This window comes from Bubalus kerabau, chromosome 18 (assembly GCF_029407905.1).
Source record: "Bubalus kerabau isolate K-KA32 ecotype Philippines breed swamp buffalo chromosome 18, PCC_UOA_SB_1v2, whole genome shotgun sequence".
NCBI lineage: Eukaryota > Metazoa > Chordata > Mammalia > Artiodactyla > Bovidae > Bubalus > Bubalus kerabau.
Genome location: NC_073641.1, coordinates 4,005,689 through 4,072,790, shown reverse-complemented (window position 1 = coordinate 4,072,790; position 67,102 = coordinate 4,005,689). Strand labels below are relative to the sequence as shown.

The 67,102-nt window shown below is 45.8% G+C and overlaps 2 protein-coding genes across 5 annotated transcripts in view; one reads left to right on the top strand and one right to left on the bottom strand.

The window, feature by feature from the left end:
• Positions 1-10,854: 10,854 nt before the first annotated feature.
• Positions 10,855-59,746, top strand: LCP2 (lymphocyte cytosolic protein 2). The gene is made up of 21 exons (XM_055554814.1): positions 10,855-11,115; positions 16,260-16,322; positions 21,321-21,367; positions 30,236-30,301; positions 30,661-30,692; positions 31,275-31,312; positions 34,712-34,910; positions 36,889-36,986; positions 39,308-39,374; positions 39,468-39,551; positions 43,419-43,444; positions 43,551-43,570; positions 43,663-43,770; positions 45,132-45,162; positions 47,503-47,515; positions 48,183-48,312; positions 49,783-49,832; positions 53,286-53,377; positions 53,977-54,054; positions 56,309-56,464; positions 58,488-59,746. The coding sequence occupies exons 1-21, from the start codon at positions 11,038-11,040 to the stop codon at positions 58,608-58,610; spliced, it is 1,599 nt and encodes a 532-aa protein (XP_055410789.1). The 5' UTR covers positions 10,855-11,037; the 3' UTR covers positions 58,611-59,746.
• Positions 59,747-61,215: 1,469 nt separating this feature from the next.
• Positions 61,216-67,102, bottom strand: part of C18H5orf58 (chromosome 18 C5orf58 homolog) — a 12,273-nt gene continuing 6,386 nt past the window's right edge. For all 4 annotated transcript variants that reach the window (XM_055554817.1, XM_055554818.1, XM_055554816.1 and 1 more), the window contains one exon: positions 61,216-61,486. In XM_055554817.1, coding sequence (XP_055410792.1) covers positions 61,341-61,486 — 146 coding nt within the window. In that variant the 3' untranslated portion in view covers positions 61,216-61,340. The remainder of the gene's footprint in view (positions 61,487-67,102) is intronic.

Here is a 67,102-nt window from a genome sequence, read left to right as displayed (position 1 = left end):
ACTCCATAGCTAGTGGGAGGCTGCTGTGTAGCCCCGGGAGTGCAGCCCAGTGCTCCCTGATGGCCTAGGGATGGTATAGGGCTTGGGGTGCAAAGGAGGTTCCAAAGGAGGGGATATGGGTATACATATAGCCAATTCACGTTGCCGTACAGCAGAAACAACACATCGTAAAGCAATTATCCTCCAGTTAAAAATAAATTTAAAATAATCTCTGTGAATAAATAAGTTTCAGAATCAATAGTTGATATCATGTTATAGGCATATCTCATTTTATTGTGCTTTGTAGATATTGCATTTTTTAAATTGAAGGTTTGTGGCAACCCTGTGTTGAGCAAATCTAACGGTACCATCTTCCCAACAGCATTTGTTCACTTCGTGTCTCTGTATCATATTTTGGGAGTTATCATAATATTTCAATTGGTTCTACTTGTTGCGGTGATCTGGGCTCTTGCAATGCCACACTGAAGTCTCAGGTTAGCATTTTTAGCAATAAAACATTTTAAAATTGAGGTATGTACATTCTTTCTTTTTAAACATAAGGTTATTGCACACTCAATAGACTACAGTTTAAATGTAAACATAACTTTTATATGTACCAGGAAACCAAAAACTTCACATGACTTGCTTTATTGTGAAATGTATTGTGGTGGTCTGAAACCAAACCTGCAATGCCTCTGAGGTCTGCCTGCATCTGTCTTTTTTATTTTGATTCCCAAGAGAAACAGACAAAATTAATCCGTGACTGAGAGCATCATAGAAAGTTAGAGCTGAAAAGAAGCTCTAGAAATTTTCTAGAGAAAGGGAACAAACCTGTGACAAACCTGTACTATATGCCAGACACGGTTCAGGCACAAGGCACGAGCATTTGCCACATGACTGCCCAGAGAGACACTGAGCATGAACGGCTTCTGTCAAAGATGAGGAAACTTCACAAAGGGCTCAAGGCCAGACACCCAGTTGATGGTATGCCTCTGACTGGAATCTAAGTTGGGAATTCTCTATCTCTGGACCCCACAATCTCTTCCTTACCCCAGGCCTCCTCTTTTTCTTCCCCTTGACATTTTGGGGACAAATGAAAGAGGAATGGCATATGCACCCCGGAAGAGTTATGGATTTTTTATTGTTGTGCTATGATCTGAATGGTCTTGTCCCCCAGAGCTGACATGTTGAAATCCTAACCCGCAGTGTGCTGGTATTAGGAGGTGGGGCTGTTAGGAGAGGCTTAGATCAAAGCCTCTTGCAAATAGGATCAGTGTCCTGATAAAAGAGACCCTAGAGAGTTTCCTCTCCCCTTCTACCACACGAGGACATAGTGAGCATGTGTTATGAGCAGGGAAGGGGGCTCGCATCAGAACACAACAGTGCTGGCGCCTTGATCTTGAACTTCCAGGCCCCAGAACTGTGAGAGAAAATTTCTGTTGTTTTAAGCCCCCCAGTCTGCAGTTTTTTGTTTCAGCAGCCTGAACTAAGACAGGCTGCAAGCAACAGAACCCAACTTTGTGCTATCTGAGCAATAGGGTAGTTTATTAGGAGGATACAGGGTAACTCATATTATTCAAAAGGATGGTTTAAGAACAAGACTTGAGTACAAAGATGCTGGACAACTCCAGGGGTCTCCACAGCAGAGGGACATAGATTTCTTCAGAGTCTCAGGATAAAATGAGTGAGGGCTGGTCATTCTCTCCCCTACTTTACTCCTCTCCTGGGCCCCCATCCCATCCCCACTCAGCCTGAGCCACCAGCCTGTCATCCAGGTGAGTGTCTCCTTACCTGTGGACACTGTCATGGGAGTCAGTGAGCGGCAGCTACTAACCCCGCATTAGCATTGCTAACCTGTTTTTTTTTTTTTTTTTAATTAGAGAAAAATGTAGGTACACCAAGAATCATTATTTATTTATTTTTAAAGATCTAATGAAATGAGAGCTTATCATAAAAATAATAACACTGAGAAGGAAATTTGGTGGTTTCCGTGGCCTGTAACATTTTAAAATAACAAGTGGAATTATGGCTGATAAAATTATATTATTGCTTATTTTCAGGAAAAGCAACATCAGGACATTTCATGGACAGTGGGGGCATTAACATATTTCAAGGAGCTATATACCTTAAATTATATAGATATGTCAAACATATCTCAATAAAACTGGAAGATATAATGAAAAACAAAAAACACTCCCTAAAACATCTTACCTATATCAATACAACCTATGCAAGGTTAAACATCTCCTCCCATTTAACAATGTTTCTCTGAAATCAGATTGATTATATTCTTTGCAGCCAAAGATGGAGAAGCTCTATAGCGTCAGCAAAAACAAAACCGGGAGCTGACTGTGGCTCAGATCATGAACTCCTTATTGCCAAATTCAGACTGAAATTGAAGAAAGTGGAGAAAACCACTAGACCATTCAGGTATGACCTAAATCAAATCCCTTATGACTATACAGTAGAAGTGAGAAATAGATTTAAGGGCCTAGATCTGATAGATAGAGTGCCTGATGAACTATGGAATGAGGTTCGTGACATTGTACAGGAGGCAGGGATCAAGACCATCCCCATGGAAAAGAAATGCAAAAAAGCAAAATGGCTGTCTGGGGAGGCCTTACAAATAGCTGTGAAAAGAAGAGAAGCGAAAAGCAAAGGAGCAAAGGAAAGATATACCCATTTGAATGCAGAGTTCCAAAGAATAGCAAGGAGAGATAAGAAAGCCTTCCTCAGCAATCAGTGCAAAGAAATTGAGGAAAACAATAGAATGGGAAAGACTAGAGATCTCTTCAAGAAAATTAGAGATACCAAGGGAACATTTCATGCAAAGATGGGCTCAATAAAGGACAGAAATGGTATGGACCTAACAGAAACAGAAGACATTAAGAAGAGGTGGCAAGAATACACACAAGAACTGTACAAAAAAGATCTTCACGACCCTGATAATCATGATGGTGTGATCACTCACCTAGAGCCAGACATCCTGGAATGTGAAGTCAAGTGGGCCTTAGAAAGCATCACTATGAACAAAGCTAGTGGAGGTGATAGAATTCCAGTTGAGCTATTTCAAATCCTGAAAAGTGATTCTGTGAAAGTGTTGCATTCAATATGCCAGCAAATTTGGAAACCTCAGCAGTGGCCACAGGACTGGGAAAGGTCAGTTTTCATTCCAATCCCTAAGAAAGGCAATGCCAAAGAATGCTCAAACTACCTCACAATTGCACTCATCTCACACACTAGTAAAGTAATGCTTAAAATTCTCCAAGCCAGGCTTCAGCAATACGTGAACTGTGAACTTCCAGATGTTCAAGTTGGCTTTAGAAAAGGCAGAGGAACAAGACATCAAATTGCCAACATCTGCTGGATCATGGAAAAAGCAAGAGAGTTCCAGAAAAACATCTATTTCTACTTTATTGACTATGCCAAAGCCTTTGATTGTGTGGATCACAACAAACTGTGGAAAATTCTGAAAGAGATGGGAATACCAGACCACCTGACCTGCCTCTTGAGAAACCTGTATGCAGGTCAGGAAGCAACAGTTAGAACTGGACATGGAACAACAGACTGGTTCCAAATAGGAAAAGGAGTACGTCAAGGCTGTATATTGTCACCCTGCTTATTTAACTTATATGCAGAGTACATCATGCGAAATGCTGGGCTGGAAGAAGAACAAGTTGGAATCAAGACTGCCGGGAGAAATATCAATAACCTCAGATATACAGGTGACACCACCCTTATGGAAGAAAGTGAAGAAGAACTAAAGAGCCTCTTGATGAAAGTGAAAGAGGAGAGTGAAAAAGTTGGCTTAAAGCTCAACATTCAGAAAACTAAGATCATGGCATCTGGTCCCATCACTTCATGGGAAATAGATGGGGAAACAGTGGAAACAGTGGTTGACTTTATTTTTTTGGGCTCCAAAGTCACTGCAGATGGTGATTGCAGCCATGAAATTAAAAGACACTTACTCCTTGGAAGGAAAGTTATGACCAATCTAGATAGCATATTAAAAAGCAGAGCCATTACTTTGCTGACAAAGGTCAGTCTAGTCAAGGCTATGGTTTTTCCAGTGGTCATGTATGGATGTGAGAGTTGGACTATAAAGAAAGCTGAACACAGGAGAATTGATGCTTTTGAACTGTGGTGCTGGAGAAGACTCTTGAGAGTCCCTTGGACTGCAAGGAGATCCAACCAGTCCATCCTAAAGGAGATCAGTCCTGGGTGTTCATTGGAAGGACTGATGTTGAAGCTGAAACTCCAGTGCTTTGGCCACTTGATGCGAAGAGCTGACTCATTTGAAAAGACCCTGATGCTGGGAAAGATTGAGTGTAGGAGAAGAAGGGCACGACAGAGGATGAGATGGTTGGATGGCATCACGAACTCAATGGACATGGGTTTGGGTGGACTCTGGGAGTTGGTGATGGACAGGGAGGCCTGGTGTGCTGTGGTTCATGGGGTCACAAAGAGTCAGACATGACTGAGCGACTGAACCGAACAACGTTTCTCATGCAATTCAACATCAAATAATTTTTGATTCAACCCTAACAATGTTTGGCATCTCTCTCTTTATAATATGAAAGAACAAATCCTTTGAGATTTTCAAGTTAATTTGAGATCAAAATTATATTTTGTATAGGGTTTGTATTGGAGGGTTTGTATTGGAGAAGGCAAAACACCAAGAATTGTCAAAATGACAAAATATTTGAGAACTCAAAGACAAAAGTTCCTTTCTTTCATAGCCTAAAGAATATGGTTGGTACAAATTGTTCTAGGGCTTCCCAGGTGGCTCAGGGGTTAAGAATCCTCCTTCCAATGAAGAAAATGCAGAAGATTCAGGTTCCAACCCTGGGTCGAGAAGATCCCCTGGAGTAGGAAATGGCAACCCACTCCAGTATTCTTGCCTGGGAAATCTCATCGACAGAGAAGCCTGGTGGGCTACAGTTCATAGGGTTGCAAAGAGTCAGACACAACTGAGTGACTGAACACACATGCACACACAAACTCTTCTAGATAAATAGTGGTTATTCACCAAGTAAGATTTCCATATTTGGAAATAACATCTCTCAGTGGAAAGAGTCGTAGCATTAGACAGGTTTGGTTTCAAATCCTTCTAGTTATCTGTGAGGCCTTGGACAAGCATTCACTCTTTCTTACAATCTGTAAAATGGGCATATATGCCCCTATCTTCCTTTTACAAAGAGCAGTCAAGTAGATCACATAGTATTGTAGAAGAAGATTCTAGAATTTCTTTTCTCCAAACCCTTGAGGTTTCACAGAAGGGTTGGATAGACAAATTACCTGTTTTCTAGATGCAACGTCTTTGCTCCAAAACCCTAATCCACTCCTTCTAAGGGATCCGTTGTCTCTAGGAACACAGTCATGAGAAACTCTGATATTCACCCATAGGAAGGTGTAAAGGACTGAAGAGACCAAACAAGGTGCCTCTCCTATTTGGAAGGTGCACTCTGTCTGGGTCAAAAATCTGGAAGGTCAGATCTGGTGGTCAGGGCACTGATATGGTCAAGGAAGCTAACATCAGAGGCTCAAGAAATGGCATGGTGGCCACAAGCACCAGGACTACACTGAGACAGGAACATTCAGAGTGAAAACCAACAGCTAAGTGACTTGTCAAGACTGGAGAGACAAGTTGTGAGAGAAGAACAGACAGAAATCTGCCTGGCCCTGAGTTGGCACTCGCCCTCCATACTGACTCGCCATGGAAACTTGGGCACAGGAACTCTGGTCTCTCAGGGTCTATACAATTGCTCATCTACTTACTCACAGGTCTTTCGTGAGGATGAAATGTGCTAAGAGCTATAACAGATTTGATCCACGCTGGGCTGCTGGGCTTGTTGCTGCAAATCTTCTCTTCATCTTAGGGGCAGGAGGAGCTTCCCAGGTAGCACTAGTAGTCAAGAACTCACCTGCCAATGCAAGAGACGGAAGCGTAGGTTCGATTTCTGGGTTGGGAAGATCCCTTGGAGGAGGACATGGCAACCCACTCCAGTATTTTTGCCTGGAGAATCGCCATGGAGGGAGGAGCCTGGCGGGCTACAGTGCATCGGGTCATAAAGGGTTGGACACGGCTGAAGCGACTGAGCACGTAGGGGTGGGTGTGCTCTTCCAGGGTCCACAGCTCTCCCTGAGAGGGTGGGCTAGAGTAGGCCACAGTCGTGTTTGCGGGGCTTCGGGGAACATTGCTTTTGCTTTTCTTGCACACACTCTACCCCTCCTCCATTGCCTTTCTCCAGCTTGCCTGGGGAGGGGGAGGAGGAGGGGGGCAAGGTTTTTTTCTCCTCTATCAAGCTGAGACGCCTGCCTTCCTCTCTCTGGCTCTCTGCCCACCGCCCACCCACCCTTGAGGGCACTTGGGGAGTTTCCCTTCGCGGCAGAGCTATCTGGGGATAGGCTGCCCAAAGCGAAATATAGGGCAAATGAGGAAGACCGGCTTGACAGGAAGTCCAAATAAGCACTTCCTCCCACCCACCTTCCACATTCTGACGCACCTCAGCCAAAACAACCGAGAAAGAGAGACACAGAGAGATGAAAAATACACATTTTTTGAAAAGAATGAAATTGTCAGCTCTGAGGAAGTGGAAACTATTGCTGCTCATTACCTCACAAGCAGCAACTGGTTCATGCTTTCCTGCTGCGTATCCCGGGATGGGTGGGGGTGGTGACTGTGTCCAGACGGGGGTGGTCGCCAGGACACAAAGCGCAGGGCGGCCTGGAGAAGCGCTGCCCTGGGGCTCGCCTGAGCTGCTCCCCGCACTCCCGCTCCAGCCTCCGGGAACGTGGGGAGGAGCGTCCCTGCACATGGGGCAGCCGCTGCAGGCCTGCCCCTCCCGGCACACACGCCCCAGGCAGGGCCCGCTCTGTCTAGTGTACGGCTGCATGGTGCAGGGGGCGGCCAGCTCACCGAATGGCCAGTACCCCGTCCTGTGCCCCGGGTTGGAACCTCCTGGGTGGGTGGAGCCCTCAGTATCCAGAGGGTTTGCACACAGAGGGTGCTTCCAGTGTGGCCTCGGAGAGCAGAGCGGAGAATGGGGTTCTCCCTGGGAGCTGACGGCTACAGCCCTTCTTCCCACTGTAGACAAACATGGACAGACCCCAAGGAAAACTTCCAGGAGAGATTCACCTTGGCCTCAGGGGATGCATGGGGCTGTAAAAAGTTGGTGGAGGTGAAAATGGAGTAAACCCCTGTGAGGGCGGTCTCTCCATGGCCCGCAGTGCCCCGAGGTGCCACTGTCTCTGGGCCACAGGCACCCACTTGGTCTCTTTTCCCCAGCCAATGCCCTCTGTCCAAATCACATCCGAATAAGCATGTCCTCCCTTTCACTTTCCAGCTCCGTGGGTCCCTCTCCTAAAGACGTCAACGGGCTCCTAAACACAGGCTCTCCTTCATGGTCTCTATGTTTGCATTCCCCGCTGGTCCCCAAGCGACAGCTCCTATCCCTGCCCACCCCCCAACTCCCCCACCCCCCGCCGCCCCAGGCTGCAACCCACAAGCCTCTTCTAGCAAATTGCGTTTTTCTCACTTCTAAAATTAGCTGTGAAGAAAGGCATTTATCTCCTCATCTCATTCTTCTGTGGGTTAGTAGGAAAAAGAGCTTCAAGTCTGGACTGGGCAGGGTGGGGTAGGGGGCACATTAGGAGATCCTCCCCCCACTCTGGGTTGCAGTGTGCACTGCTCCCATAGCCACTTTTTGTCTCTAAGACCTAAAAATCTGACATGTTGCTCCCTGCAAGATTTGCTTTCTTGTCCACAGGCTCTGTTGGATGTACATTTAAAATCCGTACCCCAAGAGCCCCCATCCCCATGTACTGATACGACCTGCTGTTATTGTGCACAGAGCATTCACCATCGCCCTAACCTGGAGAAAGAGATTACACGGCCTTAGAAGGCCTCCATAACCTTTCAGTTTGAGCAAAACCCCTCATGAGTTCTGCTTTTCCCTCTGGCTGGAGGAGAGAGAGATGGGAGAGGGTGTCCACCCCTCAAGCCACGGCTCTACATCACCTAGCCTTACCTGCTCCCTGTTCTCCGCTCTGCGTCATGCTTGAAGTCAAGCCCGCTGTGAGCTGGCCCCAGCCTTCCTCGCCCCGGCATCTCCTCTGCTCTCATGACTGCCCATTTTATAGGTGTGGAACTTGAGGCCAGGCCAAGTGAGCTGAGCTGCCCCAGGTTACTCTGGTCTTTGGTATCCTGAGCCTCTCTTGGGGGCCAACTAGCCCCGCCCCTGGAACTTCTGGAATTCTCCAGCCAGGGACAGGAGCTGTGAAACTCATGAGTGTTGGGAAAGCACCAAGGACTGGGGAAGTGGAAAGGCTCCAGCCTGAAGCAACCCACTTCCCCTTGCGCCACCTGTGCTCCTGGCCCAGCTGCCCTTTTTGGGGAATGGGTCTATGACCCTGTAGGGAAGGGGGCACTGAAGACCTGCCTCAGAGAAAGTGCTGTGTCCTCTTCTTAACCAGCCCTGGTTGCCAGCCTCGCCTGCTTTTCGTGGAAGGCAGACTGATAGAGAGGACGCTGCTTAGGCTCTGGAGACCCAGCCGGGTTTGAACCTCCGCTCCACCCTGTGCAATTTATGGAGCATCTCAGAGTCCGAGGTGGTACAGAGGTCAAGATCAGGGGCTCTGGACTCAGAGACAGTTCCAGACAAGACCTGCTGCACCACCTACCTGCTGGGTGCAAGGGTGGCAAGAAGTTTTACCTCCCTGAGCCTGAGTCCCTTCTGTGAGCAGGAGTGATAACAGTGCCCACAATTGGTGCAGAGTCCGCAGGCTACTCCTTGGCACAGTGATTCTTGGTGATTCCCATTGTCGTCACTGTCATCCAGGTTTCTTAACTGCTATGTCTCTCATTTACATAGGTCTAGAGATTGTCCATCTTGGCCACATTCATTGGATAATTCTTCCAAAAGAACCTCATGTTTAGCTGTAAGTTAATTCCAACTTCTGCTTTTCTGTAGATTTGGATTCTTGTGAGTATGGGTAAATGTCATTTTAAAAATTGCTTCTCTTTCTGAGGATGATCTTGAATGTTCCTTTCCACAGGGGTGCACAGGTATGCAATGTTTTATTTGCTCATGAACCATAGCCCAAGACACACACACTCCATACTATGCCACATCACATATCACACACAGGTTCAGAATGCCTTCCTTCAGCTGCCTCTTCCAAGGCCCTGCTTCCATCCCAGCTAATTCTATGATATCTTCTTTGACTTCTGTATGTGGAAGCCACTTATCTATCTTCCTCTCTTTTCAAATGGGCTTTTTATCATTTGCTGCTCTTCTGGGGATTTAAAAAGTGAAGGGACCTCTCCCATCCGTGGTAGAACTTTTGAGCAGCAGGCCATGCTTTCTAGGGCACGGTCAGTTGCAGAGAGCACTGAGGTTCCAGGCCTGTGAGAAGTGCTCGGCCTGGGCTGCCTCAGTTGATGCCTCTGGCGCCCTTGGAGGTGAGGATGACATTAGCTCAGATTCATGGACCACCTCCGTAAAGGTGCTTAGTCCGGGGTAAAGGGCAGATCCCATTTACATGAAGACCTGGCGAGGTTGGTGCGTAACAATGAGGGTGGGGCTCCTGAGGTTGTGTATAAGATGGAAACTGCGTGGCTAAAGCGATCTTTGAAAAAGCTTCAGGAAGGCATCACTTCAGGGCCAACTCAGTAAATGCAACAGACTCAACATCAGGACAGCAGTCGTTTGTGTGTGCCTGTGGAGCACCGGACGGGTGAACTTGGAGCCTGTGACGTTAAACGGATATGTTTGCTTTTGACACTGGGTTCACCCTCAGTCAAGGAGATGCTCAGGGTCTGAGAAACCAACAGAGAGAACCCAGACTCCCATCTGCTGTCTCCAGGGATGTGCTCTTTAGATAGAAATGTGGACGAATAAATAGTAGATAGAATGTCTAGGGGGAACAAGAGTGACTAGACTATATGGCAACATCAGTAGCAATTGTTATTTTTTATTTTTTTCCTTCCTTAAGTTTTCTAGTTAAACGCATCGTTTTATGTGCATATGAAGCAATTTTTCTGTTCCTGTTTTGCACATATGGAAACTGAGCTTCCTAGAGTTTAAGTCTTTGCCTGAGGTTGCCCAGCATGGAAACTGAGCTTCCTAGAGTTTAAGTCTTTGCCTGAGGTTGCCCAGCATGGAAACAGGTATATCTGAAATGAAGCCAGGGGATTGTCCTGCTGGTCCAGTGGTTAAGACTTCACGCTCGCACAGTAGGGGCCCGGGTTCAGTCCCTGGTCAGGGAACTAGAGCCCACGTGCTGCACCTAAAGATCCTGTGTGTTGCAGCCAAGACCTGCTGCTACCAAATAAACAGATGAAGAAGAAGATGAAAGAAAGAAAGAAACGAAGCCCAGGTCTTCCCAGTGGTGCTCCTTTCTCAGTTCTGGATCCCAACTCACTGACTCAGAGGATCCACTTGTAATAACTATAAGGGGCAGCTAAAGAAGCTCAACTTTATGCTCTTAAGAGAAACTGAGCCGTGGTTGGAAAGCGTTGAAAGGTCATGTTCCTTCCCCTTCACTGATGTGGGAGATTGTCTATATTTTAGGTGAACCGTCAAATTAGATTTTTAATCTGCAAAGACCTACCCAAGCAGGAATGTGGTTTAAACATATGGATGCCAGGGATTTCAATGGAAACATACTTGGGTGTCTAAGTTCCCTTCATCACTCCTCCTACTGGGCTGGGGTAGATGGGGCCCAGTGGGGAATTACCAGCCTGTAGCTCTTTCTGCCTCTTGAGTCCCCAGAGCTGGGCTTCCTTGTTTACTTATTTAGAGCTCAGCAGAGGAAGTGGTAAAGGAAACTTGCTGAGTCGTTTTCTGAGAAGAGACCATATTTGTTCGCAGAGGAAGCTGTTGCTTTCTGGGATCTGGCTACAACAGAAAGGACAGCGGCTCCAACAAGACTTTTCCAGAGGGTGACCGGGAGTTGGAAGAGCTGAAGACACCTCCAGACTCTGGATTTGGGGTTCTCTGTCCATGGGTGCAGCGCCTGTGCTCAGCTGGTGAGCTTCATCCTGAGCGAGCAGCCATGGCATTCAAGAACGTGCCCTTTCGCTCTGAGGTCCTGAATTGGGACCCTAACACCCTTGCAGACTATTTCAAAAAGGTGAGCCTTGCTCTTTAGTGGCTGGGGGGCTGGGCAGAGGCTTGAAGAGGGAGTGCAGGCAGAATGCGAGAGGCGTGAAAGACAGCAGTGAAGCTTCCAGCCTTGTGCAGTCTCTCTGGTTGATGGAGCAACACTGAGCTCTCTGGCAATACATTCTGGGGAGAAGGGAAGCCCTCAAGGGGCAAGTACCTACTACATGCTAGGATTTGAGTGTGTCCTCTTCAGGCACAGTCACATCTAACTCACTCCAGGATCACTGTCCTGCTGGTTCAGCTGCAAAATAAGCTCAAGGAAGCTAAGTGGACCCAAACCCCAGGGACTGCATATGATGGAGGCAGGATTCCGGTCACACCTGTCCAGTTTCAAAGTCCATGCCCTGAGACTCAGAACTGCTATAACGGCTAGTGAGATCAAGGCTTCTTGCTCGAAAGGGAAACATGGAGTCTCGCGGGGTAGGAGAGAGGAAAGGAAGGGTGGAAGACTGTGATGAACGATGCTGGAGATGGTGTCTGAGCAAGTCATTGCTTGTGACTTTGAAAGAGAGCTGTTCAACCACTTACCTAGAACAGAGTCTCATGGGAACTTCATGAGGGTCTTATGATGCAGGCTGAGAAATGACATGAGCCTCAGGCCTTCAGACACCGAGGCCCCTGAAAACGAAAAGATTTGCCGGGAAGGGTCAGGGGCCAAGCTTGTGGCAGAGCTGAGACCAGAGTGTTGCTGTCCTGCCTTCTAGTCTTGAAGGAGCTCAAGGATCCTTGTGTTTGGTCATCTGCTGGTGGGGCCATGGCTCACAGGCTTGCTCGGGCAGATCCCAAGTCATGTGACCCTCTATGACTGTCCAAGGGATACGATGTCTCGTGAGGGACCACTGAGCTCTTAACATTCCCATTTCTGGAGGCTGGCATCTAATTCAGTGGATACTCCAGATTATCACGAAGATATGGTTTTAAGTCATGAGCTTAGAGGTTTTCTAAGTCAACTTACTATTTTTCCTGGTATGGGGTAGACTCCCTGTAACACATACCCAAACCTGGGGTCTACATGGTACCAAAGTACTCAGTGTCATAACTATTCTCCCCTAAGAAAAATGTGAAAATGTTGAATTGGGTGTGGCATGAGAGAGGCACAACCCACAGATCCTGTTATTTGCTGCTTGTTGTGCATCTCGTTTCTGTTATTTTTCCCTCACTGGAAGTCATAATACACTTAGGTTTCAGCACAGTGGGTGCAAAGCTTGTTGAGCTAGCTGACTTTTGAAAGAGTCAAAAGTATTTATTCTAAATACTTTTCTTAAATGTAGACCAAATAACTGAGGGCCACAGTGAGATTTGCTAAGATGCTATGAAGTGGCATATTAGATCAATAAAGAAAAGAGAAAAGAATTGAGAACTAGCAAGGGCACTCCTGGGGACAGGCTGATGGGCCAGAGGTCCAGTCTCCAATCTGGGAAAGAGAATTGCACAACCCAGGTCAGCAACTGAAGAATCCAAGGGTAAAGTTCCGTTCAGGACAGGGAGATGGCCTACAGGTCAGGATGATTCACATAGATACTCTCTGCCTGAGTTGGGGGAAGAGAGAATTTTCTTACAGACCTTAGACTCCAGATCATGTCCACAGAAACTGAGCAGGTTCCCTTCCCAGCATGAAGGCAGGAACGAGGAGACTGAAGGGTGTTTGTGATCTAGGAAGTTCTAGCCCTTCTACAGACCCAGAGAGACACCCTTCAAATACTGAGCATCTCACTTCCCCCAGAGAGAAAAGCTAAGTGAACTGACCATGGAGTCATCTGGGGTTGGATCTTGGATACCAAAGTCCTACTGGCAGATGCAATTTCTCTTTCATTTTTTTTAAATCAAGGAGTGTGTCATGTTTCTGATTTAGGCATGCCGTTTTCTTTTTCTTCCTTTTAATTTATTTTTGTTTCTTTATTTGACTGTGCTGGGTTTTAGCTGTGGCATGCAGGATCTGCATTGTGACATGCTGGATCTCTCAGTTGTGGCGTGAACCCAAGCCCCCTATATTTGGAGTCAGCCTCTGGACCCCCAGGGAAATCCCAGCAGGTTTACTTTCTAACGAAGTGCTGGGGCCAGGTCCCCCTTGGAGGCACCTCCCCAACCAGCTCTGGAGTCAGCCACACCTTGGCTTGAATCCTGACTCTGCCACCCACTAGCTTGCTGACCCTCCCTTAGTTACTATACCTCTCTGTGCCTCGGCTTCCTCGTTGGTAAAACAGAGATACTAATAGTGACTAGCTCATGGGATTATCGGGATAAATAGAGGAGATATATGTGTGAGGCCTCCAGCAGAGATGGGGGCCGATTCATGTTCAAGCTTCCCTTTCTCCTACTCTATTCACTGGACCCAGCCTGGGGACTCCATGCAGACCAGCGGACTTTTGTGTCTTACTATCTCAGACACGTGCAGCTCATCCTCTGTCCAGAACTTAAGCCCTCGAGGATTGAGGTCATGTTTTCTATTTCTTTAAGTCCTCTAATTTCTTTTGACTTAACATAAAGGGATCCTTGGACCATGCAATGGAGAATACTCTGGATCAGAGCCATGAGTTCTAATTCTAGCTGTGTCCCCAATTCACTGTGTGACCTTCAGCCAGTCCCTTCCCCTCTCTGGGCCTTAGTTGTCCTATCCTCAACACCAGGTACCTGCTCAGAGCAGTACCAACCAGAGCTTGTCACTCATAAGAATTATCTGGGTATATGCTAAAATGGCACCCCACTCCAGTACTCTTGCCTGGAAAATCCCATGGATGGAGGAGCCTGGTAGGCTGCAGTCCATGGGGTCGCTAAGAGTCGGACACGACTGAGCGACTTCACTTTCACTTTTCACTTTCATGCATTGGAGAAGGAAATGGCAACCCACTCCAGTATTCTTTCCTGGAGAATCCCAGGGATGGGGGAGCCTGGGGGGCTGCCGTCTCTGGGGTCGCACAGAGTCGGACACGACTGAAGCGACTTAGCAGCAGCAGCAGTAGCATGCTAAAAAGACAGGTCTTCCCTGGGAGCTCAGTTGGTAAAGGATCTGCCTGCAATGAAGGAGACATGGGTTTGATCCCTGGGTCAGGAAGATTCCCTGGAGAAGGAAATCCCCTAGATTTGCCAGTATTCTTGCCTGGAAAATCCCATGGACAGAGGAGCCTGATGAGCTACAGTTCATAGACTCACAAAGAGTAGGATACTACTGAAGCGACTGAGCACACATGCATGCTAAAAGGTCTTACTCCCAGGCCTAGATATCACTGACTCAGAATCAAACTTCCAGGCAGGCCCCAGTCTGCAGGATTGTCTGTCTATCTAGAGTCCAAGTCAGAACTCTGCAAAATCAGAGATTCAGCTGATAACGCTGATGGTGAAATTGATGAATTAAAGGCAGTTGAGTAATACTCCATTGTGTATATGTACCATAGCTTTCTTATCCATTCATCTGCTGATGGACATGTAAAATATCATGTATGAAACAAGTTGCCAGTCCAGGTTCGATGCACGATACTGGATGCTTGGGGCTGGTACACTGGGATGACCCAGAGGGATGGTATGGGGAGGGAGGAGGGTTCAGGATGGGGAACACATGTATACCTGTGGCGGATTCATTTTGATATTTGGCAAAACTAATACAATTATGTAAAGTTTAAAAATAAAAGAAAATTAAAAAATAAAAGAAAATAAAAAGAAAATAATAATATAATTCTAAATTAAAAAAAATAAATAAATAAAGGTAGTTGAATATTCCAAGAACAATTTCACCCATTTGCAACATGGATAAAAGGGATGTTTGGGGCTATGCAGAAGCTGGTTTCTTCCCAAGGACCACTAAATCATTTTTTCCGAGCTTTCTAATATTCACCCTACTCTGTCACACCACGAGATTCACAACAATTGCACTCACTCTTTCAATTTCTTGGCCATAAGAAAAGGTTATAATTTTAAGTTTGCACCAAAAGAAGGCCTCCACAAACTGTGAAATCCATACTTGTGAGGAGAAGCTGAGATTCTCAAGGACAAACATTTTACCTTAAATTCTCTAGCTAGAAACCTCAAATTTAGAGATATTTCAAAGGTAAATGCTTACACTGTTGAGGACTAGGTCAAACAGACACCTGCTTCAACTGTCAGTTGATGTGACTCTAGGAAAGCAACAGGTTCTAAAAATGATCATTCCCGTTGAGGCTGTAATTCTATTCTGAGACTCTGACTTCGACTATTTAAAATAGAAGAAAAAATTTTATGCAAAAGAGTATCTATGATGTTTTTCGATCTTGTAAGTTAAGCTGCACTTAAGTCTGTTGTCTGTTCACTTACCGTTTGTAAGTTTTATTGTTAGTAACTAAAAGGAGAACATTCCTGATAGAGATATTAAAGCCTTGCTCCAGAGCCCAGCTGTCACCTCTGTCACCTGCCTATCCATAGAACCTTATATAAGTTACTTGACTCTTAGTGCCTTTGACTCTCCATTTGAAAAATGTGAAGCTTAAATGATTAAAATTGGTTTAAACACTTAGAATGGTGCCTACCATATAGCAAGTATTCCGTAATTGTTAGAAGTTTCCATTATCATTGTTACAGCAGCAGTTTGGGGGAAATAACTAAATGTTCAGCAATAGAGCAAATTAATTAAAATACTGTTCAAAATCACTTTGTAATAACATGAGTCAGTGCCTTTATTTTTCAAGAGAAAAACAAGACAAGGAGATTCAATATGAATGATAACATTGATTATGTTTAGAAAGATGCTTTGGAAAAACCACTGAAGGAGACACATTGCCATGTTCACCAAGGTTGTCTTTGGGTGACCAGATGATGGCTACTATTTATTTTCTTCTTTCAACTCTTTTCTGTTTGCTGGAGGAGCGTATGGCCAGCCTTTTGCAGCCCTAGCAGCATTCTTTCTGTAGGGGTTGGCCTCAAAGCCTTCAACAGGCAATTTCTCCATTTTAAAAGTCCCAAGGGGTTAGTTAGTGAAAGCAGGGCTGATGTAAGGATAGGGCCCCTCTGAAAGACAGGGAGGGGAGCGGGGAGCCTGGCTAGCCACAAGTACCACAGATTGCTGAGCTCCTGGGGCAGGCAAGGAAGGGGAACCAATGGCATGAACCTGACTTCACTGACAGCACCTCCTCTGCTCTTTTTCAGCTAAACTACAAGGACTGTGAAAAGGTCGTGAGGAAATATGACATCGATGGGCCACGGTTTCTGGTGAGTGCTGGCTGCTAGTTCAACACATTATGACCAAAACTATTCTGTAACTTTAACCAATGGCTGCACAGCCAACTGGTCTACCCTGTCTCTGCGGCTGCTCAGGGGCAATGCCTGTCTTCAGGATCCCATACAACCCAAGGCCTTCTTCAGGGTTTTGTATGAGGACCTCTCCCATCACCTCTCAGGATTCTCCTATTTAGAATACCTCCGAGATCTTTCACTGACACTAATGTACATTCTGAAGTCAAAGTGTAAGTAGGAATCAAATTACAGTTAACACACACACATACCCCTCTTGAAAATCTATTCAAATAGCACTCATACTCTGAGAAGTTCAAGGGGGAAAAGAGCCACATGGGAGAATGGAAGATTCTCTTTTCTTATTTGCCACTCTAGGGAACATACTCACTGACTAGAATAAAGGGTAGAATCACCCTCCTTATTTCAATTATGTCCCTCTTTCTCTTTACTAAATTCACATCATTGGTTTTGTGTCAATTAACACCCATGTGCTATGACTTCCTCTACTCCTTTATATTGCAAAAAGTTTCCAGTGTAATGCTAAGATGCAGCTTTATATTAAGGACTAAGCCATTATGGAGAAGGGGCTGCTGCTCTAATTGGAGTTTGAGCCACTGGGCAGTGGCTGGGGAGGTGGTGTAAGCATTTCCCCTGGAGTGACACTTTTGCCAATGGGTAATGGAGACTCTGACTGCACCGATCCAGCCCTTTTGGTTGTGTTTCTTCATTGTTCAAAAATGAAGCAGGAACAAGCCTTCAAAGGTCTCACAGGGTCAATGTTCCCAATTTGGATTTGGACTCAGTGGATAAGTCAAACTGTTTCCTGGCAAGACCTGGTGAGCAGCCCTGAGGAACCTGGGCTATGAGGCTTCGGGGTGGAAGGGGCCATGGAGGGCACACGCTCTGGTTTTCCACCCAGTACATCAATCCATTTCCTATATTGCATCTCTGCCACCAACAGCTTCTTGAATTCCTTAACTGATGGCGAGTTCACTACCATACACAGTCATCTATTCCTTTCCGGGCAGTACTTAAGTCTCACACTGAGACCCAACTTATGCTCCCTTTGCTCTCATGTGCCATATAAGACATCTTCATTCACTGTTCCATGTAAATCATTCAGTCATTCACCCTGCCATTCACTTAACAAGGACTTTCCTGGGCTCCTTTTATATACCAGACCATGCCATGTGCTCGGAATGTAGAGATGATTAAGATGTGATTTCTGCCTCGCAGAAGCTTGTTTTATAGCAGAAAGTTATCTCCAGGAAGGCTCTAACTACCACCTGAATTGCAATTAGAGAAACATGTACAGAAATGTGATGTGATTTATTCTGTCACACACCTAGTAACTGGACTAAAGCGTACATTTAATTTAATTTAACACTGCTTGAGTTTTGAACAGTGCTACTTCTTTGCACTGGGCTTTAAGCCAATAGACTTTGAGCATTTAATTGTTATTCTTCTTGCAACTTACCGCTAAATCTGAATATTTCATTCTTTTAGCTTTTAGCTAAAAGATGCTTTTAGAACTGAGACCTGAGACTTCTCAGGGCTGAATCAAAAGGGAGTAAGACCTCTTTCTTGAAGATGGTCCTGGTCATAGCCCTGGGTGACCTCTAGTAAGCACATGCCCTCTCTGAACTCCTTGTTCCTTCCTCTGTAATGGACCACACTGGACTGAGTGATAGTGGGTGACAGTCCAGCCCAGCTCTGGGGGGGGGTGCCCCATCCCGCTCTTGTGAGCTTCAGGCCTGTTGAGACAGGGTTGTTGCCTTGGTTGAGGAGCTTTGCCTTTTCTACCCCGATATCTGGGACATGCCAGGCCCTCAGAGAATGCTGCTCACTTTCACTACTGTGTGAACAGCAAGAAGTGGAAAGAGGGACTCAAGGAGCGAGGGGAGTAGGGAGCAGAGCCCAGCCCTGCCCTGGCAGCTTCTGCTAAAACCGCCTTCCATGCCAGATGCTCTGCGTATGATCTGGGCTTTGATCTGAGCTCTGAGCTCTCAGCTATCACCCTTTCCAGCTTTATGATGTCCAGAGCCATTCTGCTTTAAGGGTGAGAATGGAAGGCCCCAGCTGTCTTTGCCCCTCCAGCCCTCCCTTTCTCTCCATCCTCTCCCTTCCTCCATCCTTTCCTCCATCCCTCCCTCCCTCCTTCCTTTTCCCTTTCTTCCGTGCAGGAGCGAGCAGCCCCCTGGAATCTGTGCTGCCAGCATTTTGTTTTCCACTGAGAAGTCTGGTGAGGGAATGGGGGTTCCATGCTCCCAAAAGGCTAAAGAAGAGGAGGCCACGTGCTTGGAAGCTGTGTCAGTTAGAAAGGTGTGCAGCTGCATGAAAGAGAAACTGAACCACAGTGGCTTAACCAAAGAGGGGCTTATCTTTCTCAAGTGACAAGGAGTCTAGAAGTGGGCACTCAGGGCTGGAGGGATGCTAAAGGAAGTCATCAAGAACTCAAGCCTCACCTAGCCAATGGAAGCTCTCTGTGGCTTCTGTGCTAATGGCTATAAGATGGCCACTGCATCTCCAGGCATTACATCTGCATTCCAAGCAGGAGGAAGAGGGGGAAGGCAAAGAGTGAAAAACTCAAAGTGCATGGGGATTGCATTCCCCTGTATTTTCAGGGGTACTTTCCCAAAAGCTTTATTCGGTTAGACTTCAGATTATATCTCACCGGCCACAATGGAGTCCTGTGACCTTGGTCACATGCAAGAGAATTTAGTGTGTTAAATATTTTGAACTGGAAACATTTACTGCCTTGAACAAAATCCAGACCCCATCAGTAAGGGAGCAAGAGAGTGGATATTGGGTAGGCAAGCGACAGTGTCTGCTACAAACACCTCTCCAGGCCGGGTCCAGTTCTTAGCTTTTCTTGCTCTCTTGTCCCTCTTAAGAATGCACTCAGCACATAATCATATTCCTGTAAAGCCACTAGTCTAACTCCAAGTCATTGCACAAGTAACTCAGAGTTTCCAGACATTGCTGAAGGTCTTTGAAGAAGGTAGAGGAGGGGGTTTTACACTGTTACATCACATAGAAAAATTCTCCAAACATCGTGTTTGTGTGTGCTCAGCTGCTCAGTCATGTCTGACTCTTTGTGACCCCATGGTCTGTAGCCTGCTGGGCTCCTCTGTCCGTGGGATTCTCCAGGTAAGAATACTGGAGTTGGTAGCCATTTCTTCCTACAGGGGATCTTCCCAACCCAGGGATGAAACCTGCATCTCCTGGATTGCAGGCAGATTCTTTGCAGCTTGAGCCATCGGGGAAGCCCAAACATGTTTACCATCTTCCATCTTTCCTCCCAATTCCTATCCCTGTTTCAAAGGCCTTTCTCTGTGTTTCTAGCCACACTCACATGCTTACCTTTTCCTTTACCTGCTTCCTGAAATTCCCTCAGCTTATGTCTTTGACTCAGCAGAAGAGAAGGCAATGGCCCACCACCTAGTTCTCAGCATGCATCCCTCTGGCCACTCCCAGCAAGCCCTCCAATCCTCATGCCACACTGCTAACACGAGTCTTGGTATCTTCCCTAAGAAGGGAGTGGTTCCAGGGAAATAGATGCCATGGCTCAGTGATGCTAAAAAAAAGAAGTTAAGAAGTTTGATGAAAGTCTTGTCTCAGGACTCTTGCCAAAGCCTCCTTCCTAGCCCTGTCGCAAGATCTGATATGGGGGCTGGATCAGACTCTGTTCCTAAGAACTGGAGTGGATGAGGCCATAGCACATTTTAAGAGGCCCCAGCCCCAGTGCCAGCTGGGCTTAATGGGAAGTTTGCCCAGCTCATCCCAGAAGGCAGCCAAAATCCTGCCAGGCAGCTACCAGCCCAGAGCGGAAGAAGCAAAGACACTAACTAACCTCCAACAGCCAGCCAGACCCCACCTGCTCCGCCCCGGGACAGAAATTGCTCACCTAAACCCCATTCATCGCTCTCAAAAGGTCTGTCAGGCACTGGGCCAAGCACAGGACACACTTCATCTCATTCAGTCCTCACGGCCCCTGACATGGAGCTGTTCATATTATCAAGGTTCCCATTATACAGAGAAGGAAACTGAGGCCTAGAGAGATTAAGTGTCTGTCCCAAGTCAGGGAACTGCTAAGTAAGGGAACCAAGATTCTAAACCAGCCTGTCCGACTCCAGTGCTCCCACCCTGACCGCTGGGCCTCTGGCCTCAATTAGACGGTTAAAGGGGCCCTTCTTTGCCTCAGCTTTGGTTCTATGGAGCATGTGCCCACCCTCTTTGCTTCCCTCTTCTCTCTCCCTCCCCTCCTCTCTTCCAACACAGGCCACTAGGGCTCCAAAGGGCTTAGACATGGTAGGAGGAAGCTCGCAGGAAGGAAATAGCCCACAAAAGCCAGAGAGTAGGGTCCTAGCCCCAGCTCCATCGCCTACAAGCTGAAATCCCCTTACACCCCCGGGCCCCACTTTCTCACTAAAATGAGACAACGCTGACAGTTTGTACATCACAGGGCTGATGCGAGGATTAATCAAGGTGCTGTAAGGAGGCAGAGTCAGTTCTTTACAAACACGAGCCTCTTTCTCCTTTCCCCTCTCAGTTCCCTCAGGACAGCCTCTTTATTGCTTCCTCGCATCTAGAGAATCCCACCAACACCCCAGGTGAAGGAGGCAGCTGGGCTGTGACGAGGCCGCAGAGCACGGACCCCCTCTCCAGGCCGGCTGCTCACAGCCGTTTCACGGCAGCCGAGGGCCTGAGGTCTGGGGTGGGAGGCTAGGAAAGCTGTTACAGCTTGGCCAAGTCCACATAGAATCCGAGTTTCGGGCTCCCTGTGACCCGATGTGGCCGTCCCGGGCCCGCGGGCTCCATGCTCCGTCTAGAGGCTGCCTGCTCGGTCGGGTGGATGCGGCCTCCTTTTCCGCTGGCTGCAGTCCCGCGGTCCCCTGTCATTTCACACCTGACTCTGCTCACCTGGCCTGGAGCCCCTCCTGCGGGTTGTAACTACCACTGTCTCCATTTCAGAACCTGGCAGAGAACGACATCCAGAAGTTCCCTAAGCTCCGTGTGCCGTGAGTACTGACCCAATGACTGGGGTGCAATGGGGAGTAGACCCGGGAAGCTGAGCTACTTTTCTGTCACTGTCAGCTTAAAATAGGAAAGCAATCAGGAAGAGAGAAGGCAAGAGCAGTGTTCGGGGAAGAGAAGTTACATAATGTGTCGAGAAAAAGAAGCAACAGTTCTAGTCCAGCTGGTATTTGGCTGCTCTTGCCAAAGATCAGCCTGATTCTGGACCATGTTCTCATTTCCTCTCTCCCCAGTGGGGTGGGTTGGCCTTTGAAAATAGCACCAGAATCAAGAGATCTGAGATGTCATCATGGTTTTCACCACCAACTCAGTAATTGCTTCAGTTTTTTGGACCTCGGTAAAATGAGAGCATTGGACCAGATGAGTCTGGCAATGGACTCCATTTGGTCTGTCAATAATGACCCATTTTGGGTGGCTGCCACGGGCATCGTGTTGAGAAGGATTCTGAGGAGAAGGGGGCCGTTTCTGAGGTCTGACGTGGGTGCTAAAGCGCGAAGTTGCAGTGTGCATATTGGGCCCTGCTTTCTGTCCTTCTAGGAGAAGGCGATGGCACCCCACTCCAGTACTCTCGCCTGGAAAATCCCATGGATGGAGGAGCCTGGTGGGCTACAGTCCATGGGGTCGCTAAGAGTCGGACACGACTGAGCGACTTCACTTTCCCTTTTCACTTTCATGCATTGGAGAAGGAAATGGCAACCCACTCCAGTATTCTTGCCTGGAGAATCCCAGGGATGGGGGAGCCTGGTGGGCTGCCATCTATGGGGTTGCACAGAGTCAGACATGACTGAAGCGACTTAGCAGCAGCAGCAGCAGCAGAAGTCTCACACTCAGATGCTTGCAGGAGCCAGGTAGAAATGTGTGAAATGGGCCAGGCTGAAAAATACAAAGTCCAATCATTTACCAGCTTTGAATAAAGCTTGAACATGGAGAAATGTTTTCTGCTGTAAGAAAGACGATACGGTCTTAGTTGCAGCACTCGGGATCTTTCTTGCACCAGGTGGGATATTTCGCTGTGATGCGTGGATTCCCTAGATGTGGTGCATGGGCTCAGTTGTTGCGGTGTATGGACTTGGTTGCCCCAAGGCATTTGGGATCCCCGATCAGGGATCAAACTTGCCTCCCCTGCATTGCAAGACAGATTCTTAACCACTGTACCTCCAGGGAAGTCTCAATACCCAATCTTTGAATTTTCAAGTAGCTAGAAATATAAGTTTTCTGCAATATATCTCAATTTTTAAATGTTGCTCAAATATTTTTTAATATTGTGAATGCCAAAGTTAGCACCCTTATGGGCTAGATTTAGTGTGGGGGCCCCTAGTCTGAGATCTCCACTCCAGACACCCTCTGGGGTCCTTTCTCTTGCTCTAAATGTCTTAGGGCTCACAACGATGAAAGGGAAGTAGGTCAATGAAATAGGAGGTGAAAAGTTTTGTGACTAGGTAGAGCTGCCAGAGTAGCTCAAGTAAGAAAAATATGACTCTCAGATTTCCCTCATCTGGAAGGGTGAAGAAAAAGAAGGGAATAAGGATTTGCCTTTGGTACTGCCTGTCTCCAGGGGCCACTATTGCTGAAGAATAATTGATCTTAAGAGTTTTTTTCCTAGTCCAAAATGGCTATTTAAATCTAAGTTAAATTAAAAATTCAGGGACTTCCCTGGTGGTCCAGTGATCTAACACTCCATGCTCCCAGTACAGAGGGCCTGGGTTCAATCCCTGGTCGGGGACGAGATCCTGTATGCTACAACCAAGGGTTCCCATGCTGCATGTAAAAATCCTACCTGCCACACTAAAAGATCTCACTCGCCAAAACTATGAACCAGTCCAGCCAAATAACTAAAAATAAAGATTCAAAAAATAATAAAACATTCAGCCCCTCAGAGGTACTAGCCACATTTCAAGGGCTCAATAGCTAGATACAGTGGTGATGATTATATTGGACATTATAGTTGGATGCCCTAGAAAAAGGCCACAGTTCTAGGTCAAGGAGAGAACTTAGCATATAGCAGTGAGAACTGGTGGCTGGTGGGCCAGAGTCAGCCTGTAGACACGTTAAGCTGGATCCACACAGTGTTTTAAAATCAAGAAGTGGCATCAGGAAAGACTTTGGGGAAGAAGGGAACCTAACTTGGATCTTGAAATATATTGACAGTGGTCAGATGAAAAATGATTGAAAGACATTCTAGAAATGGGGACTGTATTGCGAAGGCATGACACCAATGTGTTTATTGGAACTGCAAGTAGGTCAGAGCAGTTGAGGCGTACGTGGGGGAGTGAGCAATAAAAAGACCACAGCAACTGGTTACGATTGTGAAGGATGCTTTGAGCTGTTCTGAGTCTGAGAGTGTTGGTGAAGTGAGTTCACCAGGGGGAACACTGAGGTAAAACCCTGCATGTTGACTCTCTCCAGGGTGTGTGAAAGATGATGGAGAGGAGGGCTCAGTTGGAGGCATGGAGCCTGGTTAGGAATGACAGCTATGGTCATTCCTATGAGATGGCAGCTTCTCCCAGGGCTGTGGCTAGGAAGATGCTGGGAGGAGGGGATTCAATCAGAGCAGTAGAAGGAAGGGGACGAGGAAGGCACTTTCAACTGGGAGGATCATTTTTTCAATCTTAAGGCCAAGCTGAGCTGATGTCTGCAATTCAACGTGAGGTGGAGGTGGGATATTTCTTCAGTTATTTAAAAACTAAAAGAACAACTTGGCCTGCAGTAAGAATCCCCGTCCAGTGGGTTTGTCCCCCAAGGCAAGGCACGAGGGCTGTCCACGGAGCGTGAAAGGCAAACTGGTGGGGAAGGCATCCAGGGAAGGTCTGGAAGTCCTGATGAGGTGATTCTGAGTGTGAGCATTGGTATAAAAAGTACCAATTTTCAGCTGCACTTCTGTGAGCTCTGTGCCTGGGATGAGTCCTAGAGTACTCTGAGTTTCCAAGTATATAAAATGAAGGAATGGGTTACATGAACTCCATGAGCACATTCTTTTAAAAGATATTATTTCAGATCTGAACAGGCAGACAGGAGAGCTTAGGGAGTAAAATGCAGGCTCTGAGATCAGACTAGTTGAGACCCAATTCTCCCATTCATTAGCTATGAGTCTATGGACAAGTTATCGGAGTTCCCTGAGCCTCAGCTTCCTCATCTGTAAAATGGGGACAATAACAGACCCTGTCTCAAAGGACCAGTGAGAGAGAAGAAATAACGGAGATATAATAAAATGTACTGAAGAGGCATTAACTATTCTAGCCATTTTATGCAAAATCCCAATGAGCACCATTTCAGACTTTTGCTAATGATTTTATCCTACTAACTGGGGAGGATGAAAGCATAGAAAGGCATGGGCTTTGGAGCAAGGCAAAGCCAGGTTCTAAAGCAGGCTCTGCCTCCTACCAGCTGTGGGACTCAGGCAAGCCATTTCAAGTCTGAGCCTCAGGTTCCTCGTCTAGAGGAGAGGAAAGAAGCAACTCAGAGAGGGCAGTGTATATGGGTACGTGGGTAAGTGGGAGGCAGCCCACATAAGCTGCCTGTGTGTATAGATATTCGGGGCTCATTTGTTCCATTCCTTTGTACACAGGTCCATTAGCCCTAGACCATTTCCCTAAAGGGCTATAGAAAAGAAATTGTTTATGTACAGTAGACCAAAACAAGATTACACTCCTCTGAATATCTCAATTTCCTTAAATTTGCTTTAAAAAGTCAGTACTAAATGGATTTTGTAAGAAGGCAGTTTCTGGTGGGAGTGTGTTCTCTGTCTGCAGACATATGACTGTCTCAGGCCTAGTTTCTCCCAGAGACCTCACAGACAATGTGATGGAGGAGAGTTTTAAAATAAAACAATGTAACATCCTTTTAGAGGACTGAGCCTAGCACCTATGGTAGAACTGAGCATGATCTGGTTAAATCGATAGAATACAAGATAAAATCTTCTGATGATCATCTGGAGTCTTTTTTTTTTAAATGTTGTAAATTTTTGTTGCTATTTTTGCACTGAGTCTTTGTTGTTGCTCGAGGGCTTTCTTTAATCATGCTGAGCCCGGGGGAGGGGGGGGGTTGGGGGTGGGGTGGGGGTGGGTACCCTCTAGTTGCAGTGTGTGGGCCTCACTTTCTGTGGCTTCTCTTGTTGCAGAGCACAGGCTCTGGGGTGCAAGGGCTCAGTAGTTAATGGTGCCTGAGATTAAGTTGCCCACAGCATGTGGGATCCTCCCAGAGCAGGGATTGAACCCATGTCCCCTGCATTGGCAGGCAGACTCTTATCCAATGTACCACCAGGGAAGTCCAATGCTATAAATTTTATGCTTAAAATAATACAGTGTAACTTAAAAAAAATAGAAGAAGAGGGCAGGGATGTGGTGGTAATGTAGGTAACAGATAGGTATTGGATGATTCTCTTTATAACATCAATGATCACTGTCCCCATCATCCATAGTGGAATTAGGATGGAAAAAAGCTAAGATCCAGTTAGAGAGACAAGGCAGGTGCCTGTTGATTTGTCTGTCTTCTGAAAAGGCGTCCTCTCCTAACCTCAGAAACAGCTCCCTGTCTCATCTGCTCAGCGCATACCTAAAATACAAAGCATGGAGGGCAGGATGGAGGGAGGGTGCAGAGCTGAACTCAGCACTGCGTTCATGACATGTGCTCAACTCCCAGCAGAATGGGGACAGTGCCAGGTCCCTCTCCGATATGCCTCCCCTCTCCTGCTCGTTGGCCAAAGCCCTATCCAGGGGCCCCGTCCTCCCTACACGGAAAGTGCCTCCACCCCACTGACTGCCGCTCCTCCTCCTCAGTGGGAGCCCAGAGCGCTTAACTTCCGCTCAGCTCCATGTGAAAAACCCGCATGGGGCCTTTGACAAACACCTCCCCCAGTGCCCTGCTGTCCTTGCTGGTAAAACAGGATAGCTCTTCCTGGCTACTACACAAAATGACTGGAGCACAAGTGACATAAGACTTGTAAATCTGTCAGGGGGAGGGCATGACTGAGAAGTGGGAGACCCTCAGATTCTTGCTTCCGCTCATGTGTCTGGTTGCCCCTGGAGGCCTGAGTCTTGAGACCGATGTCCTGGCTTCTCCCTGTCTCCTCAGGTGACAGGACAGAATTTTGGAAGGTTTGACTCTTGGTTCACAGAAGACTTGCCTTTAAGGAGGAATTTTGTTCCTTTAAAGAAAGGTGAAATGCAAGTGAAAGCCAGATCGGGTGTGAGAACGTGGGCTAGGAGGTGGGACAGGGGTCGGGATGGTGTCAGAGAGCAGGGAGTGAGTGAGGGGTGGAGGAGGGCCTCCGGGCGAGGGACAGGCCAGTGTGCCTCTGAAACTGAGGTCAAGGGAGCAGCTCCCCATCCCCCCAAGCCCTCTAGGAGACAGGGAAACTCATCTACAGCTCACACTATGCAAAATTTGGCAAGAAAAACATTTCAGCTGTGCACGAGACATATAATCACACAGGCAACAAGACAGAGTGTTTGGGAAATAACATTGACTCTTACTCGCACTGTGGGCTCTTACACTTTCCATTCTGTTCTGTCTTCTTCCTCCCTTCCTCCCTGCCTGCCTTTCTTTCCCAGTTTCCTTCTTACTTCTGTGTGGCCAGCAAAGTTGATTTCAAGACGCACTTGTGAGCTTCCACCCCCATTGGCAGAACACAGGGATCATGGAAAGGGAGCCCCACGTGTCCTGGGAGAGCCCTACAGGGGCCATAACAGGACAGAGACCCTGAGTTCTGCTTCTGCTCCCTCACCTCACTCCGCTTCCTCCATTTTCATTCTCTTAAAAACAAGTCCAAGAAGACCAGATCACAGGAGTGATTTCCCAAGCTTTCAGCCCACAGGACCCACCCATGTCTCTGGGGCGCTTGTTGTGACTTCACCCAGTGGCTCCCAGCCTCCCCTGGATGCTCTGATGGCTGAAGTCTCCAGTGGGCCTGGTCATCAGTGTTTGTGGCTATGGTCAAGCAAGTCAGGGATTCTCCAGCTAGGGCCAACCCTCCTGTTTCGCTGATGAGGAAAGGAGGACTATGGAGGGCAATACCCGGCCTGAGGTCAGGCTGTGGGCACTGTCCGTGGGCAGGAGGCTGCAGTCACACTCAGCAGGACCCCCCTCCCAACCTCTGTACCATCCAGCATGACCAGAGGAGGCCTCCACCTGAGAAGTGAGAGGCCTGCCCCCATCATACAGCGAGCTAGGGGTCTTGGCTGCCACGACCTGGCTTCCTGCGGAAAGGTCCGCTCCACTTCTGCGGCTAAACACAGAGAGAGCCGTGTCTACCCGAGGCCCAGCCCCATCCGTCTCTCCTGGGGCTGAGTGCGGCCTGGGGTTTGTGGGAAGGAGGGAGAATGAGTCACCTCCGGCCACTCACTGTCGCTTGGTCCTCTGGGGCGTGGGAGTGAGTGGGGGACAGCCATGAGAGTTTGCAGGCAGAGGTGCAACAACCTCGTGCTCTGATCCCCAGCACCGCCGCCCTGCACACGCGCCCCCCACAGCCAGCAGCCCCAGCTGCGGGAAGGGGTTGCTCTGAGGCCCCCAAAGCAGGGGGCCCGGGGGCCCCACGTCTGCGACAGGCTGGGCTGCCGGCCCCTCTCCGGCCCTGCTGTTCTCAGCTCTGTGGGGCTGCGGTTTGCCATTTCCTTCCTTTGCCAGTTAGAGCCCCAGCAGCCTCCTGCCCGGCTGCTGAAGATACCATAAGGAGTTGCCTAGAGCAGCAGGTCTTTTCAGGATCAAAGAGCTATGCCAGCCGATCAGGGCCACCCCGCTTCTCCCTGTGCCCTCCCTTACCGCCCTTACTGTGCGGGGGACCCGCTCCCCAGCACCCCCTACTTCAGGTCCTGCAGAAACGTCACCTCCTCCCAGAGGCCCGCTGGGTGGTTTTTCAATTGTAACCGCAGCCCGCTCCTGCACTCCCGCCCCCTTGCCCAGCCCACACCTCTGCTGCCTGCGTGTCCACACAGCTCTCACCTTGAATTTCACTTCCTCCAGTGTTCACTGTTTGTCGTCTGTCCGTCTCCCCTAGCAAGTAAGCTCCTCGAGAGCAGGGATCTTTGTTTTGTTCACCGAGGTGCCCTGAACCCCAGCAGAGCTCCTGGTGCTTAGGTAGCCTGGAGTGGGCACTGTTGAGTGAAGGGATGGGGGTCACGGTGCCCTGACTGATGCTTTGTCAGAGGAGGGAGCAGAGGGATGCTTATCAGTTTCTTGAACAACCGCTTAAAGGAGACAGAGGAACCAGAAACAAGCAATCTGGTGGTGTGATTGGAGCTTCCACTGGGAAGCTCCCCACCCCCACTTTAAAGCATCTCCCCGTGACGTGTGACATCCCAGCAATGACATTGGAGGAAGGGTTACAGGCTCCTCTCTCTCCTCTAACGGCCCAGCTCGTTTATTAAGTTTGTTCATCCTGTCATTTGGGCTTCTCTGGTGGCTCAGATGGTAAAGAATCCGCCTGCCATGTGGGAGATCTGGGTTCTATCCCTGGGTTGGGAAGATACCCTGGAGGAGGGTATGGCAATCCACTCTAGCATTCTTGCCTGGAGAATCCCCTTAGACAGAGGAGCCTGGTGGGCTACAGTCTGAGGGGTTGCAAAGAGTTGGACATGACTGAGCGACTTAAGCACAGCACAGCACATCCTCTCACTCGAATGAGTTGAGAGGTTCTGAGCAGGTTCCCGGGGAACGTGGAGAAGTGGGGGGGTGGGGACTGGGGACCTGGGGGATGATGAGGGAAGCAAGACGTGGTGGGGGCCGAGACTTCTTTGCTAACTTAGCAATTTTGTTTTAGACCAAACTTGTGACCTTGCTGGTCACTGCAGCAGGAGGAGGGTAGACTCTGGGTCCTTCCCAGAGGGCAACGGGCTCCACAGAGCCATTCCCAAGGGCCTTCCGGCCTCAGGGGCACTGATACGCTGCGCCGACAGTGTGCTGCTCTGGAAATGAGGGGGCCTGGCTTCTGAGGCTGCTGCGCGTCGCTGGGGGAGGGGCCTGCCGTGCAGCTCAGTCTCTTCCTCTCCGGGCCCCTGTGGCCCCACGTGTAAAATGACGTAGGGCGAGACCACCTCTGAGCCTCCTCCAGCTGCCCCAGATCTCACAGGAACACGAGCCTGTCAGCTGACGGACCCTGGGTCTCCTCAGTGGTGCTAAGGGAGGCTAGAGTTTACTGCAGAGGGCATGCCGGAGCTGCCGTCCCACTCTGCCCTTCCTGCCCTGGGGTTTAGAGATTTGCTGTTTTACAACATCCAAGGAATGAGAGGGTCCTGGCCAAGGCAGGCCTCCGGGCATGGGTGATTCAGGGAGTCTCCCACTTTGCAGGCTGTGCCTAGATGGGGAATACTTCACCAAGTGTTTATGAGAATCCATGTCACCAAGGAGGGAACAGAGGATGGAAGGAGATTTCAGGCCCAAGAAGCGCACCGAAGCTCTTGTCAAGAGTTCTGCAACGAGCAGCCGATTCCTCCAGGTCTCAGAGGTGGATTGAAGATTCTTGTTAGACATCGCTACAGGGATGTCAAACCAAGAGTCAGGGGAGCTCAGCCCTGCGAATACCAGCACAATAAGATACACTGCGGTCGTGTCCTGATCTTAAGGCTGCTGGATTTCAGAGGAGGAGGAGCCGGTGTGAGCCGGCCAGTGCCCACGGAGGGCCCCCCCAGGAGGCTGAGCCCATGCCGAGAGCTTCCTGGGCAGGAGCAAGGGGATGGAGGTGGCAAGAAAGTGGGGAGCAGAGGGAGGGGACTGGCTGGAGGCCAAAGGAAGAGGCCGGCTAAGGTTGGCCCAAGTGCCTGAGGTCACACCGACAGGGAATCTTCAGGACTCGGGGGAGGAAGGCTGAAGGTGGAGAGAGAAAATGCTTTTATCACCTCACCCATCCCTTTGTCTTCTAGGATTCTGAGTAAGTTAAGTCAAGAAATCAACAAGAATGAAGAGAGAAGGAGCATTTTCACACGCAAGTGAGTGGGGCAGCCAAGTGTCCAGGGTCACTTTAATGAGATGCGAAGAATTTTCAAACTCAAGTCTAAATGGGAGTGGTTTTGCCCTCATTTTTGATCTGCCCTGCATCCTGCCCCTGCATCAGGGGAGCTTCCCCTAGAAAGGCAGGCAGTCATGAGCTCCCAGTTGTACCACCAACGTGACTTCAGCGGTTTCCAGAATTTTCGGGTAGCCTGGCCCGAATTTCAAAGCAACAAGGACAAGAGTCCTGGGTGGTGAGATATACCCTCCCCTGGGGGCTCCTCTTGCAGGGCTGGGCTAAGAGGGATATCTCCCCGAGTCAGTAGGGCCGTTAATGCCATGTTGCTTGCCTTTGCAGACCCCAAGTCCAGCGGTTTCCGGAGGAGACAGGTAAAGGTCTCTGGGGGTGAGAACGATTGCTTTGGAGATGGGAGGCACTTCGGCTCTTCTGACTGCTGGTCTAGTTGGAGGGGAGGAGAGATATTACTATGCCAGGCACCTGGCCATGATCCCCTTCCAACTGAGGCCCTCTGCACAGACACAGGGAGGGACTCTGCGGGTGGTGCCTGGAACAACCTGGGTTTTGACTGAGCACCCAAGCACAGCCAGTCTTCCTGCTTCTGAGTCTTTAAAGCAATTATTCAGCTGCTAAATTCCACATCTTGTTAAAATGCAGATTCCTGGGTCCCTCCCAGTTCCTGCAGAATCAGAAGCTCTAAGAATAGGGCCCAGGGAATTTGCATATTTTGAAGCTCTCTCAAGTGACTTTCACATACGTGAAAGGTTAAGAACCACCGCCTCTGTCTGGTAGAATGAGCCCCTCAGGTGGGAAGTCGAGAGCTGGCACTGAGTTGCTGACCCCCAGGTGCGCAGGATGAAGGCGGGGGTAGGGGAGGGCACCAGGCTGGGGAGCGGCCGACTTCCCTCTGTGGCTTCAGTCAGCACTGATAACGGTGTTGTCTTCCTCCACAGAGAGCCACGAGGAAGACAACGGAGGCTGGTCATCCTTTGTGAGTATGGGGCAGGTCCTCCCAGTTTACAGCAGGGTCCGGAGGTCCTTTGTGGTGAGGCCCCGGCGTGATGCGGGGGAGCGAGGCCCTGACAGAGCCCCGCGGGCTCAGGTGTGTTCTGTGGCGGTCGGAGCGTGACTCTCTGGCTTCCAGTCCACACGGTCGCCGGTCTCGTCCGGCCCTCTTGCCCTCGGGGCACAGGAGCGGTGGTGGAGGACACCTAGGGAAAGGCTTGGCCGTGAGCCATTTGTGACGAACGCCGATGGCAGGCTGGGCTCGGCTGAGGCCTGCGGGGTGCTGACCCGCCGCTGTTCACCAGCACCCCATAGCAGGGCCCTCCCCCAAAGCCCTCCTCACACGGTCTACACTAAAGCAGCTTTAAAGTAGCTTTTCTCATAGGCTTAAGTCCCCGTTAGCAACCCACTCCAGTATTCTTGCCTGGAGAATCCCAGGGACAGAGGAACCTAGTGGGCTGCCGTCTATGGGGTCACACAGAGTCAGACACGACTGAAGTGACTTAGCAGCAGCAGGAGCAGCAGTGACACAGAGGGAAAGGGAGCTCAGAATGAACTATCTGCCCTTGAAAGACCTCAGGGATGGGACGGCCCAATTGGGTTTTATACTTGAGGGGTCATGATGACCCCTTTGAAAGTCTGATGTATTCATCAGCTGGTGATGTACAGCTTCTCCCCAGAAAACTGCATATTATCATCAGCACACTTGAAGCCAGACTTGGGCTAAGAACTCTGTTACGGCTCGTAGCCCAGTCTGTTCTTTTTACAGAGGAAGCAGCTGAGCCCCCTGCAGGACGTGACTTATGTAGAGCCCCATGACCGGTTAGAGGCAGGCTGAGGATGCAGCTCGCCCACCCTTAGTCCAGGGGTCCTTCTGGTAAGCGGCTGCCTCTAGTGCCTTTAGGTAGCAGACACTAAACACCCCTGTTCTACTGGGATTCTGGTAAAAGCAAGCATTGAATTTGAAAAAAAACCCCCAAAAACCTGCTAGTTAAGTCTGTGCTTTTTGCATGAGAACAAAGGAATGTAACAGATTAATTTTGTTCCCAAGGGATAATTGACCAGAGTTTCCTCCCAAATATTTACATTTTCACATAGAAACTGTATCATAGCCACTGCTTGCCATGCAGTTCCTCCTGTGAGCTCAGTCTCAGGCTGGCCTCCTCCATCTTGTCTTTAAACAGGGAGTCCCCACCAGCTGCTGCTACTACACTCGGGCTTCCATGAAGTGCCCAGCACTGCACAGGGCACTTGGGGGGCAAGGACAGACAAATGACCCCATGACCATTTTATAGCTTGGAGAATACACACATGTGTGTTCTCCAAATCAGAATGTGATTTGGAACAAAAACACACATATGAGCCGAATCACTGGAGAAACTAGTTGTTCTAGAAGCAAAGAGGAAAAGTCTATTGTTGAGAAAGGCTGATAAGGTAAAGGCCTGGTGGAACGTCAGGAGCCGTGGGGCTAGGTACGCAGGCTGGGAGATGGTAGGGAGGCCCTGCAGGTCCAAGGGGCAGTCAGCAAGGCCCGGGGAGGGGTGAGGCTGTGGTTCTCAAGTCTCTCCTGTTCATCATCCTCTGCTCTCGAGCTGCAATGACGCTGACGGCAGGATGAAGTCTTTTTTGTGTTCAGGAAGATGAACTCAACCTCATCTTGGCTTCCAATGTGTATATGCTTTGGAATATATATATGTATAGGAATATATATATATGTGTATATACACACACACATATGATATATGTGCTGTGCTGTGCTTAGTCACCCAGTCAAGTCCGACTCTTTTCGACCCCATGGACTGTAGCCCGCCAGGCTCCTCTGTTCATGGGGATTCTCCAGGCAAAAAGACTGGAGTGGGTTGCTGTGCCCTCCTCCGGGGGATCTTCCCAACCCAGGGATCGAACCCAGGTCCCCCGCATTGCAGGCAGATTCTTTACCGTCTGAGCCACTAAGGAAGCCCAAGAATACTGGAGTGGGTAGCTTATCCCCTCTCCAGGGAAACTTTCTGACCCAGAAATCAAACTGGGGTCTCCTGCATTGCAAGTGGATTCTTTATCGGCTGAAGCCCATAGGATATTTATGTCAAAAAAAGGCTGTATTCTTGCCCAGAAAATTCCATGGACAGAGGAGCCTGGTGTACCACAGTCCATAGCATCGCACAGTCGGACACGACTGAGTGACTGAACACACATCTTTCTGTTAAGCTCCTTAGACAGTCTTCCTTAAGCTACCTGGCAATGCCATCAGGATTTCTAGGTTCTAGTGCGCACCTTTCCTCACCAAGTTGCAACCTCCTGCTGCTTCTTTCTGCACCCTCTTGACTTTAGAGAAATGCCCAGGGCTCAATTAGGACCCACGTGACTTTGGCCTGAGCGTGATAAGCCTGTCATCGCTCGGCAGCTGATGGTGTCACCTGTGCCTGGGAAATCATGATTATAACTGTCCACTTTCATGGGCTGCTTCAAAGGCAATCACCCAGGCCCTAGAGCTTACTTTCCCTGAGACCTACAGAGGAACAAATATAAAATACAATAAAAAAAACTTAAAGTTTAGAGAGTCTCTTCCAAGAGAGCTAGCTGTCATGAAACATAAGCTGTTGTCTCCGTACACTCAACTCTCAGCAGAGACTAGCCCAACCCTGACTACCCTCTCTCAGGCACAACTTAACCTGCCTTCAGTTAAGGGGCTTTGGTTGTCTGATTTTCCCATCAGCATGGCCTTGGAGGCTGTGCCAGGTTATGATGAGAGGAAAGTTTTGAGTATAGGCACCCCGAGAACGGGGCTTCCCAGGTGGCACAGTGATAAAGAACCCGCCTGCCAATGCAGGAGCCTCAGGAGACATGGGTTCTATCCCGGAGTCTGGAAGATCCCCTGGAGAAGGAAATGGCAGCCCACTCCAGTATTCTTGCTGGGACAATCCTATGGTGGGCCCCAGTCCACGGGGTCGCCAAGAGTCGGACACAACTGAGTGACTGAGCGCACACCCCGAGAACAGAACTGACAAGTAACCAGGGGCATCATAAATGCCCCTAGCATTTAGTCTTTGTCTTGGTGACGCTTGAAGTGCAAAATGTGTTTATTCAAAACAGCAGGCCCTCCCATCCCTCTGCTGCTGTGTCCACCTCATCTCTTCCGCTTTTGTCTGCTGTGCAAAGACATACAGGGAAAAAATGCACTTGCTTAGGGAGTCTGAAGACCTTGACTGGGTCCTAAGACAACAGCTTGCTGGCCGTGAATTGTGCTCCCTGAGCTCAGTGTCCTCATCTGGAAAGTGGGAGGAACCAAGTGAGGACCGCTGTGAGGCTTTGCAGAGAGAGAGTAGATGTGGGCACGCCCACTACCAAGGAGCCTCTACACACCACACTGCCCCCGTCACTCTGGCAGGAAGAAGATGACTATGAAAGTCCCAATGATGATGCAGATGCGGAGGACGACGGTGACTACGAGTCCCCCAACGAAGAGGAAGAGGCACCTGTGGAAGATGATGCCGATTACGAGCCACCACCCTCCAACGATGAGGAAGCTCTGCAGAACTCCATCCTGCCTGCCAAGCCTTTGTCCAACCCCAACTCCATGTACATAGGTAAGGGCCCTGGAGCCCAGCCCCCAGCCCCCACTGATGCACAGGAGGCCAACACCCACGCAAGCAGAGAGCACTGCGTGCTGATGCCAGCTGACCGGCTGTGTGGCTTTGGGCAAGTGACTCCACCTCTCTGGGCCTCAGTTTCCTTATCTGTGAAATAGGACAATAATAATACAGGCCATATAGGTTTGCTGTGAAGTTTAATATTAATGATTTGCAGCCAAACCATTGCTGGTGGTGGCTGATATCAGGACTGAACTGCTGCTTGAGGGCATTTAGAAGGAACAGCTTATTTTGTGTGTTCCTTTGGAACTCAAGTACTTTCCTGTTCCTCCCTGTCTTGGACCAATTCATGATTACGTGGCACTACTACCCACAGATTGTCAGGATAAAAGCAACAATATTGAATGTGGTTTGACCATAACTTTAAACAGTTTCAACAGTATTTACGATTTTCATTGTCCATCTGTTTCTGTCAGCACATTTCTCCCTTGCTCATTTATTCATTCATCCATTCAACAAAAATTATTCGTCTCCTATTATCCAGGAATCATTTTAAATGTTGAAATTCAAAATTATCTGGAAAGAAGACACAGCCCTTGCTTCACAGGGCTCACATCCTACCAGTGGTGGTAACAGAAATAGCCACGTGTACACTTGTGTAACATCAAGGAGTCAGCCAAACAGTTGATGATCAGCACCACAGAAATTAATACCACGAATCCTTTAGGCTGTAGAATGCTTGGCAACTTTAAGGTCATTTCAAATTTTGTCAGAATATCATGTTTTGAAGCACCCTGTATGATACAGATGACAATTACCAAGCCTGTTTCATATTTAGGGAAACTGAGGTCCAGAGAAGAAATAGGTAACTGTCGTTGAGTGTCCCATACACGCCAGTTCTGAGCACACAGAAAGAGTTCATAGTTCAATGGGTGAGGCAACAAAATGATTGAATTAAACCATGATATACACTCAGGAAGACACACGTGGGAGATGAGGCCGAGGCTATTCCTAGTCCGGGCTTGCTTCCCTGAGGGCATGATATTTCAGTTTCAATTTAAAGGATGAGCAGGAGTTGTCTAAGTGGGGGTAGAGGTGTAAAGGGAAAGTGCTCTGAGCCATAGAAATGGCCGTGCAAAGGCACTGAGGCTCGAAGAAGGTCAGAGGGGCTGAGAGATGGCCAGGGTGGGTGAGGTATGAGGTTAGGCCAGGTGGAGGAGCGTTGCCTCCCCAGGGCTGAGACTGGGTGAGGCAAAATAGGTCAGGGCACAAAATGCAGGAATTACTCACAGTCCTGGCCTGGGCTTTCGCTGTCAGAGACGGAACACTGTTAGTCTGTCAGCCTGGCCCGGGGATGCTTCTGTGATGATCAGAGTAATGTGAGTTTCTATGCAGAACCTGTGGTTTGGTAACCGGAGCTGGTGACTGACTCCTCCCTTTAAGGAAGGAGGAAGTGGGAGGGGAGGACAACGCAGAGCACGCGTGAGGGAAGGAAAGGGACCTAGAGCAGGATCTTTGTGAGCCATGACAGCAGACTTGACCCTGCCCAGGCAGCTGGGTGTGCCCGTGCGTGTGGCTCTGCACGTCACGTACATGTGTATACACATGTGTGTGCACCTACACTTGCCTGTATATGTAGGGGCATGTATGTCTACTTCTTTACAGTTTTGTCTGAAAACACTCCCTCAGGGTACCAGCTGAGTTCATTATCAGGAGGCTTTTTTTTTTAATGCCTTCATCAACAAAACCTCTGTTAAATACTCAGTCGCTAGAGGTGAGGGGAGAGTTGCTTCCAAGTATAAGAGTAAGACGAACTGGGCAGGCACAGAGAAGGCAGGGGGCCAAGGACGCCTCACCCTGTAGGGCCTAGCTGTGGGCACATCTCTGCCACACATCCGGCAATGCACCAGGCCGGTGGCCCCACTCACCTGGATGCAGAATTTCTCCTTCCATTTGAACGCCTCTATTTCCACAGACCGCCCCCCTACTGGGAAAGTGCAGCAGCCGCCTGTGCCCCCACAAAGGCCAATGCCCTCCCTCCCTCCTTTGCCCGCGGCCGGCCGGATTCACCAGGTAGGCGCCATCCTTTCTCTTATGCTGCCTCGCGTCCACTCAATGACTTCCTCTGTGGACAGAACAGACTGTAGACATCTTTATCCAACTGCAGCCAGTAAGAAAAAATTATATGCAGGCTGGGAAATTCATACCCAAGTACAGTGGGCTTTTGTGGGGGGTGAAATACTGGTGATTTTTATACACAGCATCATGCTTTTTATCACTGGTATTTTCTCTTTACCATAAACAATACAAGTTGTTTGTATAATAAAAAGTTTCCTTCTAATATTCATTGTGCTATTATCTCCCACTTTTGAAATAAGTGAAAACTGTAAAATAAAATCTAAGAGGAACAAGTGAATGGTGGTCCTAGGCCTTCTCTCTCCTGAGAAAAGACTGGCACCACCTGCTGGCCAATAGCTGAAATTCCATGGAGAGAAAGCTTGGGACCACAGTGTGCGACGTGATGAACCCAGGGAGAGAGGGGCACCAAACCCCTGGTCCTCTTGCTTCAAGCTTACAATTCCAGATTCCATGGATCAATTAAGTAACAGGCACACCTCGTTTTGTTGCATTTGCTTTATTGCACTCACTTCACAGATACTGTGTTTTTAATAAATTGAAGATTTGTGACAACCCTGTGTGGTCAGATGATGTTTAGCATTTTTAAGCAATATTTTACAATTAAAATATGTATGTTGCTTTATTACACATAATACTATCACACACTTAATAGATTCCAATATAGTATAAATGTAGCTTTTATATACAGTAGAAAATAAAAATGTGTGACTAGTGTTGATGAGAATCCAATTAGCAATCAAACTAAGATTAAAAGATAATTTTATTCTAACACGGGGGACAGACTCTCAGAAGTGCTGAGAACTGCTCCACCAGTCAGGAGCTAGAGGTTCAGTTTCATACATTTTTGAGAGAAAGACTCATGTGTCATACTCACAAGTTAACATTATACACAAAGTTCACCAGAGCTGTTTTGGTCAGGTGTGCATGCAGAGTAAGCCCCCTGACAGGATGAGAAAGAAATACTAAACTTAAAAATCACAGTGGTGGTATCAGAAGAGAGGGACCATTTCCCGCAAAATTTGTTTATATCCTCCTGTCTTGAGGAGGTCTGGTTAATGCAGATGTATATTGCGCAGTAGGAAAGGCCCATCACAAATGGGCACATACTATATGTGTTTCAGTCCTGAGTTGGTCTGATTATCCTGCTACAGAGAAATTTATGATTTTCCCATTCACTAGCCTTATTTTGATTTTTGCTTCATTGTGGTGGTCTGGAACCGAACCCCCAATATCTCCGAGGTCTGCTTGTATCCAAAGAGACCCAGAGAAGTTCAGGCTCAGGAGTCCACAGCTGGAAATGCGCTGTCTCCACAAGGGACCGCAGCATTCGGACAGCTGTGGTGAATGCCAGGTGTCAGGGCTAAGGGACGCAGAGGACGCGTTTTCCCCAAAGCTCGAAATCCAAACCACACCACCACTGGGACAGTCTGTCTAAGAACAGATGGCCTCCTCCTGCTTTTGCAGTTTTATTACAAAGGGAGCTCATGGAGCTGAATTTATCTACACATGGGTTTTGCTCTGGAAATATGCAGCTCACTCTTGGGATGCAGAATTTCATTCATTCAATCTACGGATACTTACTGAGCAGCAGCACCCAGCAGTGTTCTGGGAATAGAGCATGAACAAGACAAATAAGGTCCCTGCTTTCATAAAATTTTCATTTGGGTTGGGGGAGATGAATAATCAGCAAGTAAAGAGATGCATAAACAAGGTAATTTGCGTAGTAATGTGTAGTTAGGGAGACAGGAGACCAGGGAAGGTGATGGTGGGTGGAGAGGTGACGTTGAGCTGGACAGTGTGAGACAGCTGTGGTGAGAGCTGGGAAAAGAATATTCCAGGCAGAGGAAGATACAAGTGTGGAGATTCCGAAGATGCACAAGCATGAGAGTTTGCAGGAACCGCAAGAAGGTACTTAGGGTGAGAGCCCAGTGGGCCCTGGAGAGAGGAGCACACAAAGGTGGTGGAAGGGTGGACAGGAGTCAGCCCAGGCAGGGCCTTGTGGGCCATGGTGGTTTTAGTTTTGTTCCTAATGTGATAGGAGCCACTAGAAAGCTTGGCAGAGGAGTGACATGCAGAAAATGCTCTCCCAGAGTGTGGAACAGGGAGCTCAGTTCACGTGAGAAATGGACAGGTGTGTACCTGTCCATGAGATGGAGAAAAGTGAACAGATTCAGACCTATTTGGGCGTATAAAGCTCTCAGGGCTTGCTGACGGGTTGGAAATGCTTCCTAACGTGTGGATTTCTGTTACAGCAGCCACTACCCCCACCCCAGCCCAACCACGAGGAGCCTAGCAGAAGTAGAAACCACAAAACGGCCAAGCGTGAGTATGGGGCCCCCTCTCTTGCCCACCTGCCCTCCTGCCCCAGCCCAATGCTCTTTTCTGTGAATTGACTTCAGTCTCTTTCCCTTCCAGTCCCTGCTCCTTCCATAGACAGAAGCACGAAACCAGCCCTAGATCGTTCATTAGTTCCATTTGACAGAGAGCCCTTCACACTAGGTTGGTATCTTTCATATTTGTTGCTCAGTAATAGTGGCCAAGAAGAGGTGGGCACGGGTTGGCAGCTGAAGAACAACAACAACAATAGTAGCTGACTGGCGACTCAGCTGGTAAAGAGGCCGCCTGCAGTGCAGGAGATCTGGGTGCCATCCCTGGGTCAGGAAGATCCCCTGGAGAAGGGAATGACTACCCACTCCAGTATTCTTGCCTGGGAAATCCCATGGACAGAGGAGCCTGGAGGGCCACGGTCCATGGGGTCGCAAAGAACTGGACACGATCAAGACACTAACAACACAGAAGCAACGACAGTGGCCGCCATCGGTGCATGCTCACTGCGTGCTGTTCACGGCACCGCCTCATTTCACAGTCGTCACAGTCCTAGGGGGAGGGCGCTGTTAGAATCATCCTCGCCGCACAGAGGAGGAAACCGAGACATGAAGAGGCAACCTCCCAAGCTCACTCAGATGCCAGGTGATGGGGTGGAGACCCAAGCTCAGAGCTCCTGTGCTGCGCCCTGGGCTGGGCCTGCTTCTCCACGGGCACCGTCTGTGCACACACACCCATCACCTGGTCCTCCTGAAGGACGATGGGCAAGCATCCGGGCTAGGAGGCAGAGGCCAGGCAGAGCTGTTGTTGGCTGCCTTGGCTGCTAACTGAGCAGCTCACTGACCACAGGGACGTTGCTTTTTCAGAGCTGTCTCCTTACTTGTAAGGTGGATGCTCTATAATGAGAAAATACTTAGTGAAACTCTAAGGTGCTATTCAAATGTCAGAGTTGTCTTTTGTTGTGTGTATCATTGACCAAACTGTGGGTATACTACAGTCCTTTCCTCCAGAATGGATTCAGAGTATTCTTGGATGGCAGCTGCTGCTGCTGCTGCTAAGTCCCGTCAGTCGTGTCCAACTCTGTGCGACCCCACAGACGGCAGCCCACCAGGCTCCCCCGTCCCTGGGATTCTCCAGGCAAGAACACTGGAGTGGGTTGCCATTTCCTTCTCCAATGCATGAAAGTGAAAAGTGGAAGTGAAGTCGCTCAGTCATGTCCGACTCTTCGAGACCCCATGGACTGCAGCCCACCAGGCTCCTCCGTCCATGGGATTCTCCAGGCAAGAGTACTGGAGGGGGTGCCATTGCAGCTACCTCTCCTTAAAGCTATCTTTAATTGTGTTATAAAACTTAGCTACAGTGTACTTAGCACTTACTATGGGGCAAATGCTTCAGCCACCACAAATAAGTTATAGTCATCTCTGGGTATCTCTAGGGGGACCAGTTCCAAGATCCTTGTGGATATGAAAATCCAGGGATACTCAAATCCCTTATATAAAATGGTGTAGTGTTTTCATATAACTTCTGTATATCCTTCCATGAACTTTAAATTATCTCTAGATTACTCATCATACCCAATACAATATAAATGCTATGTATGTAGTTGTAAATACAATATAAATACACATACATGGTTGCCAGTGCATGGCAAACTCAAGTTTTGCTTTTTAGACCTTTCTGGAGTTATTTTTCCAAATGTTTTTGATCTGAGGTTGGTAGATCGTGGGTATGGAGCCCATGGATACAGAGAGCTACTTCCACATTGTCTCTAGTCGTCACCCCAGGCCCACAGAGGGGGCTGCATTATCATCCCCACTTTGCAGATGATAAAGCTGAGGTTCAGAGAGGTTGAGTTAATTTCCCAAAATTGCAGACCTAGGTGCAGGATTTGAATTCGACTTGGATTTGAACCCAAGTCTTTCTGACTTCAAAGTGGGTGCCTTGTTCTACCACATCTTGCTGCAGTTGGAGACCCTGGACTTTCTTTGCCGGGGAGCTCTGGGGAAGGAGTTCTGAGCCTTGACGGATAAGGAACCTGGAGTCCAGCCCCACCCTAGCCCTTCTTCAGCTACGTAGTGAGCAAAGCATTTAGCCTCTGTGGCCTCTGTCCCCTCTTCTGTCGGCAAAATGTCAGTTCTCGGATTTGGTGCTGAGCTTGCTACAGTTTCCCTGAACTGCGTCATAGCTCTGCTGGTTCGTGCCAAGCTATGTCAACTATCCGAGTTTAAAATGGCCTGTGGCAGAGGGCTGGACACATTGTATGAAGGTGAAGACAGAGACTGGACTTCAGACTCCAGCCCTGCTTACTACCATGAGCCAAAGTGTCAGAAAATTGTAATACTGATGTCACATCTTCCAGGGCCACTTCCTGCACAAAGGTCACCCTTTTAAAATATTTTTGTTTTTACTTAGTTTTCTTTTGAAAGACACCTTTTCTTGACAGTACTAGCTCTAGCCTTGAACCCCTTATCCATGATGCTTTGGGAGAATTAACCTCTTAAAATGTTCAGACTTTTATCAGGAGGCTCCTAACATGCCCTGGGAATATGCATAAACCGGCAGACATTTTTCAGAAAATCTATTCAGGCCTGATGATATAAATCCATTTCCTGGGTACCCCTCTAAAGTAGGGTTTCCATATCAAACCAAAATTTTATAAGTAATGAACATTTTTATACCATCCAAACTACTCAGGTAGTCAGCTCTTCACCGTGAGACAAGATTCTTAGGACATATTATGGGCTGGACATGTATTCAGTCTTTGAGGAATAAATTGTGTCTCAAAAATGCAGCTCCACTCTTATGGGGTGTTGACTGAGCTGGGAGGTGGACGGAGGGGGAGAAAGAGGAGCCATGTAACAATTCTCAGCACCCACGGGTCATTGCTGGCCCTGCGTATAAATTGTCACCTGATCCTTAGAGCAAATCTATGCAGTTTAACACATAATGCCCATTTTACAGGTGAAGAAATTGAGACTCAAAAAATTTAAGTAACTTGCTCAAAATCATACAAGATTTGCATGTAAACCTGGCTGAATCCAGTTAACTAATGCTTTTATTACATTGAAGACATAGGGTATTACTCTGGGAACTTCAGACAGAAGAAAAAGTACATTGTTTTGAATGATTTTGCAATGCACGGTTCTCAGGTACACCTGCCATTTCTTCAGGAAGCCTCCATGTCATCTGTTACAAGAGAAGAGTAAAAGAAGAAAAGGAAGGGAGGGCGGGAGGGAAAGAGAGGGCGAGAATAAAGCAAGAGAGAAAAACAAGAGCCAAAGCAAAATGCTTTGCAGCCCACCGGAAGAACCTCCTGAAACTCTGAACCCCAAATTAAAATTTTTTCAGGAACTAAATGCCATACCTTATGCAATGGATAGTGTGCCACAGGACTGAAGGCAGACTGACCCCTCCGTGGCAAATGAGTTTATTTCAGATATGCAAATAAACTTGGGCTGTGCAAAGCAGCTCTTGGCCAATGAAAGAGGCACAAAATTTCAAGAAGGCATTAATCTTTTTCAGCATCAATTATATTAAAACATTTTGGAAAGAAGCTCAGAATTCACAATACTGCTTGCATGTACACAGCTCTGTGTGACCCTTGCGTGAAGCCTCTTAATTTGTCTGAGACTATAAAATTAGGTGCTCTTGTAAGGGACCCTCCAGGTCTAAAGCCTATGATTCCTCAACGTGTTGTGTGTGTTAAGTCACTTCAGTTATGCCCAACTCTTTGTGACCCTAGGGACTGTAGCCTGCCAGATTCCTCTGTCCATGGGGTTCTCCAGGCAAGAACACTGGAGTGGGTTGCCATTTTGCCATTCCCCGCTCCAGGGGATCTTTCTGACCCAGGGATCGAACCCAAGTCTCTTAGGTCTCCTGCATTGGCAGGCAAGTTCGTTACCACTAGCACCACCGGGGAAGCCCATGATCCCTCAATGCTTAAACCCAATTATCCCTCTTAGGGGCCAGGATTCAGTTTCATCAAAGGTTTCAAATCTCAGCTGTTACATGCAAGGCTTATCTGCTGTTTGTAATTTACAGGAAAGAAGCCAGTGATTTCTGACAAGGTGAGTTTTCTCCTTGTTTTGTTTTGTTTCTGCTCCGTGTTGTATCTTGTCCTTGTTCTGTGGAAAGTGCCGAGAATACTCACATATCTTCCCTCCTGCCTTGCAGCCCTCGGTCCTAGGGGGAAGGTGAGTGACTCTGGGTGCCTGTGTGTGGGTACAAGGCACGTGCTGTATGACTCTGGTTTGTTTCTCATCCATCCTTTCTCTCAAAACCGCAGGCCTCCTGGGGAGAATTTTCCCAAGATACAAAAGCCCCCATTACCGCCAGCCACGGAAAGGCATGACAGAGGCAGCCCCCTGCCAGGGAAGAAGCCACCCGTGCCAAGGTAAGTATCTTCTGTTGCTTGGGTTGTGGCACGGGAGGGGTGACGTGAACTCCTGCCTTGGATCAGTTAGCTCCATGTAGGAACCCAAGACCATGGTGCTCCTGGGTGGGAGTGAGCTCGTTTTGCCGCCGGGGCTTGAGGGATGTTCAGGCTTCTCAGGTTGGATGCAGAGAGCGTGGGTCACTTTACAGGACAAGGTGATTAGCACAGAGAGGCGTAAACAGATGGTTCCTCTGGAGCTCAGGAACAGCACCGTTTGTGGAGACCTTCTCAGCCAGTCTGATTTTTGGTTGAATTTTCCTTCCACCACAAGGGGCAGCACTGCACTTACCGTTTCATGCAGGCGGTGGAGAGGACATCTCTGTAGGTCTCTGTGAGCAGCTTCCTCACCGCTCAACCACATTTTATAGTGGCAGAGCACCCATCAGCTCTAACATTTCTAACTTTACTGTGCAGTCTCCAGGGACCTATTAACCAAATGGCACAAACACCGCTGGGGTAGGCCCAGCTCTGCTCCCTACTAAAGACAAAGCCAAGACTTCCATCAACCTCATCTGTGCAACCAGGATTCAAAATTATGACCCTTGCTTGGCTAATGTGAGGATGAAATCAGGGCCAGGGTTAGGGTGCACTGGTAAAAAGCTCAGCAACTGAGTCAATGTTTTAATGGTATAGTCTAAAAAATCAAAATGAATGCCAAAAATATCATAGTGAACAAAATAGCAAAGTTTTAAATAAACAACAAGATGAGATCATGTGAATCACTGATCAGGAGGCAAATTGCCAGCAAACTGTCCTCCTCGGGCCCCTCTCTGTGAGGACACGATGCGAGCCCATGAAGGCTGCTGCCCACCACGGGTCTAAGGCCACCGCCACCAAATCTGCTTGGCCAGTTTGTGCATCTGGAAAAAGGGACCAAAGCAGCAGCTTTTCCCAGCTGTCTTTCCTTCACACCAAGAGTGAGCCCCAAGACGGCTGTTCTCAAACATCAACAAAGGAGCATGTTTCCTCAAATGCTTTTATTTGCTTGGAGAAACATCCACTCAGGGAAATTTAATAGCTACTAAAGAGTTTGCTGACTAAACCATTTTTCTTTAATGTAATTATTTGCTGCAGTCGCTAAACAGAATAGAGGTTTGCCCAGCTCAGCTCACAATAATGACAGAACGTTGAGTCATCTAGCCTCCCTCTCCCCTGCTTTTCTGCTGGGTTTTTTGGGTTTTGTTTTTTCTTTTTTTTTTGCTTCCCATTTTATTACGGCTCAGTGGGTTTGATTTCTCGATATTAGATTAAGTGAAACTATTTATATTCTTTGAAACTCTTTATGCTCAGTTCTTTTTCTTTGCCCTGATTCATTTCAGGCATATGCGGGGACCAGAGAGAAGAGAAAATGTAAGTACAGAATGTCATTTGGTAAATGCTTGGAAACCAGTGTAGACTCTGCAGAGGTCGAGGCTCTATCTCAGCCTTCAGTGAAGTCCAGTGCTGGAAGCCAGGCCTATGCACAGTAGGCTCCTGAATACCGGTGTCTTTTGGGGTCTCCATCTTTCCCTCCTGCCCAGAATGCTGCATGGCTTAGCTCCTGTCCCTCTGAAGGTTCCTAGGGAGGCTGGGTTAATTGCAACCCCATTACCAGGCAGTAGTGAGCAAGGGGAGTGGCAAGTAGGTAGAAGGGAGGATAAAGTAAGGCATGCTTCAGAGTCTGGCCTCCCAGAAAGTCTCTTAAGCCTTTCCCCTTAAATACCTCTATGGCCTAAGAAAGAGAGGAAACAGCATTTATGCAATGTATATTGTGTACATGTTGCCAACCTAGCTACTTTTGACTGACTGTTTGCCTAGGACTGCTCAGTTTTAGCAATGAAAGTCTCATGTCCCAAGAACTTCATCAGTCTTAGGCAAATGAGGACCAGGACTGTTAGTCATTCCAACGTCACATTTTCTTTGCATTGACTATCCCTAGGAGGAGTCATTGTTTCCCTTTCGCTAACAAGAAATTGAAGTTTGGAAGGGGAAGATACTCTTTGCAAGTTGCACAGCTGGGAGATAGCCAGGATTGAAATCCAGGTCTGCCTGACTTCCTCTGTACTGTAAACTGCCCGAAGAAGGCCATCACACCTGTGCCATGCTCAAGGGCTCAGTCCATAGGCGCCTGGTGTTCCATAGCTCTATGCTAAATGGTGCACTTATTCCGATGAAGTGCTGCGATATAATGGAGATATAATGCAGATGAAGTGCTAAGATATAAGATGTAATGGATATGCTCCAGTGTGCTAAGGGGCATATGATCACAGGATGTACTACAGAGGAGAAGTGAAGGAAGTGATGTATAAGAGTTGAAGAGCTAAGTGTGACTTCTTAACAATGTGGTCATTGAATGATGGAGAGACACAGGATAGTCCCTCCAAGGCAAAGGTCAGTGCCCTTCAGCCTCAGGAATGTCCTGACTAAGGCAGGCATGGGCAGTGCCCGTGGAGACTGTGGGAAGAGTGAGGGCAGCAGATTGGTTTCAGAGCCACAGGGGCAAAGAGGAGAGAAGGTTGAAAATGAGGGTAATATCACATTCCCAAGGATCCTTATCTCTGGAAGGATTGGCACTTGTTGTCGTGAGAATCTAAAAATCTTATGTCTTGGACCAGAGGAGACATGGTTGAAGCAGTGTCAAAGACCAATTTCATTTTGGGGATTCCATAAATCCATGTGTATTTATCTGTGCAGCCCTTTGTTAGGATTCCTTCCCAGTTGGCCAACCTGGATGAGTGATTCTGGCTATTCCATCTTGCCTCATCTCAATGGTAGGACTAAGGATAACAAACTTTTATTGAGCACTCAAACATACCAGGCACAAATAGTAACTAACTTAATCCTCTCAACAGCACTCGAGGAAGGTGCTCGTTCATCACTACTGTCCGAGCCTAACAAAACAAGTCCAAGTTGACAATTCTGATCTACTAGTCAATGGCAAAATTATTTTTGCCTCTCTGAACATCATTTCCTATCTAAGGAGTAGAACATAGAGCCCCTCCCTTATCTGTTTCAGAAGGCTGTCCTAAAGATAGATGTGCTGCACCAAGAGGACACACCTTGGAAGCTATTTTCAAATCATAAGGCTGTATAAACTTGGGCAAACTCCAGGAGATGGTGAGGGACAGGGAAGCCTGGCATGCTGCAGTCTATGGTTGTTGCGAAGAGTCAGACACGACTTGGCGATAGAGAAACGACAAGGCCGCAGTGCTTTGAACCAGAGTGGTCAATGCAAAGTTGAGACCCGGAGAAGGTTAGGCTTTGGGTCAGAGAGATTAGGTGTGAATCAATTTCTGTAACCCTTGGCAAGGTAGGAGTGCTTCTTGGGCAGCGTGTTTTCATTTGTAAAATGAAAATGTTAAATTCTTGAAGAGTTGCTGGAAGAATTGGATGAAATATTGCCTAGGAATCTTGGGAGACATAGTAGATATCATCATTATTAGTATCTCTAGGGCTGTTTAGACACTTCAGAACCTATTTTAAGTATATAAAGAGTGTTTCAGATTGGAATGTCTTTAAATGACTATTTGTATTAAGAAATCATAAATTACTTAGCAAGTTCTACTCTTCTCCACAGTACCTTTATTGTGGAGACACGCAACTGCTAAAGAAAGAAAACAGAGGCATTTCTGTGATTGAGAAATGCATTTTTCTTTGAGAAATTATGTTTTGATGATAAATTAATATCTTTTTTTTTCTTCCCCTTACCAGGATGAAGATGATGGTATGTTCAGAAAGACTTTCTTACAACTTGTAACCTTTCCTTTAGTTTTCTGTGTTCAGATGGAATTAGTTAGTATAGAAACTCTGTAGAATCCATTATCATTGTAAAATTTGTATTGAGCATATGTATGCCAGTTGGTATACTGTATAACTATAATAAAATGGAATTACTTGGCTGCATTACCAAAAAGAACTGCTAAGTTCATGTATAACAGTGCAAACTATTAATATTTACTAGTACAGCAAAACTGAAAATCATACATACAGTATGATAGACAGCATTGGGTAAAGGATTACTAACTGTATATGAATGACATGGCATAAAATTTGTCTTTCATTAAAAAAAAACTTGTGAATCATTTCTGAAATTCATATGATTTCTAACTGACAATTTTCTGACAAGTTAACATTTCAAAAATGAAAAAAAAAGTGTACTATGAAGAATGATGGAGAATGGCAGCATTTGAAACTGTGTTCTGAGGTGGTAAACCATCGAGAAAAACCCTATGGGGTGGGCATCCACCCCACCTCTTCCTAATGACATTTCATCTTTTGAATTTTTGTATCTCCCTTTACACGAGCTGTTTCTAACCAGGGAGCAGTCTGGGGATGTATGTCCCTGTGACACTTGGATTCTGACAATCTTTCCTTTTTCTTTTCCTCTGAAGTACATCAAAGACTTCCGCCCCAGCCATCACCTCTCCCCATGACCTCCAACACCTTCCCTTCAAGATCTACCAAGCCATCGCCCAAGAACTCCCTCCCATTAACTCACTCGTCTGGAGCCTTCTCAGAAAGGTGTGTGCTGAATCATTCAGTTCTGACCTAGCATAACGTCTGGGGCCACTGATATTGAGCTAATGTCAGGTGGGTTGAGGAAGAAAGAAATAAGCCACCAGTCATAGGGTCAGAACATTTTGGGTCTTAGGAAAGAAAACCAAGCTGAGCATAAAGAATGCACAAATGCACATATTAGCTCACCGCTGTTTTCTGAGTGTTGTGCTTGGGGAGAAGAGAGGTACAGAATTGCCTGCCCTGTCATGGCCCCAGACAGAATGGACTCTGGCAGGAAACAGGGAATGTTTTTTACTCTGTAGGTTAAAAACAAACAAACAAACAGTCAAGAAGCCCAATTAATTACTTGGAGTTCACCCTCCATCGTGGATGGGAATGCCCATCCAGTGCACCTTGCACTTGGCAGGCGTGGAATGTTCACTGTACGGGCTCTGTCCCCAGCAGGTCTGTTTTCTCAGCAGCAGCAGTATTTCTCAGGACCCATGAGGAGGCAGGCTCTCCAGAAGGAGAGGCACAGACAGGAGGAGGACTCAGGGCATTTCTCATAAATAAGCCCTCAGGCTATCTCCCGGCACCCCCGAGGCTTCACCCACCAGCCTTTCCAGCTCCTCTTCTCCTTTACTATCCAAAGGGAGAGGCCTAGTCCCTACCCTAAGGATGGAAGGAAACTCACCCACCAGTAAGATCCTTCCACTCTGCTAGGTATCTGGAAGGATTCTCAATTTTTTTCATTTACCCCGGGTGCCTCTTGCTCTGATTTTCTGCTGCTTCTTCTCATTCTTCCAGTTGTTCTTCTTCTGCTGCCACGTCTGCCACTTTCTTATGCCACCTCATCCCACCCTGAGCCCAGCCCTATCCTTCACTCTTTCAAAACTCCACTCGCACGAGATTTCTGAACAAAGCAGGCCTTTATCAAAAGTATGGCCTAATGGGTGGGGAAACTGCTGCTCAGTGTGGAGCAGACAGGCTTTCAGGGCCTCCCACTGGCCCTCCTCCCCCGCTGTCCCCGCAGATGCAATTTCTGTCCGCTGTAGCCCTGCCAAGCCCTCTGTCTCTCATGCCCTCCCCTCTCCTTGTAGACCACTAGGCTCTGGGGATTCACCATCCCAAGCAACACGCCCATGGAATATATTTCCCTAACAGAAAGAGAAGCGTTCTCCCAGAGAACTTGAGTCGTGCTCCAGACTCAAAGTCCTCAGACTGCTGCTGCCTTTTTAAAGTAGCTTTTAAAGCTCTTCACACTGTTCTCAGGTTGCTTTTGTTTTTCGTCTTGAGAAGCTTGTTAGACTTTGGCATGGTCTTCCTGAGACAGGAGTGAAGTATGTTCAGCAAGTTCCTTCTTTTTGCCCTGCCCCCGTGGTTTCAGGGAGGGGTTGAGGATAGCCAGAGAAGCAGCATTTCCCCAATTCAGGCTCCCTCTCTGACCCCTTGACCCCAACCCAACTTAAATCTGTTCTTTTTCTGCCTCCACAGTAACACTAACTTTCCGCAGAGCGCCTCCCTGCCACCATACTTCTCTCAAGGTTTGTACTCTGGGCTCTAGTGGCCTACTCTAGCCAATATGCCGTCATGACCGGATGTCCCAAAGCCTTTGGCAAAAGTTTTGTTGTTTCCTAAAAGCATCTGACTTCCTTATTCAGCACTTCCGCTTCTGAAGTGTACCAAAGTTTGCTGTAGTGACAGGATACGCCACTCAACAACAACACACACAGACGCGCACACACTCTCCCGCGTGAAGGCGGCCGTGGCCTTTATCTTCCCACGCAGAACTTTTCTTCCCTGCTGTCTTTATATGATGCTTAGGACAGTGCTAGCTTTCTCTGTAGTTTTGATTTCTATAATGAATCTAACCTGGAGTGCTAGTTGAGGAACATGTTTAAAATACAGATTAAGGGACCCCAACCCGCAGGATTCTGATACAGTAAGTCTGGCTGAAGACCTGTATTTTTTAATAATACCTCTTTTGGGTGTCCATGGTAAGCATTTCTTGAGACAGTCCTCAAACTTTAAAATGCACGCAAATCACCTGGGGGCGATGTTAAAATGCAGATTCTAATCAGTGGGTCTTGGATGGGACCCAAGGTTCTGCATTTCTAGCAAGTTTCCATGTGATTCCCAAGTTCCAAGTTCCCAGCTGGTATTGCTGGTTCATGGACCACTTCAAGCAGAAACAAAGGCCTACATGGTAGGACTAGCTGTGTTTATTTTTTATCCTTAAAGACTTGCAAGTGACTAGCACATGGTAAGCACTTTAAAATGTTTGTTGAATGACTGTCAAATGACTATGAAGAGTCACCCAACTCTAGTAAACAATTTTTTTCCTCATGCTAGGAAACACATCTTCTGATTTCTTTTTCGAGAAAAAATAGAAATATGGCTTTTAATGTGAAATTACCTAATTTTTAAAGGTTGACTTAAGATTTAAAAATTCTGTGAGAAAAAAATAAAACACTTTTTTTTTTTTTGTAGTCATGTACACATGGAGGAACACTAGTATGTGTTATAAACAGAAAACTAATAAGTTTAAATTTTAACTTAAGAGTAGACTCTTTCTTTCAGGAGCATGTCTATTGCATTTAGTTGGGCACATCATGCCATATGTGTATGAGATTCTGCTGCTGACACCAATGAAACCTTTCATTGTTTTCAATGTTTCCTAAGCATTTTAGGATATAGTGTCCTTATTCACTACATGGCTTCCACAGTGCCCCCGCCCACCCCTCAGTGGCCACAACTCATCATTTTGTAAACCTACTTTGTGTCCCTTGCCTGGTCCGTCCAGGCATCTGAGCTTCAGACACTTCACTTATACTCAGTTCAGTCAGTCAGTCAGTTCAGTTGCTCAGTCGTGTCCGACTCTTTGCGACCCCATGAACCACAGCACGCCAGGCCTCCCTGTCCATCACCAACTCCAGGAGTTCACTCAGACTCACGTCCATCGAGTCGGTGATGCCATCCAGCCATCTCATCCTCTGTCATCCCCTTCTCCTCCTGCCCCCAATCCCTCCCAGCATCAGAGTCTTTTCCAATGACTCAACTCTTTGCATGAGGTGGCCAAAGTACTAGAGTTTCACTTATAGTAGTATCTCCCAAAGTAAATTCCATAGACTCCTGCTTCTATGAGTTGGTGACAGAGATTATTAATATAAACAGTTGGCTTTTATTATTTTTTTGAATATAATTATCCCTTTAATACAGGAGAGGGGATTGGTTCCAGGACCCCCACTGATAACAAAATCCCAGGATGTTCAAGTTCTTTGTATAAAATGATGTAGCACAGTTGGCCCTTCACGTCCACAGCTCCACATCCACAGACTTGGCTAAGCCATTGGTTGAACCAGTCTGTAGTTGGCTGAATTCACCGATGTGGAAGCCATGAATGCAGAGGGCTTATTCTACTACCTTAATCAAAATTGATCCCTTTTTTCCTAAGAGTGCCAGGACACCTGGCCCTCAGTCTAACCCACTGGTTGCCCCAAGGTCAGGAAGACAAAGGATGTGCTTTATATTGGCCACAAACCTGTCCCAGGTCTCTTGAGGATCTAGATATTAAGGGTTGAGGGTGACGGCAATGAAAAGTAATATATTGTCTGTCATGAATAGTGACTTTGTGGTGCTGACCTGCAGATGCAGATAGAGAATAATTCCTCAATTCTAAGACAGCCATGCACTATAGACCTTCATTACATGACTTTCTCATATAGCTAGATTTCATTCCCTCAACCAACGTTATACAAGTGTCTGCATGTTGCACTGCAAAGGGGAGCATGGGGAAGGTCTGTTCAGGTGCTGGGAGCCTTAAGAAGGAAGATCAGCAGCTCAGGCCAGCCCCGTCTGCATCGCGAATAATCCCGGCTAGGAAGACCTGGACTCTTCAAGTAACTCTCCCCTCTCAGGGGCCCTGGGGCAGGCGATTTACCCTCTGTGGTGTATTAGATGTATTAGATGAAGTGACAGACCTGGTGCAGAACCACCTGGAGTGCTTGTTAAATGCAGATTCTTGAGCCTGGGTGATTCAGGGTCCCCCTGGAATTCTCTTTTATGCACAGTCATATTTGGGAATCACAAGTTCAAGTTCTGGCCCTGCCACTAAGACACATGATTTGTTTAGACTCTCTGAACCTTTGTTTCATGATATTCAAAAAGAAGACAATACCCACCTTGTGGGGTTGCTGTGAGGATGGAAGGTCATGTACACAGGTGCCTTACTCAGGGCCTGGCCAGAGCAGTGCTGAAAAAATATCTGTTGAATGAACAAACGAATGATGCATGAATTGTTAAGAGAACATTCAACTCACGGAATTTACCATCCTGTAATAGCTGTTCTGGCGTATAGAGACAGGCTTAGCAATTGCAAATCAACACAATCAAACCTTTCCTGAGATTAGGAAACACATTCTCTTGAAAAATTTCATGGAACTGTCAACAAGAAAAAAAAAAGCATTAGAGAAGGGGAGGCACAAGTGCTGGGTAATTTACAGACTCCGACACAGGCTTCCTGATGGATCAGATACCGTTAGGGCCTCCTTCTATGTGAGTCTAACAGTTCTGCTTCTGTAAGAAATTTGATCAAGAACAGCAGGTAGTAAGCGCTGGCTCTGAGAGCTAAGAATATTCTCAAGGTAATTTCACCTCATCTCAGGTAAGTCACATTTCTTTTTGTGAAAATGAGAACATAATTATCTTCACCTCCACACTGTTACCACTTGGTGGTATATACATAAGGTGCTCAGTTAAGCAACCAATCAAATGTGCGGTGTAGTGTCTCAGAATTTCACTGGCATGGCTGCGGAACAGGGCTCGAGCAGCCCTTGTGGCTTTGAACAAGTGAAAGTTATTTTGGAAGCTGTGGTTTCTTGAAATGTTAATTGCTGGGAACAACTGCAAGGGCATTGTGGGGGGTGGGCAGTGATGGGCTATGACTAGTGAAAAATTGCTTAAAGTAAATTAAGGTTCAAAATGCTATACTTTCAAAGGTCCTGGCAACAGACCACTTCCCAGAATGGAAGGCAGGAACTTCTCGCCAGTTCCAAGCAAACCTAGACCACAATCCCCTGGGGAAGAAGAGGTAATAAGGCATATGTTCATATTTTATTTCTACACCAGCAAATGGATCATCAGAATCTTCCACTGAATACTCCCCTATACTTTTATTTTCTTTTAGTCTTAATTTTTTTAGTGAAAAATATTGAGAGGAGAATTCAGTTGAAAAATAGGTTCTTTTTCCTTGATGTTCCTCTTCCAATGGCAAATGTGTGTTTCACATTAAACAGAAAAATAATTCTATTTTTCATCTGTTTCTTAGTTTATGACATAGCATAAGTCATTTAACTGCTCATTAACCCAGTGTTTTTCATTAAATATATTATTATTCTAAACTGAAGAAATTATTACATCTGAATCTTTCCTGATTAGAGACTCAATTATCTATGAATGCTTATTCACCTCTACCTTGGGAATGAGCATATGATAAAAAGCAGTTCACATAAAATATCTTCTATTTAGCTTCACCTGAATGATTCTATATTCAAACTAATAACACAAGTGTTTCAAACTTTATGGAACTGAGGTGGTGATTTATGGAAATGATTACTTGGAGGCTCTTTTTTTTTCACTTACTTATGTAACTACAAAATTTATTCCATTTTAAAAAATTTGCATTTTCAGAATTCATTAAATGAAGACTGGTACGTTTCTTATATTACCCGAACAGAGGCAGAAGCAGCTCTTAGAAAGATAAACCAGGTACTGTGCTACAAGTTTATTTTTTGAAGTATAAATAGGAGAAAAGAAATGGGACTGACTTTTCCCGAGTACCAGTGATGGGCTTTAGATACTGGCTTCAAGCTTGCTTTTCATAGCTGCTAACAACTAACAACAGATTTTTGTTTTTACAACCTCTCTTCCTACAGTTTGGATAGATCATCCAATGAAACAAAGCCCAGGGGATGCAGTGGTACAGAACCTGCCGCCAGTGCAGGAGGTACAAGAGACTCGGGTTCTACCCCTGGGTCAGAAAGATCCCCTGGAGGAGGAAATGGCAGCCCACTCCAGCATTCTTGCCTGGAAGTTCCCATAGACAGAGGAGCCTGGTGGGCTACAGGTCATGGGGTCTCAAAGAGTCAGACAGACTGAACATACATTGTGGGCTAGGAATTCTGCTGGGTGCCGTTCATGCTGTTATACCAAAGGGTACCAATTAGTGCCAGCTTCTCACCTACTAATGTCCATAGCAATGACTCCTAGGACCCTGAGAAAAATTTTAAATTAAGGTAGTCATTTGATTGAAGGAATCTTAGGAGATTTTATTAATGAAAATGGTCCATCTTTTCACAGGAATCACACAGCATCAAAAGGAAACTCTTTCCCCCAAATTTCCAACATCTTACTAGTTGTATCTTCCTCTTGACACCCAATTGCCATCCACAGCAATGTGGAAGAACCCATATTGAGACAGACAGCAGCAACTTGTTGTCCTTTTCCCTAGAAATTTCTAATTGTCATTTAATATTAAAGGTCTTAAACCTGATCTCCTGTCTTCCGGTATTGAACACTAATCTTAAGCCTATATATCAAAGATACTTCACCTTTCGCATTCTTCACATCTTGAGACTACAACAAAAGTCCTGGAGCCTCAAGCTTGGTGGCACTTTTATTTTTTTTTTAATCATAGGAAGCGATTAGTGTTCATCTCCCCATCTTTAAAAAAACATTATTTATTTTTGGCAGTGCGGGGGCTTTGTTGCTGCTCAGGCTGTCTCTAGTTGCGGTGAGCGGGGGCTTCTCTTCCTTGCGATGTGCAGGCTTCTCACTGCAGTGTCTTCTCTTGCCGCGGATCACAGGCTCCAGGCACAGAGGCTCAGCAGTTGTCGCTCCCCAGCTCTAGAGCACAGGCTCAATGATTGTGGCACATGGGCTTAGTTGCTCCGAGGCATGTGGGGTCTTCCCGGACCAGGGACTGAACCCATGTGCCCTGCATTGGCAGGCAGATTCTTAACCACTGGACCACCAGCAGATTGCACATTTAAGTCACTTGGGGAGCATTAAAAAAAAATTCTGATTTTACCTGGAGAGATTCTGACTTAATTAGTCAGATTAATTAATTAAATTAATTAATTTAATTAGGGATGCCATGTGGGCTCTGGAAATCTTCAAAACTTGAAATTCCAAAGTGAAGCCAGAGCTATGAATCCACAGGTATATTTGTCTAAGAGAGACGTTTTGACTAGAATTTACTCATTCAACCTAGAATGAAAAAAGAACAAAGGAAAGGCATTATTGCAAATTGATCATCCTGATTTCAATACACAGAAGAAGGAGTAATTTAAAGTTCTTCCTAAAAAAAAAAAAAAAAAAAAATAAAGTTCTTCCTAATTCATTCTATTTTAATATTAGATCTTTATAGTATTATTATAATATTACATAGCTAATTTATGAAATGAAATTTTAAAGTATAGGCCAGATCACCACACTATTTTGGTAAATATCAGGAAAAAAGGATGATCCACATTGGGTTTTTTTCAGGTGTTTGATGATGAAATGCAGTATCTGGGCACCATGAGGTTTTAAAATGGGTACATGTCTTAGGTATTTGGGTGTATTCTGACTTTGACCATGGAAAGAAAGTGCATAGAATTAACTCTCAGGAGCAGGAAGAGATATCTTTGGTTAACCACTAAAGTCCTTATTTTGCTGGCCCTGTATCCACTCAACCATCTATTATTTGTTTTATTATTGTAAAAGAGATTCCTTTTTCATTGAGAGACTTCAAAGAGATCTCTTTGAAATTGGGAATTTCTCTAATATAATCTCTGCTGCCTGCTTCTTGACAACCAAGAAATCCATGACACACGGGACTACTGCTGTTTGGGGAGCTAACTGTTCACTAAACTGTCAACCGGTAGGTTTCAAGATCTCTAGAGGATCGTCTGCTGCTCTTAGAGGCAACAGAAGTATTGACTTTTGCTACTTCCATAATAACACGAATTTATCCTTTTAGGACGGCACTTTCCTGGTTAGAGACAGCTCTAAAAAAACAATATCCAATCCATACGTTCTCATGGTGTTGTACAAAGATAAAGTTTACAACATCCAAATCCGTTATCAGGAGGAAAGCCAAGTTTACTTGTTGGGAACTGGACTCCGAGGGAAAGAGGTAAGGGTTTCAAGTTGTCAAACTTCCCCCAGTTTTCTGCGTGTGCCTCTCTGCACACTTACCTGCACAGAACCTGGCTGTGGCCTTCTTTGGGGGTCCACACTGCCTGACAACTTTAGAGTTAAGTTGCATTAGTGAAACCCTGCATTTGCTGGAAGGAAATAAAATGTTAGCAGTATCTACCTCTGCCACAGTGTCTTTTTTACATCTTTTATTCCAACTAGTCTAAAATCACATGTGTAACTTAAAAAAATGTTTAAATTAAAAAATATCATTAGATGGTGCCAAAGGCAAGTCCTTTCTATGACACAGAAGTGAGTTAAAGTCACCTCTGTGACATGATTTTGATGTAAGGATACAGTGTATTTATAAGGCCGTGTCTTAAATGAACATCTGGAAAAATGACTTGGGTCATTTCTCCCTAAAAATGGAGGTTAGGCCAGTGAAGCTGTGCAAATTGCCGAAAACATTTCCCTCTGTTTCCCCAAGGTGTATATTAGTCCCTTTTGGGGTAGTAATGAGAACCGTGTAAAGAAAACCTTTCAGGGCTGCTTTTTGCAAAGGAAACTATGGCTAAACCTAATGCTTTTTTAAGTTCAAAGTTCCAGGAGGAGGATCAGCTGTATCAAACATTTCCAGAAGGAAACACAACTTACCCATAACTTCTACTTCACTCCAAATATTTTTAAGTTATGACTATGTAAACCAGTAGAAAAAACCCATGATTTTGGTCATATGTTTGAATCACTGGTTCGGGGTGGGTAGAGCTGCATCGGAGAAGGCAATGGCACCCCACTCCAGTACTCTTGCCTGGAAAATCCCAGGGACGGGGGAGCCTGGTGCGCTACAGTCCATGGGGTCACTAAGAGTCGGACACGACTGAGCGACTTCACTGTCACTTTCCACTTTCATGCATTGGAGAAGGAAATGGGAACCCACTCCAGTATTCTTGCCTGGAGAATCCCAGGGACGGGGGAGCCTGATGGGCTGCCGTCTATGGGGTCGCACAGAGTCGGACACGACTGAAGCGACTTAGCAGCAGCAGCAGCAGCAGCAGCAGCAGAGCTACATCGGTCCCATAGAAGCAGAGATGTCTGCCCTCCAGGATCTCTACTGGGCTTGTGTGGAAGCACACAAATACAAACCTCTCATTGCCTTGCCCTGGAGGGAGGCACCTAGAAGAGTAGTCTTGGAGGAAGTGCACAACTCTGTCTGGGGTACCTAGGTAACGTCTGACTCATTTCTAAATGGACGGATGGGGGTTTCTCAGTTTGGCCCTCAAGGAAAGGGTGATACAGGTAATGCATAGAGGGACTCGCTACAGCGCTCTTGTGCGTGTGGAGGTAGCAGTGGAAACACAGCAGATATCAGGAGGGAACTGTTATGCCATACCGCAGATACCATCTTCAGACAGCAGAGATGCCGTCTGACCTCCAGATCCCTTATATCTCCTAACATTACTAGCGATTTAAAGGAGGGACACAAAATCCAAAACCAAGTCACAAATAGAACAGTCCTCCTGAAATCCAATGATTGGTGTTCTTATAAAAAGAGGGAGATAAACGATGAGGCCCCGTATTCAATAGCCTATGATAAACCATAATGGAAAACAATATGAAAAAGGTATACATGTATCTTAATCACTTTGTTATATATCAGAAACTAACACAACATTATAAATCAACTATACTTGAATAAAAAATAAAAAAGAACAATCCTAAGGTAAAGCTATCATAATCAGACTCTCCCTCTCTCTCTGTATATAATATATATAACCCCCTACATGAAGTTAAGTAACATATACATAAATACATACTTGCCTTTCATCCATAGTATGTTGAATGCTGGTGAAGAATTTTTTTCAAAGTTCCATAGCAGAAATCATTAAAAGCTTTGCCAAATTTTATATAGACTGATAATCCTTACAGTACAAGAGGTAGGATATTATGCAGATTAAAAAAAAACTGCGAAATTCATGCTACACATTCCAATGCTGATTTTCTTCCTATTTTGAATCTTTCAGGACTTTCTGTCTGTGTCAGATATTATCGACTACTTCAGAAAGATGCCGCTTCTGCTTATTGATGGGAAAAACCGAGGTTCCAGATACCAGTGCACGTTAACGTACTCTGCAGGTTATCCCTAGCAAGTTAGCCAAGCAAGCGAACCTTCCTCCTGCCTCTGTCCCAGCATGGGAAGATCAGTCAACCTTGGTGAACGGTCAGACCCTTAGGGCTGAATTGAACCCCTTCAACACGAACATAAGGGTTTTGTCCTTTCACTTATGAAAATGTTTGGAATGAAGACTGTCAAATATCCTATAATTTATTTATTTTTCTTCAATGTTTGTAAAGTGCATGAGTAATAATGTTCACACTTGAAGTCTAACAGTGCACTGTAATGATTCATTTGAAAAACATGTGTATTTTTGAATACCCATGTCCAGGTATCGTAGTTTGCACACCTATAGAAACAATTTGGGGCAACAATTTAGAAACACTGAAATGGTAACAAATTTTGGTAACACATGAAACTGATTTTTTAACTAGCCTATCCTTTGTCAGTCAAAGGCAATCATCAATTTTATATGTATAATTTGAAATTACTAAAATTCAGTTTCTTGGCAGCAATAATTTAAGAAGCTTCAAAAGATTTCATCCTTTCTTATTTCATGTTTTTGCTGGAGGGTGGGGATTTTTTGTATACTTTTTTATGAAAAAGATAAATGCATGCTGGAATAACTTCCTGGAATTAAAATTCATTTGCCTTCTGCTTCACTTTTTGGTTCCTAAAACAACTTATTGACTTTATTTAGTTATTTAACTATTATTTTCCTGTTTTAAAGCAAATTTAAGCTACAAATACCAAAAGAAAACATTTTAAATTTAGAATGAGGCTTTGGCATCAAATACACCAGATTTAATTTCATCACATCTGACATCCTCATCCTATCTCTTCCACCTCTACCCAACTCCAAAAGTATCAAGTGATGTGATTTTTACCAACATCTTCCTGGGAAGATGAAAGAGCAATTTATGTGTACATGGAAACGTTTAATCAGACTTTCCAATTAGATACCTTTCTTCTATTTTTATCCCCTGCCATCTGTCATAAAGCCATTATCTTCACCCTTCCCCAAAAGCCTTTATAAATTCTTCAAAGCAATTCAATTCTTTCCTTCAACTCACACATCTCATTTAATAAAAAAACAATAAGCAATTTCACAAGACGAAAACTTCACATTCACTTAAATTTCCCCTTTTGAGGCCTTGGTTATTATTCCACAACTTGTATTAATAATAAAATTTTTTGTCTTCTTGGTTTTATCCATGAGTTTTATAAGCCACAAATAATATCTTGTATTTGCATTTTCATGAACTTGTAGAAAGACCACTGTAAGAGATATTGGAAGTCATCTAGTTAAAAGTAATGATTTGCCAAGATAACGAATCTGTGGAGACTTTTAATCAATGATGATAGACAAGATGCTTCACAAAACTTCATCCTTACAAACTAGAAGTTCTCAAATCAGGACCCAGAACTCAGGAATTCTAAAACCGAAAAACCTGCATCATTTACAATGTGTTTATTCAATAGGATATTCAGTGAGCATTTATTTCATGTTTTTTCTGTGCACTGAGCTGGGTGCTGGGCATTGAGCACAGAAAACTCTACAGGTTCTGGTACAGAGTGAGCTGACCTTGTGCCTTGCTTCATGGTATTCTATACTTAATGTTCAAAAATTTCTAAAATCAAAAACACAGTAGATTTCAAAGCAACTATCATGTAGTGAATAATGTTTACAAGGTAAACAAATGCTTATTAAGTTGCTGTTGGTGGAAAGGGGTAGAAAACCTATTCCACTGCAATAACTGAAATGAGTTGTGAGTATCGGATGTTTTTATGACAGCTATTCTTCCTCCCTGCTTCAGGCCATGGCAACTCTATTCTTTTGGTGGGGCCTTTCTTTCTCCAGAGGGTTTCCCAGGTGGCTCAGTGGTTAAGAATCTACCAATGAAGGAGATGCAGGTCCGATCCCTGGGTTGGTAAGATCCCCTGGAGGAGAAAATGGCAACTCACTTCAGTATTCTTGCCTGGGAAATCCCATGGACAGAGAAGCCTGGTGAGCTACAGTCCATGGAGGTCGCAAAGAGTCGGACACAACTGAGTGACCGAGAAGGCATGCATTGCTCCTTTTCCACTGTCCTGGCCTATATCCCAGCCTCACCAAACACAGCTGTTCAGAACCCATCTTAATTGAAGCTGGCCCGGTCAAGATCCTTCTCTGGATTGTTAAACACAGAGGCTAAGACAAAGGATCCCTCTTTTCTCTGGGGTCTCCAAAAGATAATGCTGTACACCCACCTCTATTCTCTTCTACCTGTTACATGAAGTGATGAGTTTTTAACAGGAAAGGATATAGACCAGTGCACAGAAACAGAACCAGGGCAGAGATATCTGATGAATTAGTGAAGGCCCTGAAATCTATCCCAACCATGGACTTTCAAGTCACATGACCTAATAAATGATTTGTTTGAGTTGTTTTTGACACTTGCTACCAGGAGACACCTGATTAATATAAACCCATACTATACATTTATAATTTAGTAACTCTCTTTCAATCTAAGCCAAATTCAAGCATAGAGGATAGGATGAGCAGCGCTCCATGGCCAACTTCCTATGTAATACTCTTGCTACTGGTGAAATAAATTAGCCATTTCTTGGAACATTAAAACAAGAGCATGAAATGATTATTTACAATTCAACACATTTTTATTTTTTTAATTGAATATATTAGTAAACTCAATTCTCCTAGAAATGAGTTAATTCAACAATAAAAAGTCACAAATTTACAACATATAAATAAAAAATCAGATTAAAAACTATCAGAAGCAAGGGATACATCTGGCATTTTAGACTCTTCAAAGTGGGGGCTGTTTCTTTCTGTTTCCTTTAAGTCATCTGTCTTCACAGGATGACTAAAATGTAGGGTCAGGTCACAAAGCAGTAACTGGGAGAGTTCTGTGTAAAAAAAAAAAATTAATAATATGAGACACTATATTGTAGCACATATGTCACAGGCAACTATTATTACTTTAAGTTGCTATTTCCTAATTATTAATTTAATTTTTAAGTGATTATTGCTTAAACCACAATTTAGATGTGCCAAATTTTGATTTAGAATCAAATTTATACACTGCAAAACAAACATGATATAGAAGCTTACTAGAAGGGTTCTTTAGCTAAAATTGTCAGCTGTTTTACTACATTGCAATTTGATTTATGAAAATGTATGTATTTTTTAAAATTACTAGTTTTATCTGCTACACATGCATACAGTATAAGGAATCAAATAAAGCATGTGACAAAAAAGAGCAGTTCCTATCTCCCAGAGGCAACCACTTTTGATGTTTTTGGAGCTCATTTTGTTTTTGTGGGTTTTGTGTGTGTGTGTTGCATTTTTGTTTATTTTGGGAGGGGTGGTATTTAAGCTCCATATCTCTAAATGATATTTATATTTTTTCTCAATTTTAGGTATTTGCTTCTGACCACAGAAGATTAAAATATAGCTCTTTCATTTATCCCTATTCCCCTAATATATTTGAGTATAATTTTTCTTAGCTCAGTATTTAATGTTTAATTTTTTTGATTATATATTCTTTACAGGTGAGTCTTGTAGGACATTTCCCTTCCTGCAAGCTTACACCCAACCACAGTTAATAATTGTTTCCTTTTTTCATTGCTTAATTACCATGGATGTATTCCAAATTTCCGCAGTTGGGTAAACCTCCTCCCTGTATAGTCGAGAGCTTTTACTGTTCTACTGTTGAGAGTCTCTCCTCTCCTAGAGCCTTCTCATCAGCTCTAGTTTGGACTGACAGCTCTCTAGAAAGCTGTACAGTTCTCACCTTGGGAATTCCCTTCACCACTATCCAATGGACTCCCTTCACCCCTCCCTTGTGTGGATTATCTTTCTTCCAGAAGCTCATGTCTCTCTCTGTTTTTTTTTTGTTTTTGTTTTTTTTGGTCTATTCCTTTGGTGGAATACAACCAAAGTAACTTTCTAAGGTAGGGAAATGTACATGTCTGAAAGTTTCTCTCTCTACATCAATGCTTAATAGATTGACTGGCTATAGCAATCTAGGCCGGACATCACTTTTCTTCAGATTTCCAAAGGCAGTGCTGCGCTTTCTCTTAGCTTCCAGCGTTTCTATGGGCAAATTTCATACAATTCTAATTCTTAGTCATTATTTCCCTTTAAAAGATTTAAGAATCATTTTGTTCTTCCAGTGTTCTGAAATTCTGTAGTATTGCATTTTAGTATAAGACTATTTTTATCTACTGTGCTGGGCTCTTTCACTGTAAAAAAAATATCCTTCAGCTCTGGAAAATTTTCTCAGATTATTTCTTTAATGAATTCCTCCTCATTCATTGTCTGTGTTCTTTCTTTCTAACACTCTACTTATAGAATGTTAGACTTCCTTGTCCATCTGTTTTTTTGCTCTACACTCAAGGGAATTTTCTTCACTTAATCTTTCAACCCCTCTCTAGAGTTTATTTCTATTGTCACACTTTTAACTTTGTTCTCCAAATATTTTTATAGTATCCTACTCCTTTTTCATACATGTAGCACCTTCTTTTACTTCCCTGTGGATATTAATGATAATTTCTTAGAGTTTTTAATTTTCATTTGTAATCTTTTTCTCCTCACTGATTGAATCTACTTATTGGTTCCATCTCTGCTTTTCATATTAGATGTTTTCCTCAAACATCTTTTTTTTCCATAGTTGTCTGCTCATATTTAAGACTATCGTACCAAAAAGACAAGTAGAATTTCTTTCCCATGGCAATTATTGTGTGGTGATCTGGCTGGGTGTTTTGTTGAGGAAACTCAGTTCTGAGTATCTTTAGGTCTTTTCTCTTAGGCTTATCAGATTCCTGAAAGAAAAATCTGCCTGAGTGCATAAATCTAGCCACCAATGTTTTGTAGCCAAGTGGGGAAAGAAAGCTATGGGTTTTGTAAGTCAATATTAAACTTTGTCTTAAGACCCTTGTTTTTAGTACTACTATTTCCTTCAACCTGTGAGACTTTAAGTCCCAGGTCTACCAGTTTTGTAACTCTGGGAAAGTTAGTTAATCCCTTTATATCTATTTCTGTATCTGTAAATGCCAATGGTAATATTTCCAACCTCATAAGGTTGTTATAGCAATTCAGTCCATTTATGTAGAGCTCTTGGAAGAGCATCTGAATTATGGTAAATTATGGTAAAGTGTTAGCTATTGACATTAATACTTCTGGGAGAAAGTGTGGGTAACGGAGTGTTTGTTTAATCTTCCGTATTTACCAGAAGTCTACCTTCCTAGTTGGGCTCTATTAGTCCTTTGTATTTTCACTGCCTGCCTATCCCACAACTTTTCAGGAAAACATTGATCATATTTATTCTATTTTACTTCATGAAAGAATAATTGCCAAACTAGAACAGTCAAGCTTCTCTAATTGTTTTAAATGAGTGCAAGCATCCAGAATCAATTATTCATTTAATAAATGTTGGCCAAAAGCCTATTATACAAAGGCACTAGGTTAAGTGCTAGGAATAACCTTAAGAGATGGGATAAGTAAGCAAACATACAATTACAATACAGTATGATAGGTGATATGAAAAAGTAGAAGAAATGACATACTGGCTTAAAAAAAGTTTTCCAATGTAAGTAACTGTGACTAAGAAGTAGCAGTTGACCTGGTTGACTATGCCAAAGCCTCTGACTGTGTGGATCACAATAAACTGTGGAAAATTCTGAAAGAGATGGAAATACCAGACCACCTGACCTGCCTCCTGAGAAATCTATATGCAGGTCAGGAAGCAACAGTTAGAACTGGACATGGAACAACAGACTAGTTCCAAATAGGAAAAGGAATATGTCAAGGCTGTATATTGTCACCCTGCTTATTTAACTTATATGCAGAGTACATCATGAGAAACGCTGGGCTGGATGAAGCACAAGCTGGAATCAAGATTGCCGGGAGAAATATCAATAACCTCAGATATGCAGATGACACCACCCTTATGGCAGAAAGTGAAGAGGAACTTAAAAGCCTCTTGATGAAAGTGAAAGAGGAGAGTGAAAAAGTTGGCTTAAAGCTCAACATTCAGAAAACAAAGATCATGGCATCTGGTCCCATCACTTCATGGGAAATAGATGGGGAAACAGTGGAAACAGTGTCAGACTTTATTTTGGGGGGGGGGGGGGCTCCAAAATCAGTGTAGATGGTGATTGCAGCCATGAAATTAAAAGACACTTACTCCTTGGAAGGAAAGTTATGACCAACCTAGATAGCATATTGAAAAGCAGAGACATTACTTTGCCAACAAAGGTCCATCTAGTCAAGGCTATGGTTTTTCTAGTAGTCACGTATGGATGTGAGTTGGACTGTGAAGAAAGCTGAGCACTGAAGAATTGATGCTTTTGAACTGTGGTGTTGGAGAAGACTCTTGAGAGTCCCTTGGACTGCAAGGAGATCCAACCAGTCCATTCTGAAGGAGATCAGCCCTGGGATTTTTTTGGAAGGAATGATGCTAAAGCTGAAACTCCAGTACTTTGGCCACCTCATGCAAAGAGTTGACTCACTGGAAAAGACTCTGATGCTGGGAGGGATTGGGGGCAGGAGGAGAAGGGGACGACAGAGGATGAGATGGCTGGATGGCATCACTGACTCAATGGACGTGAGTCTGAGTGAACTCCGGGAGTTGGTGATGGACAGGCCTCCATGTCCAGACAATTAATGGGGTCCCAAAGAGTTGGACACGACTGAGCGACTGAACTGAACTGAACCTGGTGAGGTGGAGGTGGGGAGGCAACCTGTGGAGGTGGAGTGGGCACTTCAGGAGAAGATACATGTAATAATTAAGGCACAGCCACAAAAAAAGAGCAAATGTGTAGATATACAGATAGTTCAATGTGGCTGGAATCTGGAATGTGTAGGGAATGAAGAATGAGGTAGCAGAAAGGAGAGGTAGGCAGGGTCTGATCTCAAGGTCTTATAGTCCATTTAGGAGGTCTGGACTTAGTCCTGAGGACAATGATGAGCCAATGAGCATTTTCAGCAGATTTATATTTCAGAAAGGTAATCCTTGCTATTGAGATTGCTTTTGAGAGATGATGAATTAAGCAAAGGTAACCCTATTCCTTTACATCAGACTCCTCACAGCCTCTGTTAATATGTACTGTGAATTTGTGACAGAATTATCTAGCATAAAGCCCTTCCCCAAATTATTTTATCATCAGTTCACTGATTCCATTTATAACATCTATTAACATCACCTGAGACAGCAGTGTTCCCAGATCAGTCCGTGAAATGCTTGGGAAATGCTTCAGTCAGTTCAGTTGCTCAGTAGTGTCTGACTCTTTGCGGCCCCATGGACTGCAGCATGCCAGGCTTCCCTGTCCATCATCAATTCCTGGAGTCTACTCAAACACATGTCCATTGAGTCAGGGATGCCATTTAACCATCTCATCCTCTGTCATCTCCTTCTCCTTCTGCTTTCAATCTTTTCCAGCATCAGGATATTTTCAAATGAGTCAGTTCTTTACACCAGGTGGCAAAAGTACTGGAGTTTCAGCTTCAGCATCAGTCCTTCCAATGAATATTCAGGACTGATTTCCTTTAGGATGGACTAGTTGGATCTCCTTGTTGTCCAAGGGACTCTCAAGAGTCTTCTCCAACACCACAAATCAAAAGCATCAATTCTTCAGCGCTCAGCTTTCTTTACAGTTCAACTCTCACATCCATACATGACTACTAGAAAAATCATAGCTTTGAGTAGATGGACCTTTGTTGGCAAACTAATGTCTCTGCTTTTTAATATGCTGTCTAGGTTGGTGCGGGGAGCCAGGGGCTCCGCCCGTGGCAAAGGTCATGAGGAAGGAGGCTCGACATACGCAAAGGCGGGATCGAGCCTCAGGAGTCCCCCTGGAAATTCTCGAGCATCTACCCCTAAAACCAGAGTCTGCCTACTTTACTACTTTGTGCTCTCACCTACACCTCTGACTTTATGGGGGGCTGTCCCCCACCACCTCTTTCGGAGAAGGAGTTAACTTAGAGCTCCAGTTAATAATAATTCCTGGGCGTGACAGGAGTGTTTTAACCTACAAACTCCTCTCAAGGTTCTCTAGCCTGCCTGACAGGCTTGTCCGGCCACATGTGATTGCTCACAGCCTCCCAACCGTGAGAGGCACGAGATGCTTTAAACCTTCTAAAAACAGGTTCTTTAGAGAAATTAGAAAACTATTAGTATAGTATAGTAGGCTGATTAGAAATTGTATTGGTGAAGGGTTTTTCATTTGTTGAGCCGATGTTTACTGCTAAGTCTCCACATCCCCTGCCCTTATACACATTAATAAATATATAGAAGAAATAAGTATTAACCTTTGATATTAATCACGTTAGACCTCAGGCTAAGCAAATTCTTTCCTTAATTAAAACCCACTGCACCCTCACCCTATAGGAATGTAACTTTATCTGGTACCTTTGGAAGGTGGCGTCTGTTTTAAGAATAATCACCCCTGGAGAAATAAGTGTCCTGGTTGACTGACCGCTGTCACAAGGAGAGGGTCATAAATTGTCAGCAGGCCCCCTGG

What these genes read in the sequence shown, in the direction of transcription:
- LCP2 (XM_055554814.1), top strand. Translation starts at nt 11,038, where the DNA reads ATGGCATTCAAGAACGTGCCCTTTCGCTCTGAGGTCCTGAATTGGGAC. An exon ending in TTGCAGACTATTTCAAAAAG is followed by an intron (nt 11,116 to 16,259) that starts GTGAGCCTTGCT and finishes GCTCTTTTTCAG; the next exon opens with CTAAACTACAAGGACTGTGA. An exon ending in AAGAAGCCACCCGTGCCAAG is followed by an intron (nt 43,771 to 45,131) that starts GTAAGTATCTTC and finishes GATTCATTTCAG; the next exon opens with GCATATGCGGGGACCAGAGA.